General features: G+C 63.6%; 3 protein-coding genes across 3 annotated transcripts; 1 reads left to right on the forward strand and 2 right to left on the reverse strand.

The window, feature by feature from the left end:
* The first annotated feature begins 12,955 nt into the window (after positions 1–12,955).
* Positions 12,956–38,642, forward strand: PLCH2 (phospholipase C eta 2). Its single transcript, XM_033115400.1, is given in 23 exon segments — positions 12,956–13,098; positions 15,141–15,360; positions 15,362–15,384; positions 15,545–15,674; positions 18,942–19,112; positions 21,279–21,372; positions 21,556–21,759; positions 22,013–22,133; positions 23,577–23,748; positions 24,061–24,168; positions 25,636–25,785; positions 29,346–29,432; positions 29,809–29,891; positions 30,324–30,421; positions 30,507–30,689; positions 30,975–31,082; positions 31,752–31,876; positions 31,967–32,051; positions 32,369–32,515; positions 32,915–32,994; positions 35,044–35,341; positions 36,883–37,054; positions 37,169–38,642. Coding segments are annotated over 23 exon segments (4,035 nt in total). The 5' UTR covers positions 12,956–12,958; the 3' UTR covers positions 38,205–38,642.
* Positions 38,643–40,544: 1,902 nt separating this feature from the next.
* PANK4 (pantothenate kinase 4 (inactive)) lies at positions 40,545–56,256 on the reverse strand. The gene is given in 20 exon segments (XM_033115200.1): positions 40,545–41,048; positions 41,681–41,749; positions 41,850–41,950; positions 42,289–42,393; positions 42,763–42,812; positions 42,994–43,049; positions 43,556–43,575; positions 43,577–43,708; positions 44,673–44,760; positions 45,078–45,190; positions 45,827–45,982; positions 48,352–48,452; positions 49,183–49,264; positions 49,781–49,962; positions 50,055–50,208; positions 50,526–50,618; positions 50,950–51,133; positions 51,654–51,868; positions 52,263–52,345; positions 55,944–56,256. Coding segments are annotated over 20 exon segments (2,322 nt in total). The 5' UTR covers positions 56,068–56,256; the 3' UTR covers positions 40,545–40,834.
* A 2,141-nt stretch (positions 56,257–58,397) lies between these two features.
* HES5 (hes family bHLH transcription factor 5) lies at positions 58,398–59,949 on the reverse strand. Its single transcript, XM_033115057.1, has 3 exons — positions 59,690–59,949; positions 59,444–59,609; positions 58,398–59,369 (listed from the first exon to the last, which is right to left on the reverse strand). The coding sequence occupies exons 1-3, from the start codon at positions 59,741–59,743 to the stop codon at positions 59,104–59,106; spliced, it is 486 nt and encodes a 161-aa protein (XP_032970948.1). The 5' UTR covers positions 59,744–59,949; the 3' UTR covers positions 58,398–59,103.
* Between the last annotated feature and the right edge of the window lie 7,893 nt (positions 59,950–67,842).

Consider the following 67,842-nt stretch of genomic DNA (forward strand, 5'->3'; position numbering starts at 1 on the left):
AAGTGCATCTCCACCCACCGCCAGTCCCCCAGGCCAAATGCTTTCAAAGACAGAATTTTGCTTCAACGCCCTGAAAGGAGATTTAGGAGATCAGAATCTTAAGCAAATTAACATGTGCAGCAGGCAGCTTTTAATCACCGCCTCTAATCTCAGGCTGCTGCGTTAGGAAATCATCTCACCGGCAGTGGGCGGGGCTGGCGACACCCATGGATTATTCATCAGACCCTGAACTTGAGTTTCAGGGCTTCTCCTCAGGGGAAAGCTCAGGGCTCTGTCCACTCCAGGAGACTAGGCTGGGCCGGGCCTGAGCCCCCCCCCGACCCTGTGATGCCCGCACCCTCTCCCTCTGGGGTCTGTCTTTGCTTTTGCCTCCCATCTCTTCTCCTTTCCTGTCTCTCCCTGCCTCAGTTTCTCCTCTCCTGACACTTTGGGGCTGCTGGCCTTTTCCCAGACGGGACTGTCCGAGGCGACTAATAGGGCCCATGGTGAGGGTGTGGGACCTTTGCTCCCTCTTGCCTTTGCTCCCCAGCCTCTGGTCACACCTTTGCACTGAATGGAAGACCCCCCGCAGCCTTTCTCTTCAGCTGTAAGACTCCCAGGGCTGCAGCCAGCAGGGAAGTCAGTCAGACTAGGTGCCTGTCCTTTCTGCCACTCTGCCGGCCCGGTGGACATAGGCCTGGGGACCCTGGTTGTGCTGAGCAAATCTGTGACCAGCGTCCACATGAGAATCGTAGTATCAGCTCACAAGGGCCAGTCCCCAGAGCCCAGATGGTGCTCCACGAGAGGCAGCAAAGAGAGGATGGGTGTCCCTTTACGGGAGCTGGGCAGTGGGCCCTGGGGCATTCCCTGGGTGGGATCCAGGCAGAGGTAGAGACAGCTGACATGGCTTCCCTCCCCCTCCACACCTGGGGGCCTCACCTGGCAGGTGGTGTTCACACCTTGGGGTGACAGTCCTGCCTGCCTGCCTGCCTGCTGGTCTCAAACTGGCTCAAACTCAGACTCCCTTGTCCCCACACACCTCCCCAGGCCACCCTCTGGGCTGCAGGGCAGTTTCATCAGATGGGCTGTGAGCAGAAGTGGCAGCTTTCAAAACAGTGCCCGAGGGGGGAGATCTCTTGTCTTGATCTGGGAAATGTTATTTCCCTCAGATGCGGAAGCAGCAGGTCAAACCAGAACATGCTTCCCCAGCCCCAAGAGGCAGGCATGGCCAGGGACAGGATTGATGGGGTATGCTGAGCACATGGTCCCACCCCAACTCTGCTCCCTGCCTGGCCGCTCTTCTGGGGCTCTTCTGCACCCCAACAGCACCCACCCCCTTGGGCCCCAGGGACTTCGGCAGAACTCTCATTAAGGGACACGTGGGGGCAGGGAGGGAGCACAGGGAGCTTGGACCTGAAGGAGCCGGGCTCTTGGATCCTGTTGTGATGCCCTGTGTGCCAACCTCTGACTAGGGCGGCCAGTGGACTGTCACCATAGCCTGGAAGTTCTGGGGCTTCTTGGGAGCCCCTCCTGGGGTGGGGTGGCTTGTCCAGGATCCAGCCCAAGGGGCCTGAGGGGAGACTGTCTGTAATGATGAGAGGCACCCATGGTATAGTGGGGGCTGCCAGATGGGGGATATTCAGCTCGGGGGCTGTACAGCTGGTAGGAGGGCCTGGAGGGCAGGAGGGCAGGGGGCAGGGCTGTCGCTGGAGCCCCAGCGGGAACAGCGAGCAGAGTCCCGCCCCCCCCCTCAGCCTCTGAGCTCCACCCCCTCCCACCTCGCCCAGCCGGCTGGGAAGGGTTAAGGCGGGCGGGGCTCCCGCGGGAGGGGCGGTCCCAGCGGCCTCGCGGGCAGTGCCTTTGATGTTGATCAGGCATGGGCACCGCTCGCTGGGCGCCCTGGCTGGGCTCGGGCACAGGGACGCGTGGGGCCAGCCTGTGGCCCGGGCCCCTCGGACAGCGCCGGTAACGACGGGGGTGGCGCCTGCGGGCCATGGAAGAGGCGGGGGACCCTGGTGGGCTCAGCCAGGACCAAGGTAAGGGGGGCAGGAGGCGCTGGAGAAAGGGGGCTGTGGCCACTCCTAAAGGGAGCCCATGGCAGTGCTGAGCTACCCGTCAGCGACCCACGGACCCCACGCGGGCAGTGCTTGACCCCCACCCCAGGGGTCTCTGGGAGGGCCCCCTCCTCCCGGTCCCGGTCCCCTGCATGGTCCCCCTGTGCTGGCTTCTTCCTGAGAAGGGTGGACACAATCCTGAGGGCGGCAGGAGGAGGTGTCCCTAAGCCTGGCCGACAGCCTCCTGACCCCCAGCCCGCAGATGCCAGCCTCGGTCAGGGGGATTAGGTCTGGGGTGTCCTGGCCTGTGGGACCCTGGGTGGTCTCATGGTCAGACCCAGGGCAAGTGGCGGGGTGCGGCTGTGCCGGTCAGCACCATGGACAGGGCAGCCGTCTTTTCCTGAGGCGTCTGCTCAGCCCTCAAGGCTCTGGCCCAGCTCCCAAGCGGGAGATTTCGTGCTTAGATCTGTCGTGCTCTCCTGACCTGGGGGCCCGGGCACTGCCCTGAACAGACAGCACAGATTGGCAGGGGTGGCAGGAGCTCTCCGAGGCTGCCCAGGGCTGCCTGGCACCAAGGAGCTTGGGCACAAGAAGGGGCCGGGTGTGTGGTGTCAAGGCTGGTCCTGTGGGGGCCAGCAGATGAGAGGGAGCTTCTCCAAGGCAGCGTCTCTGTCTCCCCCAGTGCAGCCCTTGCTCTGGGCCGGGGAGGGGACAGTCAGAGAGGGAAGGGCGCCAGCATCACAGGAGTGATGGCTCAGCCCTCAGAAGAACTTCCTGGTTGAGGGCTGGGGTCCAAGGAGAGGAGGAGTTTGCTTTCTGGCGATTTCTCTGGATCCTAGCTGGGCTGGACCCGGTTCCTTCTGCCCTCGGACTGACGTTGACACAGGGGAGGGGCTGGGAGCCTTGGGGAGCATGTATAGGAGCAGGTGCCTCACTGCTGAGCAGACTGAGGCGGTGTTCCTGGCAGTGCTTGTGATGCACTGTGTGGCCTCAAGCAGGGCACCAACCCTCTCTGAGCCTCTTATGAAAGAGGGACAGTATGGGGCCACCTTCATAGGGTGGCTGTGAGCATTGAAAGTGAGTGCCCCTGGCCATGTGGCTGTCCCCTCCCCTCCTGAGATGCCCTTTATCAATGGAGGACAGTATGGCAGGTGACATGGGCTGGTGGTGCAGACACACGGGCTTGGCTGTGTGCTCTGGCCACCCCTGAGTACACCATCTCCCTGAGCACAGCCACCACCCGTGTTGGGGACTGGTCTCCCGTGCATGTGTGGCCCCTGGGCAGGGCCTGGCCCAGCACCTTCCTGTCTGGTTGGCTTGCAGAGAGCACTGTGGAGTCAACAGCCCCAGGCCGGCCCAGCCTACCTCAGACCTCTGACCTCGCAGGGACTGGCTGCTGCCATGTGGCCCCAGGGGCCCAGGATCCGGGGAGACCTGACACACGCAGGATCTGCAGCCAGTGAGGGAAGAGTCCTGGTTTTGGGAAGGGAGGGAGGTGGCAGCGGCAGGAGCAATTGTGCGCTCAGCTGCGGTCCCTCATGCCCTGAACTGAGGGCACAGTGGGGCGTGGAGGGGGGAGACATGTAGGATGTCCCTTAGCTGGGAGGAGCATGCAGGCGCCCCCCTCCCAGGGAGAGAACAGTCTCAGATGTGCAGCTGAGGACGGAGCAGATGGCTGGAGTTGTGGGTCCGGCCCTCCATCTGCACAGCTAATGAGCTGATGACGAAGGTCTGACTGTTTCTGGCACCTTTCTCCTGAAAAGCTGGCGGACGGGCGCCTGCCCGGAAGTGTCCCTCTCCTGGGACAGGGCTGTGGGTGAGGGGGGACGCACGGGCTGTGCCTGGTACCAGCCGCTCCAGTCACATTCACCAGGGCTGTCGGGGGGTGGGGGGGCTTGGAGGAGGGCTGAGTAATCGGAAGTGCCTGTTTCTTCCTGGGATTTTGTTTCCAGCTCACCCTGCCTGTGGGCTCTCACTGGTTGGGCCAACTTCCTGTGTGGAAATGCCATGGGCGCAGACCTCCCAGTGGGGCAGTGGACACCCCCCAGGACTGGAGGTTTTCTCTGGCCCTGGGGAGCTGGGGGACAGGAAGTCGCGCACCTGTCGCCTGCACAGGGCCTCCACCAACCAGGGGCTTCGTGCCCTGGACGACCCCGGGATGGGGCTTGTGTCATGGACGGGTGGCCGAAGGGAGAAGGAAGCTGCACGGACAGTCCACCTGTCCAACCCAGTGGTGCTCAGGGCCCGAGGACCCCTCAAGCTCTGTGTGCCGAGGGCGGGGCACGGGGGGTGGTGTTTGAGGAAGGCTCCATCAGCAGGCATATGCTTAGGAACCTTGCTGGGGTCCCCGACTCAGAGACAGCGGGCCACACTGTCCTGGGGTTCCCCTCAGGGACCTGCAGACACCTCCAGTGGCCCAGGGTGGTCTCCCTCCACATGGCCTGGCCCCCGTGAGCTGAGCTGCTATTTCTTCTGGAAATCCTCTCTGGCCTTCAGGCCCCTGTGGTGGGGCTGACTGCTGTGTGGGGTGCGGGCCGCTCCTCCTGAGCTCTCTCCCAGTCAGCAGCGGGCGTGTGGGAGAACAGCACAGAGGGGGTCGGTGAGACCCAGGGAGGGCCCACCTTGGGGCAGGAGGCAGGGACAGGCAGCTGGCCCAGCCCCCAGGCAGGGGAGCAAGGGGGGGGGTCCTGCCCTAGGTGCGGGAACTTTAGGAAGTCAGACTTGGAGGCCTGCCTGTTTCCGGAATATCCTCTCCATGCCGAGGTACTGGGCTCTCAGGACCGCTGCCTCCAAAGGGGCTGAGAACAGCCACAGGCTCAGCCTTCTTCTGTTTCCTGTCTCCCGCGTGGCTCTGTGCCCATTCTGCCCGCTCTGCCCGGCGGCCATCCAGCCACCCAGCCCTGCTAGCTGCTGCCCAGCCTCCCCTGCTGGCCAGGGTGGTGTACACTGGGGGCAGGGCCAGCTCCGCCGAAGCCATAAGGAGCCCTCCCTGGGAGCTGCAGCCCCCTTCCCTCACCCTGTGGGAGTTTCCTCTTCTCCCAACAGGCAGGCTGAGCTCCATCTGGTGACTTTTCAGGAAAGTGCCCCCACCCCCAGCCGCTTCTGCCGGCTGCAGCCTCTCTCCCTCTCTAGCCGCTCCCTGGACGCTCCCTGGGGCCTGTCCCCTCACAGGCTGGGCACCTTCTCCAGGGAGCTGTGGCCAAGGTGGGTGCACGTCAGCCCTCCCTCAAGCCTCATCCGGCCTGGCCTGCACCCTGTGAGTGCAGGGAAGTGAGGCCTGGAGCCCTGGCAGGGGCCCCCAGCACGCGGGAGCCTGGGCACCTGTGAGGGCAGGAGGCTGCGGGCGGCTGTTACTAGCATCCTGTCCCGCAGGGCTGTCAAATGTGATTAACGCCACCAGGTAGCTGAGGTGTGGACAACAGGGCAAGGGGGCCTGGGAGAGCTCCCCTGGGAGGAGCTCTCAGGGAGGCCACGTTCAGGAAGGCCCTGGCTCTGCTGCGCAGGCAGAGGAGGCCAGCTGTTGGGACCCCGCTGTGCTGAAGCCCCGTGGCGCTCAGCAGGCTTGGTGACCGCTTGGGAGCCCACTGCATTGGAGGGGGCTTCTCCAGGGGGAGGGCCCTGGGCACTGGATGCCCCCAGTCACAGAGAACGTCCTGTCCACTCATGCCCACTGCTGCAGGGGCTGGGACAGCTGTGCCCAGATGGCTGTGCCCATGACTCCCTGCTGGGTGATGGGACAGAAAGGTCCCTCGGACCCTCCCTTGGGGCTGATCTTGGTAGGAGCTAGTTCCACCAGCTAGTAAGGGGCCAGGCTGCTGCCATCATTGCCCAGAGCACGAGTGCCCAGGGACCTCGGTGGGGAGGTGGAAAGTGCAGGCCCAGGCCTGGGGCTGGTTGGGCGGCGTGAGGGACAGAGCGTGGCTGGCCACCAGCGTCTCTTCCCACCCTTTGACACAAGACGTCCATGGCTCCCTGGGGTCTACTGCAAAGGCCAGGAGCAGCCCACAGGGCAGACAAAGCCTGGCTGCCCGGCCCCGGTCTCCTCTGGTGTCCTGAAGCCCAGCTGGGCCAGGTGGGCCAGGCCCCCTGCCTACAGAACTCGCATCTCTGCTGCGGTAAGCCTGGGCCTCCCGGCCCGTGGAGAGGGCTCTGCGGGAGGAAAAGGCCACATCCTGGCCAGCAGAGCCTGGTGAGGGCATCCCGCTCCCACTCCGGGCCCCCAGCCCTTCCCCAGGCTTGTCTGGGGCCAGCCAAGGCCTTGCCGTCTCTGCCAAGTGACCCCCCAGGCTCCACTGCACTGCTGTGGACCCCGCAGGCCAACCCTGGCTCCTGTGCCCCCAGGTACTGGGCACAGCCACCCTGGGGTCCTGTGGGAGGGGTGTGAGCAGCCGACTCACACTCTCTTATAAAATAAAAATAGTTGGGGAGGAGGCACCCAGACGTTCCGAGCTGCTTCTCAGACGTTTAAATAATCTCGGCCATCTGTGTGTGGGCCTGTCCCTCCCTCCTGCGAGGCTCTGGACACGGACAGGCCGGTCCCTGTGCTGCTGGAGAAGGGCGGCCTCTTCTCCCTCTTCTCCCCCAAGGGGTCTGAGCGCCTACTGTGTGCTGAGCTGGGCCCACAGCCGAGAGCTCAGACTGCTGCCAGGGATCCCAGGGAGCGGGGCCAGGGCTGTGGCAGGGCCACAGGAGCCTCTCGCTCACGTGTCCCACTGTTGCTGAACGTAATAAGCAAAGTGGACACGGGAAGTGCCCGCTTAACGGGTCTTCAGAAAGGCAGAGAAGTTTGGAGGAAGAAGGGGCTGGAGGTGAATGAGCAGGGCCTACTGGTGGGGGGAGGAGCTGAGGGAGGGGAGTGCCCAGGCCCACCCCCCCAGGCATATTTGCTCAACGGAGGGAAGAGTAAATCAGGGCCTGTGCACGTGGCTGCACCCACGGTGGGTGGGGGGCTGCAGCCTCTCGGGTCTGCCTGCGTGAGTGCGTGCTCTGCTTGTGTCGGGAAGCCCGTGGGTGTACTTTGTGGGTTTTGCTGGAAGATTAGATTGATTTTCTAGCCTTCCCGGGGGAGAGGCGGAGATGCTCATGCCGCTGGCCTCTTGTCGCCTGCTGTGTTAGGACAAGATCGATCTCCTCTATAAAAACAAAATTAAACCAGTGCTCCCAGCTCCTGACAGCAAGGGCTCTTCCTCCCAGGAGCAGCTGCCATCCGTGTCCGGAGGCCGCTGCCACCGTCCTCTGCAGGGTTTGGGGAAGAAAGGAGCGAGGAGCTGGGGGCACCTTCCAGCAGATGGGGGCACTGAGGCCGGCAGACAGAGGAGGACGGCCCCAGGGCTCCCCTTCCTTCCTCGTGGCTGCTGAGGCCAGGCTGTCAGGTCAGCAGTTCAGCCACTGTGCAGGGGCCAAGCTGGCTGGGAGGGTCATGGGGCCCCCCCGCTGGGTGTCTGTGTGGGGTCTCTGAGGCCCTCCCTATGCCCTCTCCCCACCTCCCTTGGTGGGTGGCCCCACGTGTCCACTTGTTTGTGATGGGCACATGCGTGTGCCAGGCTCATCCAGGTCTGCAGCTGGAGCTCTTTGTTGGTGCTGCCTGGCAGTGGCCAAGCCCTAGAGAGCTGGACAGCCACGGTAGCTCCAGTGATGGCTGCATCATGCCAGGCTGGCTCCGTGTCACCTCCCAGAGCTGGCTTGGCAGCCTTGGCACTAGGAGTCCAGCCTATGCTCACCTACCCTTTAGTGCTTGCTTTAGGGCTTGTCCCTGCGAATGAAGGAACCGAGCTGGACAGGACTGGAGAGGGTCCCCCCCAGGGATACCTTTCGGGGTCCCACAGTGTGCAGGTAGTGTGTGTGGGGGCCTGTTGGGCAGGCGAGAGGCAGCCCTGGGGAGCCGTGAAGGAATCACTCAGGTCACGGGACGAGGACCAGAAGCAGGGAGTTCGGGGAGGGCTGGCAGCGCTGCTGTGTGTGGGTGAGCGTGGGGAGGAAGGGGCCGGGGCAGCTGGTGGGGCTGGGGCACCCCTCTCCCCCACGGGCCCTCCTGCCCCTTCCTGACCAGGCCTGCTGGTACCACCTGTCCTGCCCTGGGGGTGCGGTGGTCCTGGTGCCAGCTAGCCTCTCATGTAGCCTAGCGTTCAGGTGGGGTCAGGTGAGACAGCCCGGAGGCCAGGTGTGGCTGCTCTACTCCCGTCTGAGCCTGCAGGGCCCCTGTGCTGCAGCTGGCCTGGCAGCCGTGTCAGGTGTCTGGGCTGGAGGCGCCTTACCCAGGGGTGGACCTTGATGGGTCTTGGGGCCTCGTAAGAGCCGAGCAGTGCTGCCTCGTCCACCCCACCCTGGTGCAGGTCGGCTGGTGCAGGCAGGTGAGGGTCGGGGTCGGGGTGGACCCTGGGCAGTGGGGCAAACTGCCAGGTGGGGTGTGGTGAGCCTGGCCCTGGCATGAAAAGTGCCCGAGGGGCCCCTCTGTGACCCCATTTTGGGCGGAGCGGGGTCTGGGCCCTTCTCCTTCCTGGTGTTGGCTGGGGTCTGCTCTCAGGCAGCACGTGGGTGGGGTGGGGGGTTCTTCTCAGGTGCTGGGTCCTGGGCCCTGAGTGTGACTCTGAGAGAGTAGAGGGTGGGGCTGGCTCAGGTGACTGCATGTGGATGTGGGGTCCTGGCTGGCATCGCCTACCTGGGCCAATGGGGAGCTGGTGGAGGCTGGGAGGTGGGGTGCACCCCATCCCTGGCTCTACTAGGCACTCTGCCCTGTCCCCTTGTTGAGACCTAGGGCTGTCAGCAGCTATGCAGAAGTGGGGTGGGAGCTGGAAAGGGTGGGAAGGGAGGGGACCCTTGCCTCCTGGTTGGGGGCCTGAGCCATGTGGGCTTGGGGTTTGGTGCTTGTTGTGGGTTCAAGCCCAGCTTGGCAGTCACCTGGGATGTGGCTTTTGCCCTCACCTAACACTGTGAGGGTGACAGACATAGCACCCCCCAGGGCCAGGCGCCCCCCGTCCCGCCACATCCTATGCCCCTGGGGCACCCCGGCTTTGCACAGCACCTACAATCCTGCGTCCACCTGTTTCAGGGAGCATCAGAGGTGGGGTGGGGGTCACCTGGGTTCTGCTAGCTGGGAGAGCCCTGCGTCAGGCCGGATTAGCTGGACCTTCATCTGCCTGGTCCATGGAGGATTACGGTCTGGGGCAGCCGAGGGGGACTCAGGAAGAGCAGGTCTGTGCCCCTCCCTGAACCCTGTCCAGGCATGGGGGCATCTAGGCTCCCTGCTGACGGCAGGTGACCGTTGATCAGCTAATGGCTGAGAGCCCAAAGAGGGCAGGGAGTGGCCGGCTTAGGAGCTTTGGGGCGGGGGGGGGGGGGGGGGGGGGGGGGGGGGTTGGGAGGTGAGAGCACTCCCAGACTGGGGCCAGGTGCAGGGAAGGAGGGCACAGACCTGGCTTCGAGGAGTCATGGGCTTGTGGGTGGGAGGGAGTGGTCCAGTGTCATGGTGGGACAGCTGCCGGGATGGGTCAATGGCCACAGGAGCCGCAGGAGGGGAGGGCTGGGAGCGTCACCTGGCCCAGGGCGCTAAGAGCATGGGCCATTGGGCCTCCTCTAGGCCGGCCCTCGGACCGTGGGGTTTCTGGTGCGCTTCCCCCAGCTCCCCAGTGCAGGAGGAGACGCTGTCAGGGCATCTGGCAGCCCATCTTCCTGAGGACACCCAGGCCTCACTCCCAGGGGCTAATGGCTCCTAATCCAATCCCAGGATCCTACAAGGAAAGGCCTCCTGCGAGGGACCAGTCACAGCCCCTTTGGCAAAGGCTGTTCACTGGGCTCTGCACTGGCCCTGAGTCGATTACGTCAGGTCCAGCCGGGGGGGGGGTCCGGTTCCATGGTCAGCCCAGCCGTCCATCATTCTCTCCTCAAGCTTCCGCCTCCCGCCCTCCCCTACCTTGAACCCCAGCGGCTGTACCAGGCTGCCCAGCCTTGGGGACCTCTGTGGCCTGGGCCCCAGCTCGTCCCCTCTGTGCCAGGGTGGGAAGGGTACCTGCCTTGTCTGCATGGCCCAGGAGCTCTGGGGTTTATGGCAGGGCGGACGGGGCTCCTGAGGACAGCCCATGAGTGGACTGCCTACCTCCCAGCCCAGCACTGCCACAGGTTTACGGGACACGGGGACCTGTGCTGCCCCTGTGGAATCTGGGCAAGGGGCACGGGCTGGGCTGGGGCTGCGTGGTCCCAGAGGTAGAAGGAGCAGCCAGTCCCCACTGAAGCCGGTTACTGTGTTCTGCCTCTCAGGCCTCAGGCCATCTGTTTGCCCCACTGGCCTGCCCTGGTGGCCTGTGGTACCCAGTTGCCCCTGGACCACGAGAGGCAGGTGTGACCTCCTCTCAGTCTCTCCTGCTTGCCGGCCACCCCTCTGTACTACCCTTGTCTGCACCTTAACTGGTGTGGCCTGTGTCCGGTCAGCCCCTCCCTGGGCCCAGCCCTCGTCCCCAGGCCAGGTCGGTCATGGAGAGGACCGTGGGCTCAGGCCAACCCAGCCGGCTGGGCAGGATCAGTGATGTAGGTGCCCTGGGCAAGGCGCTGCCTCCACCCAGAGAGGTCAAGCTGGGGGACTGGTCCTCGGGGGCTGCGGCTGCACAGCCAGGGGCCTGGAGCTGGGTGAGGGGGGCAGGCATGCTAGACCCAGGATCAGGGGACTTGCACCCTCCAAGCAGTGCTGGGAGACACAAAGGGGCCCAGTGCCCGGGGCATCCCTGGGCCAGACAGGTCTGGGCAGGCAGCCCTGCCTCACTTGGCTCCAGTCTTTAGCCCACGGAGGGCTGAGCACTAGGGGACAAGACCTGGTCCTCTTCCAGCTCTGGGACCCTCGGGTCTCCCTGTGGGTGGAGAGTGGGGGTGAGAGCCCGGGGTTCTCCTGGGACTCAGGCCGGGAGGGAGAGTGGCAGTAGCCTTGGACGTCTGGCATGGGGAGGACAGTGGGGAGACCACTCCCCGTAGGGCATGAGAGTGCACCCCAGAGAGTGGTCCCATGAGGACCACCACCCTAGGCCCTACAGCTGTGCTCTTTAGGTCCCCAGAGGGCCCCTGTCTGTCCTGCCTGTCGTCACTCAGCGAGACCTGGGGGCTCAAGGCCTGGGGTCTCAAATGACATTGCTGCCTGTGGGTCCCCTCCTGGTCCCCAGCTGGGAGTTCCCTTGGCCTAAATCCTCTGACCAGCTGGACTGGAGCCCGGCTTGGATTAGCACAGGGGATTGGGCAAAGGATGAGTGGGGCAGGCAGACACGCTCAGCTCCCCCACCCACAGGCCCTGCCATGCTGCTGCTTTGGGAATCTGTCTGTGGCCCTGGTGGGTGGGTGGGCTGTCCTGGGGGCCCTCTGGGACAGCAGGTGACAGTCAGGCCAATGCCAGAGGGGGCTGGGAGCAGCCCTGTGCGAGGCTCAGCGGGGCTCTGAGGAGGAGGAGGAGAAGAGAGAGAAGGGGGACTCATGTAGCCCCCGTGCTGCCCACCACTGACCTGCCTGACCTGCTGCGGAGGTGGGCTGGGGGCTGCCGGCCCTCTCTGGCCTCCCTGAGCCCACCCTTGGTCATCGTCCGGGGATGTCCGTCCCCTGCCCGTCTCCCTCCAGCCGGGCCAAGTGGGTCGGAGGCAGCGTGGCCATGTCCCCATGGTGGCAGCTTGGCCCACTAGGTAAGGGGCAGCGACTGCCTGTTCCTCCCTGGCCAGAGGCCTCACCCAGCCCAGGGCCACTGGGGCCTGGAGGGCGTGAAAGGCCTGATGGTGCCAGCCCCTCCCCGGCAAACCTGGAACCTCCTGCCCCCTCGGGTCTCTCTCTGGGGCTCGTGCAGCTCCAGCAGCAGGCTGAACCACAGGCGGGCAGCAAGAAGGTGGGGCTGAGGGCATGGCCCTGCTGGATGTGCTGGCTGGGTCCTCAGGCAGCTCTGAAACTTTGTTGCGGGGGGGGGGGTGGGTAGGGGCGGTCCCTGGCACTTTGGGGCAGCGGTCCCTTTAACCCAGAGTGCTGGTGCCCGACGTGATGGCCCTCAGAGTGCCCCCCACTGCCTACAGCCTCCCCAGCCCCAGGGAGCCGCTGTCTTGGCTGGCACCCCCTCCCCTGGGACTTGGGAGGCATGCAAGCTGCAGACAGGAGGTCAAGGGCACAGAGAAGGCGAGGGGGAGGCGCAGGTGGGCCCCCAGGTCGGGGAAGGGTTCGGGATGGAGCTCGGATCCCGTATCACACATTTCCAGATGTGCACCCCTGGGCGGCGCCTTGGCCTCACGGAGCGCCCCCCACCCCCACCCCCCTGGGGCCTCCAGGTGTGCAGCGCCATCCTGTTGCACACGGCAGGAGGCAGCTCTTCTGAAGTGCCAGGCAGGGGGTGTGGGCACTCGGGGGCAGCCTATGACGGGGCCAGCGAGCCAGCCTGGGCTTCACGAGGGGATGGCCGCCCACCCGATGCCCGCCCAGGACCCGCTTTGTTCCTGGCATGTGGGCTCCTGAGAGCGGACTCAGCTACGTGACCCTGTGTCCCCTTGTGTGTGTCATAGCTTTTGTGGCAGGTCGTGGTGGTCGCTGGGTCTGGTCCAGATGGTGGACGGTGGAATGGGCAGGTGGCCAGTCCTGTCAGGGGCCTCACTTGGCCCTCAGGCCCTAAGGCCATCGGGGAGGGTGGCAGAGGGCAGCTGGGCAGAATCTGCTTCTCGTCATGGGCTCTGGCCCTTGAATAGGGTCCCAGATTGGGTGTGTGACTGGGCCAGCCCCTGGGGGTTGCAGGCAGCCCTGGGGGTCTGAGCTCGGCCCCTAGTGGGCAGTTGGCGGGCAACAGGTGGTCTCCACACCCCCCTTGAGCACAAGGGAGTGGGGGTCAGGTGCGGTGAGTGTTGGGGCTGCCGCAGCACTCACCGGCACCCCTCTGTCTGTCCCTGCCGGCCGGCCGTCCATCTGCGCATCCAGTGGAGAGATGCATGAGTGCCATGCAGGCAGGGACGCAGATGGTGAAGCTCCGAGGCGGCTCCAAGGGCCTGATGCGCTTCTACTTCCTGGACGAGCACCGCTCCTGCATCCGCTGGCGGCCCTCACGCAAGAACGAGAAGGCCAAGAGTGAGTGGGGCACCCCGGCGGGGCAGGGACACCTCGAGAGCCGCCCTGGTGTCTCAGGGGCTCCAGGCCTGGTGCACAGGTTCAGCTGGCCTTGGAGTTCCACGGTGACCTCTGGGTGGAGAGGGGTCAAGGTCTCTTGCCCTTTGGGGCCCAGGCCCTGCTGCCCGCCTGGCAGAGCCCCCTGCGCCTCAGAGAGACCGAGCAGCCCCAGCGCCCAGCCACACGCCACGTGCTGGCCTGAGGGGCAGAAGGACCTTCAGTCTAGTTGGGGAAATAAGACCTCCCATAAGCACAGAGAGACCCTGGCTGGGCGCACTGAGGGCAGCACTTGTCCTGGCCCAGGCAGCTTGGGTGAGAAGCTGGCACGGGAGTGTGGAGGCTGCAGGCTGCCGGGAGTGAGGAGTGGTCCTGAGCAGGGAGCTTTGTGCAGAGGGCGGAAGGATAATGTCAATCTCTGAGGGCGCATGGCAGGGGACAGGGCTGGGGGTCCCGGGTCGGAAGGGACACATAAGAGTCCTCATGGGCTGGGAGGCAGGTGTGTACAGCCCTTCTTCTGGCTTTGCCAATGGGAGAGACCCAAGTTGCCAGGGCAGGGCTCAGCCCAGCAGTTGCCAAGGACACTGCTGGCCCTGGCCAGGGGCCCAGGAGGGAGCCATGCTGTGCCCCTCTGGGAGGGCATCCTGGAGGAGGGGCTGGGCTGCCCTCTGGGCCCAGGGAGGTGGGGGCCACGGTGAGCTGCCCAGACAGGAGGAGGCCCTGTGCCCAGTCCAGGGTGCCCACTCGGGCCAGGCACTGTTCCTGGCACTGGGCATCCTGTGAACTTGGCTGAGAAGCTAGCCTTCGAGTGTGGGGTGGGTGCCACCACGTGATGGTAGGACAGCCTCATGGAAACACAAGATGCAGACAGAGGGGCGTGGTGGTGGGGGCTCAGGGAGGCCCCTCTGGGGAAGGGGTGATGGGACAGAGACCTGATGGCTAGAATGGGGGGAGGGGAGACCAAGTTGGTGTTTAGAGCTGACTATGACTTTGGAGGGGATCCCAGGAGAGAGGGACGGGGACAGCTGTTCTCTGACTGTCAGCCCCCCTAGTCTGGACACCCAGAACCACCCTGCGCACACATGGAGAGCTGGGGAAGGCAGGCAGGGCAGGCTCCGTGGGCAGGTGGCCCTGCGTGCCTCAAGGAGCAGAGGGTAGAGGAGTGAGGACGCCCCTCACTACGTGACGGGGAAGCCCCCGTTATTGCCCTGGACACGACAGCACCCAGAGGGCCCACAGTCTGCAAGGGAGCAGGGGAAGATGGGCGCCAGTGGTGAGGCATGGGGGCCCGGCTGTGCAGAGCCCAGGGTGCCTGACTCCCCGAGCGGGTGCTGGCTACCTGTGCCTGTGTGTCTGTGAGGGGGCCCTGCCACGTGCATGGGAATGGACCCTAACCACGCCCTTCTGAGCTGACGTACTCACGGTCATTCAGCTTCTGAACGGTGTCTCCTTGAGGCCCAGGCGCCGTGGCTGGTAATGGAACCTGAGCTGGCGCCTGCCCAGCAGGACCCCCGCAGCACCCCCTGCCCCCCCCCTGGTACAGAGCTTATCACGGAGGTGGCCACAGGATCACAGCCGTGCCTGCCAGCAATTGCCGTCTCAGAAGGGGAGATGACCTGGCCGGAGCATGACGGGGTGGGATTAGCTTGTCTGGGTCGCCTCCCTCTGCAATCTCGGCTAGATGCAGAGGCCAGACACCCAGGTGGCTGAGTGGGGGGAGGCAGCCCTCTTCCCTCTTTGGGGAGGGTGCCTTTTTCACACGCAAAGGTAAGGGGAATGGACATCAGAGTCAGAAGCAGAGTGGCAGCGTGTTCACCAACCCTAGCACGTTTGCATTTTTTCCTTCTGTTACCCTGAGGGTCCCCAACCTCAGATGGCAGGGAATCCGGATGGGCAACAGCCTCGCCCGCTGCTCAGGGGCTTAGCTGTTGCTGTGGGTTCTCTGGGCTGGGGGGGGGCGCCTGGCCTGGGGAGGCTGTGACCGGTGCCGCCCCCCCCCCCCCCCGCAAGTCTCATCGACTCCATCCAGGAGGTGAGTGAGGGCCGGCAGTCCGAGATCTTCCAGCGCTACCCGGACAGCAGCTTCGACCCCAACTGCTGCTTTAGCATCTACCATGGCAGCCAGCGCCAGTCCCTGGACCTGGTCTCGCCCAGTGGAGACGAGGCACGCACCTGGGTCACCGGCCTGCGCTACCTCATGGCTGGCATCAGCGACGAGGACAGCCTGGCCCCGCCGCCAGCGTACCAGGGACCAATATCCTTGGGCACAGGGGTGACCCAGGGCCCCGGGAGGGAGGAGCTCTGTCCCTGACTGGGGCCACGCATTGGGCATGGGGAGAGGGAAGGGGCGCTTGGGCTGGGTGGCGTGGGCTTGCTGGCCTGCTGGACCCGTGGTGGCCCCTAACTCGGCCCAAGTGGCTGAAGCAGACGTTTGATGAGGCTGATAAGAATGGGGATGGCAGCCTGAGTGTCGGTGAGGTCCTGCAGCTGCTGCACAAGCTGAACGTCAACTTGCCCCGGCAGAGGGTGAAGCAGATGTTCAAGGTGAGGCGGGTAGGGTCCTGCGGGGGCTCAGGCCGGAGGACACAGCACCTGAGACAGGGCCTCCGTGGGGCCAAGGGTGTGTCCCAGAGAGGCCAGCCCTGCTGCGCTGCAGGGGGCCTGGGCAATGCCATTTGAGCTGCAGCACGTGGCAGCGGTCGCCGCCTGGCAGCCGCCCTGGCCTGGGAGGGGCGATTGAGTCGGAGGCCGCAGTTGCTGCCTCTTTGCAAGCTGTGCTGGGCACCATGCAGCAGCTTCCTGGGCCCCCCGGCTAGTGGGCTGGGCACTTGGGGTGACGTTGTGTCAGTGAGGAAGACCACCCAAAGGAGGCTGCACCCCTGGTCCCACCCCCCATAACTCCCCTGCCTTAATGGGCACACCAGCCCCGGGGTGGCCCCGGGGGGCCCCCCTGGACCTCTCACAGGCAGCAGCTCTGGCCACCCCGCCCTGCACAGCCTATCGGTCCCCAACCATCCTGGTGGTAGAAGTTATGAAAATACATCCTTCAGCTGAGCGGAGGCTTTATTGTCTGTAATTAGTTTCTCTCTTCCCAGAACCCCTGCTGCGTCAGCAGGTTCTAGTTCAGGCAGGGACAAGAAAGTGGGGACAAACAGGGGGCAGCCCCGGCCCTTACAACTGGAAAGAGGGTTCTAAGAGCCTGAACCGGGTCCTGCGCCTGAAAACGCACATGCACACGCAGGCACACACAGACATACCGTGTCAGCAGGTGCAGCATGCACCCACACATACATAGCCTGACAGTCTGCAAGGCGGGGCCCTTGGTGGTTCTGCCAGGTTCTCACGATAGACAGGTGGTTACGCTTGGCTGGAGTGAGGAGAGCGGACGGGCTCAGAGTGCGTGGATCTCTGTGTGACGAGGAAGGGCTGCTGGTGAGGACTGGGGGTCTCACGGGGCCCCTCCTGAAGGCCCCGGAGGGAACAGGGCCTGCCTGGGCAGTCAGGAGCTGGTGGACGGCTCAAGCCTTCAGCTCAGCCCCCCACCTGTTCCCTGCCTGCCCTGCCTCCAGGGGCAGCTCTGGGCTCAGCAGGCCCTTCCAGAATGGTGCGGCTGTGTCAGGGGCCACGGGCCAGGCTGGCTTACGATGAGGGGTCCAGGTGGGCATCTGGCAGTAGAAGAAGGGCCCCTCGTGGAGTGGGCCCCGAGTGCACACAGGCTCCTGGCCTGATGGCCCAGCACCAAGTCCTGGCTTAAAGATGTCCTATGTCGGGGGCTCTAGGAAGCCCACCCCCGCCTGCCCCTCCTGTAAGGGCGCTGGGCCTCTCAGGCCCCCTTTGGCACATGAGGGGCTCCCCTTGGACTGCCCAGGCCTGGCTGTGCCAGGCTTCCAGCAGACCACCCCAAGGAAGCCCTGAGCAGTGGGGTGGGACTCTGCAACCTGGCCGGGCAGGCAGGGTGGGCTCTGGACTCATTCTGGGGAGAAGTGAGTGGGGGGCTGCTGGCCTGGAGCCATGGAGGTGGCCTGTTTCCTGAGTGCCCGGAACTCCCTGCCCACGGGCATGACTGCAGGCGCTTGGAGCCCAGGGAGGGAGGCTGACCTCGGCCAGGCAGTGGCTGACAGCATCAACCTGGTTGTGCAGAAATGTCAGTATCGTCTCTGCCGCCTGGAATTGCCTGACCAGGGAGGCCTGTGTGGTGGGTTAATGTGGCCTGAACGTAGTGTCATTAGGTCTCAGACGACAGTGGGCGATGGGCGAGGCCCAGTGTGGCCCTCGGGCCTCACTGCCTACTGAGCTCGCTAGGCTGGCTCCCAGCCAGGTGCTGCCAGAGGTGTTCATGGGGCTGGGGGCTCGGCTCCGTCCTTTCAGGTCTCTTCATTTTCAGTCACTGCCGGGGGCAGCTGTTGGGCAGCAGATAGGCAGCCGCCCTGCTGTGCTGCCGGCACAGGCCCCTGGAGCCCAGGTTGCCCTGTGGGCCTGATGAGCAGGCACCTCTGCCCAGCTCCAGCCACGTCCCCTGGGAGGGCTACCTGCCTGGCTCTGTCCCAAAGGGGCCCTTCCACCTGCGCTGTGTCCTCTGGCCTGTCTGTCCTGCCAGCTCTTGGACGCAGGGCTGCCCTCAAACCCAGACACTCCAGGCCTTCGGCTGGCATCGGGTGTGCCCCAGTTCGTGGCTCTGAGCTGAGCTCCTCACCCCAAGCTGGCCCCGTCCCAGCCTTGGCACAGGCCCCCAGCATGGGCACTTGGGTCCTGGATTGAGACGCTGGGGCCCCACCGGGCACCCACCTCAGTGCCAAGCCACAGCACCAGGGGACAGCTGCAGCCAGGAGCACAGCTCCCAGCTTTCCCGGGGCCCTACCCTCACTAGGGACGGGGACATGAGGGTGGCTGTGGCCACGTGGCTCTGTGGTGACACTCCTGGTTCAGAGTGGGTCTCAGGGACCTGGCGTCCACCTCCTGCCGCCCCGACTGTGCCGCCATTTAAGGGGAGACCATCCAAATGGCCTGCAGGGAAGTGAGCGGCGCTGTCCTTGGTGCTGGCCCCTGTCCGTCCCTGCCTGGAGTCGCCCCCAACCAGGTCACACTCGTACCCCTTCACCTGCACCGCGCCAGGACAGCATCCGGCCTTGAGCAGCCCCTTCTAAGGGTGCAGTTCCTGCCCACCCCCAGAACCCCACGCCAAATAGTACGTCCGATTGCTGGTCTGCCCCTGGGCTTGGGTCCCTTGGGGCAGGGCAGTGCCGTGGCGCTTGGCGTCCCCAGGGTGTGACACTTCAGGAGATGCTCCCTGAGCCAGTGGGTTCACAGAGGAGCCCATGGTCTCGTGGGGTCCCCAATGGCTTTGCCTCTGCTTACTCCTGGGCGTGTTGTGGGAGCCCCTCGTCTGCTAAAGGAAGACAGTGGCTGAGAACAGGGTCCTCTCACATCCGCTGTGGAGACTGGACCCTCTTCTAACGATGGGCAGCCATTGTGATGGCCGGCTCACAGCCCAGGGTGGGCATTGACTCCAGGGTGGGCTGTTGGCCCCAGGGCGAGGTGACCGTGCCGGGTTAACCTTGAAAGGCTTGAACTAGGAGAGGGTGGGGTCAGATCTGTGTTAAAGGTTAAAGATCAGTGGTCCTGGTGGGAGAGTCACTGAGGGAACTCAGGAACTCAGGTGCTGCGAGGGGCCCGGGGAGCAATTGTGAGGTCGTGACATGGGCAGTGGATTTGCGGTTCGGGGGTGACTGAGGAGTGGGGGTGTGCCTGGAGGACCCCTCAAGGGTACAGCTCGGGGTGGCACGCAGAGGACTGAGACGCCTGGCATTGTAGGAAGCGGACACAGACGAGCGCCAGGGCACACTGGGCTTTGAGGAGTTCTGCACCTTCTACAAGATGATATCCACCCGCCGGGACCTGTACCTGCTCATGTTGACCTATAGTGACCACAAGGGCCCGCTGGCCGCCGCCGACCTCCAGCGCTTTCTGGAGGTGGAGCAGAAGGTGAGGTGTCCCCTGGGCACGGGGCCTGGCCCATGGGACCTCATCTCAGGCGCCCAGGGCTGTTGAGCCTGTTCACAGTGTGGCTGAGAGCTTGGGAAGGTGGGCACAGCCTGTCACTGGAGGTCCCCACGTCCACCTTGACTTCCTGGACCTGCTTCAGTTCCCATCACAGGTCACGCCAGCATGTTTCAGGGTGCGTCCCATGGGGACCGCCGAGTGGGTGGGAAAGCTGGCGGTTTCTCCTCTGAGAGGCACAACCTTGACCTCAGACACCCCGTTTCCAGAGGGGAGCCACACTTGACCATGGCACCGTGTTCAGCAGGACTAGGGTTCCACCGCTCACCTGTTCCAGCCACGTGGGTCTAGTTGGCTCGCACCCCGGAGCTCCGGGCCCGTGGCCTCCTGCACTCACCCATTTGTCCAGCAGATGCCCAGTGGGGCCTGCCCACCCATTTCCCTCGAACCCAACAGTCCTGTCCATCCTGAGAAGCTGAGTGATCCCTGGGCACTGCCCTGCTGACAGGCAGCCCAGTGTCCCGAGGTCAAGGGTGTGGAGGCCTTGTCTCAGGCCTGGGCAGTGGCCGGGTGCCGCCTGCTCTGGTGGGCACGAGCATGGAAGTCTGTGGTGGGGGAGGGGACGGCCAGCGTCCCCGGAGGAATGAGCACTCCCGTGGGGGGCTCAGGCAGCGGATGGCCCTGTCCTGAGGGCTGGCGGGGGGCAGCTGGTGAGGACTAGTTCCTGAGTCTGTACCTTCTTGGGACCTCACCAACCCATTTCTGGACAGAGAGCCAGTAGGGGCAAACCTTCTGGAACCAAACACCCAGGCCAGGAACTGCTGAGGGCCCTCCATACCCCCCCCCCCGTGTGCCTGCCCTCAGTCTCATGGTGATGGGTCACAGAGCTGCCCCTGGGCAGGACTGAGCCCGGGGGTTGCACAGCAGGAGCAGCTGCTGGATCCCGGCAGGGTGCACGTAGTGTTTGGCCGCCATCTCCCATCACTGCTGTCCCGGCTTGGTGCCCTGCCCTGCGCCACGAGGCTGCCCCAAACCCAGGGTGAGACTTAGGGAGCTGATTCTGGCAGTGCTCGGCCCCCCTTCTCACTGCTGGCACCGCTGGCGGGGGCTCTGTCCCTGTGGCTGCCCGTCTGCCTCCTCTCTCTGCTGCTGGAGGGAGCACTGGGTCTTGCCCAGGCAGGAGAGGCTGGCCCCAGCCTGGCTGGACCCCGCTGCCCTGGGCAACTCGCTCTCAGCCCGGCCACTGTGGGCAGCATTGGAATGAGGCTGTGGGTCCCCTGTCCCAGCTGCCTGTGTGCGTGGGAGCAGCGGGTGGGAATGTGGCCCGGCGGGGGGTGGGCAGAACCGACCTTTTGCTCCCTGACCTTTGCCCCAAGCCTTCCAGAGCTCTTCCGAACTCAGCCTGGGGCCCAAACTGTCCTCCAGGCAGGTGGTTTGAGCCTGGCCCCCTAGACTCTGGGCCTCCCAAGGTCCACAGCTGCTATGTGCTTGGACCCCATTTGTCCCCTTCCCCCTCTACCACCTGTATCCATCCCCCACATTCCCGGGGACTTCCGGGGAACCCCACTGGTGGGCCTGCCACTGAGAACTGGGGGATCCTGGCCTGGGCTGCACCGCGGGGCCCTGGGAGATCACGCAGCCTCCGTCTCAAGGGGCCACCGTGGGCTTGGCTGCAGTGGGCGGCTTTCCTGTGAAGGACTTGGCAGTGGGAGGGGCCAGGTGAAGAGGTGGCTCGCTGTGGCCCCCGCCTCGGGCCCCTCCAGGATGGGCTGTGGGTCCTGGCTGTCCTGCACCTTCTCACACATGGACCTTGTTCTATGCCAGGCCCACAGCTCTCAGGACCCTAACCTGGCAATGGGGGGTGGCCCCACTGATGAGGCCACACCTCCTCCCCTGCTTCAAGTGTCCTTAGAGCCAGCCCTTCCAGAGCCATGTGACCCACCTCTAGTCCACTGGCCACTGAGTCCCAAGTCCTGTGGCACTGGGAGTGGCGGGGGCAGGGGGCACATTGCAGGGCCCAGAGCCTCAGCCCCTCTGTGGTTAGCGTCCCAGGCGGGGCTGGAGGCCCTGGCTGTGGAGGGTGGGGAGCTGCCTGAGGCTGGTCGGGGCTGGTGACAGGCTGGCCTGGGCTCATGCCCCTTATCTGGCTAGATGACGGGTGTGACGCTCGAGAGCTGCCAGGACATCATCGAGCAGTTTGAGCCCTGCCCGGAAAACAGGAGTAAGGGGATGCTGGGCATTGATGGTGAGTGGGCGTCCTCAGAGGCCGGCGGGGTGCTGCCGGGCAGCGCGAGCAGGTCCCTCCGTGTTCTGCGTGGTACAGGGCCGGCTGGTCCTGAGATGGGCCCGGGGGTGGGGCAGGCCGGGCCGCACACGGGGCTGAGCCCTGCCCTTCAACATGCCCCCCGCCCCCCTCCCCCCGGCCCAGGCTTCACTAACTACACGCGGAGCCCCGCTGGCGACATCTTCAACCCGGAGCACCACAGCGTGCGTCAGGACATGACCCAGCCACTGAGCCACTACTTCATCACCTCGTCCCACAACACCTACCTCGCGGGAGACCAGCTCATGTCGCAGTCACGGGTGGACATGTACGCCTGGGTCCTGCAGGCTGGCTGCCGCTGCGTGGAGGGTGAGTGCTGGGGCTCCGGGACCTGGCCACCCCCTCATCCCAGGGCGTCTGGGCTGGCATCTCCTAGGTGGGGGGTGGCCCCAAGGAGCCCCCTGGGCAGCGTCTCTGCCCTGTGCCCAGGCAGCAGCTGGGGAAGGCCTCTCTGAATGTTAGTCACTGAACAGGAGGACCCCGTCCTTTGGGGTCCACGGGCTGTGGTTCTCTGGCGCTGGGGGCCGGCCCTTGGAGCTGACCGAGGTCTGCCTGCCCACAGTGGACTGCTGGGACGGGCCCGACGGGGAGCCCATCGTGCATCACGGCTACACTCTGACCTCCAAGATCCTCTTCAAAGACGTCATCGAAACTATCAACAAATATGCCTTCATCAAGAACGAGTGAGTGGTGGGGCCGGGGGGCAGGCAGGGGAGGGATGCAGGGGGGCGGCTCGAGGGGCCTTTCCCACCCTTCCCCCAGCCCTTTCTGCGGGCAATGGTTGGAGTGGCCGGGGGGCTGGTTTTGGGGTCTCGTGTTGAGGACGGGGGCAAGGCAGGAATGGAGCCCAGCTCCCTGGAGAAGGAGGGCAGTGGGCATCGGAGCCAACAGCGTGACAGGTGGGGCTGTGCAGGGCATTTGTGCAAGCAGCCCTTACCACACACACTTGGTGGCAATCCTGGTGTCAACTGCCCACAGCAGCGGTGGCTCTGGCACTCATTACCCCCAAGAAGCTACTGTGTCCAGACTCAATTTGCTGTCACTCAGTGGTGGATACACTGTTGAACAAAATGCAATTTTGTTTCCAGAAATAGAAGACTGCCTCCCTGAACCATTATGGTTACTGTCAAGTCTTGGCTACAGGAGGCTCGAGGCTCGCAGGCGAGGAGGGAGCTAATTAATGAAGGAGGGGAGGAAAAGCAAGATTGATTTAGGAACTAGATGTAGAGTGGCCCCTCCTGGAAGAGCTGGCTGTCTCAGCTGCAGGGAGGAAGTGAGGGTGAGCAGCCTCTGTAGGCGACCCGGCCCCTGGGGTGGCAGGTGAGGGGCAGGGCTGGGGCCCATGGCCCCAGCTGCCAAGGAGCCAGGTGCCCGCTGGGGTCTGCCAGGGCGCATGCGTCACAGCCGCATAGCCTGAGAAATGGGGCGACGAGTACCTTGGCCCGAGCCCTGCTTGCCCTCTCACCATCCCGGGAGTCGCCCCTCTCGTGTTCTGGTTCATGTCCTCTAGGTCCGAGTGACCCACATTTCCTGAAAGCATCATGTTGCCTTTTGGGAAAATCCAAGTAAAATGTGCATATGGTTAAAAACTATCAAATAACTGAAGAATTCACAGCAAAAGCCCCATGCTGCAGTACGCTGGCAATGCCGACCTTCCTCCGGATGGTGTGTGTTGGCTGTCTCCTCCTTTGTGGGGACCCCAGGGCCACCCACAGGGCAGGGTCTCCAATATCTAGGTCAGTGGGGTTACCTTTCTCACAGTGTTGCCATCGCTCCACGTTGCACCCCAGTTTAGTCCAGATCATTTATGAACCGTGACTGGCTGACTTGTTCGAACATTTCCTTTTGTTTTCCTGGAGTTTCTAATCGTCTTTGTTTTTCTTATTGAGGAAAGAAGTGCATGTCTCTTTTACCCATCCATGAGATCTGCCAGCTCCTGTCCCACCCACTGAATTGCTTTTCAAAGTCATTGATGGGCCTCCTTCCGAGTGGCTGGCAGCCCCATCTATCCTGGGCTCCTGGTGGAGACCCCTTCTCATTCGTGGTGTAGGTGACCTGGGCTCCTCCGTAGGTGGGGCCCAGCCCTCCGCTGGCCTCACCCTGCTCCTGCCACCTTGGGGCCACAGGTACCCGGTGATCCTGTCCATCGAGAACCACTGCAGCATCGTGCAGCAGAAGAAAATGGCCCAGTATTTGACTGACATCCTCGGGGACAAGCTGGACTTGTCATCAGTGAGCAGCGAGGATGCCACCACGCTGCCCTCTCCACAGATGCTCAAGGGCAAGATCCTGGTGAAGGTGAGTCCTGCCTGTCCTCCTGGGCCAGCTGGGCCGCGGCAGGGCCCTGCTCCTCTGCCTGGGGCTCCGTGCCGTTGGTGGCAGATTTGAGGGCCCTGACCTGGCCTCAGTCTCTCTGTGGTGGCCACTCAATTGGGGGACCTCCACACGCACACCCCGGCATTTCCCTCCCATGCTGCTACAGCAAGGAGGTGTGGGGCTGGCCTGAGACATGATGAGCCCGAGAAAGGCCCCTTCCTCTGCCACTGTGCAGCCCATGGGTATGGCCGCCCGCCTTCCCGCAGGGCCCCTCCCAAGGTCTCCCTCCCCCAGGGCAAGAAGCTCCCAGCCAACATCAGTGCAGACGCAGAGGAAGGGGAGGTGTCGGACGAGGACAGCGCGGATGAGATGGATGAGGATTGCAAGCTGCTCAATGGGGATGTGAGTGGGAACTGAGGGAGGGGACCAGGAAGGTGACCCGGCAGTTTGCTGTGCCTCCGGGTGGCTGGGCACACACTCAGCCTGATGCCACTGGGCGCCCCACCCCGCAGCACCCCCACAGGACACGAACCCTGAGTTCCCAGCCAGTGGGCTGACCCTCTGGTGGAACGGGCTGCGCACGGACCGGTGACCTATCTTGGCTTCCACTTCTGAGCCAACTCTTGGGTCGCTGTTTGCTCAGCCTGCCCACTCCTCTGGCTCCCTCAGCAAGAGGGGGCAGCGCTGGGGGAAGGGGCCCTCCCTGGGTCCCACATGTGCGCCTGCCTGGGCTCTGGCCCGGGATACCCCCTTTCCTGGCCTCTCTCCGGCCAGCCCCAGCTCCCCCCTGGGTGGCCAGCGGTCCTGCCTGGCCATCGCGTCAAGCCCACCACCAGCCCCCCTCCAATTGCTGCCAACCCAGAGCCAGCCTTGCCTGCTGGGAGTCCCAGGCCGTCACCTCCCCGGTGCTGTCCTCGCGTCATTGCAGCTTTGTCATTCTGCTCACAGAGTGCTGGGGCTCCGAGGGCTGCGCGGGGCTGAAGGAGCCAGGGAGGGCTTCCGCGGTGGGGCTCGGGCCTCTGTAATTACTGTCTTCTGTCTTCTGGGCCCCCTCGGAACTGTGGATCCTTGGAGGCAGGGAAGTCATCATCTCTCCCCTGGGGCCGTCTGATGGGAAGATAATTGCGCAGCATCTTCCTACCTCGCTGGCTAATTGTTTAGAAAGTCCTGAGACAGCGGAATTCTCCCGCTTTGGGTGTGCCTGTGCTGTGCCCTGGGCCTGGGCCCGAGGTGACGGTAACCGAGGGCAGTGCGCTCAGCCTCGTCACTTCACTGGAGCCCAGGGCACTCAGATGCCCAGTGCCCAGGCCCTGCCCTCGCAGGGTCCAGGTCATTAGGGCCGTCCTGGGGGCTGCCCCAGGCAGGGAGGGCACCTGGAGGCTACGCTGACCAGCCTCTGGCCACGGACAGACAGTCTGTCCTCACCCCCTGCGGGGATCCCCCGACCTGAGCCTCTGAGCGAGTGGCTCTCGGGGGGTAAGGTGGCCGCTGGGTGCACTGGCCTCATCCCTGGGGCCAGGCGGGCAGTTAGCTGGGTCCCCAGGGGCAGCGTCCTGCAGCTGAAGGAGGCAGCATGAAATCAGCATTCGAACCTGGGTGCAGGCCTGCTCACGCTGTCTGTTGGCAGCCCTGGGGCTAACTCATGCTGGCAGTGCACCCCGGGGGTGGATAGGGTGGGTGCAAGGACAAGTGCTGTGATGTGACCTGAGAGTGCAGCCGGCACCGGTGTGAGAGGCTGAGATGGCCGGCTCCATCTGGGGCAGGGCTGGCCCAGCTCCCAGCAGGCCCTGTGGCCCTGCCTGAGACCCTGGGGTTTGTCATTGCTGCTGCTGGCGACTGATGCCAGGCCTGGCTGGCCGGCTGTTGCAGGCCTCCACCAATCGGAAGCACGTGGAAAACATCGCCAAGAGGAAACTGGATTCCCTAATCAAGGAGTCGAAGATTCGAGACTGCGAGGATGGAAACGACTTCACCACGTCCACACTGGGGAGACCTGGGCACAAGGCTGGGGGCAGAACGGTGAGCGCCTGCGGACCATAGGTCAGCCTGCGGCCAGGGGAGGGGCCCGGAGCCTGCGACCTGTGCCCGGTCGCACACATACACCCGCCTGTGCAGATGCCCACACAAACCTGGGCACACCTGCACCTGGGCACACCTGCACCTGTGCACACCTGCATCCAAACCCATGCACACACAAACCTGTGCACACCTGCACACCTGCACGCTCACACACACACACACACTTGCACACCCAGCTGTACATATACCTGCAAACACACAAACTTGTCATACACTCATGCACCTGCACACATACCTGCACGCAGCTGCATGGCACCCACAGCCTTCATTGTATCATGGGTGATGGTGATTTGCCCTCTGTGTGTGTGTGTGTCTGCACTGGTGTGGCTGGCAATCATGGCCTGTCCCCTTGAGGCTTGGGGCCTGCCCCCACCACCAGCTGCAGCTCTCTGTGGAAGGGGATTTGAGCACTGCCTGGGGGCTGGAGGCAGGGCCCCTACTGAGGGGCCTCCTGAGTGACATGGAGGGCACATGGGGTCTCACAGCCAAGCCAATCCTGGGGAGCTGCCCAGAGCCCCCCACAGCCTCGTGAAGAGCTCTGGGAAGTACCCCCGTGGATAGAATGGGGGCATGGGCCGTCAGGGCAGACATGAAGTGTCGGGGGTGCCAGGCTGGGTCAGCAAGGCTGAGCAATTGGGGTCCCTCCCCGAAGGGTCAGCAAACCAGGAAGGACAGGCCTGTCCCCAAGTGGCCCAAGCACTAGTGATGCCTCAGGGGCAGGTGGGGCACCGGTTGGCCCTGCAGACCCTGGTTTGCAGGTGACCAGGGCTCAGGTGGGTGGGATGGACGGCAGCGCCCTAGTTTTGGAGAGTCCTGCCCACCTTGTCAGAGCTCCTCACCATCCGAGCCCTGGGGGAGGTGGGAAGGAAGCTCCTCCCTGGCTGTGGTGAGGGGGCTGGGCCCCCCCACAGGTAATTTAGATGCTGATGTGTGTGCCCCACGCACAGGGTACAAGGTACAGCTGGCACTGTCGTACACTTGAGGAGCACTCCATGCTGGTGGCTCCCGCAGGTGCCTTGCTGACAAGTGGATGTTTATTTTCAGTCTCCAGACGTCTAGGTGGAGAAAACACAGAGCGCCTGAGGCTGCAGTGGGCGGGCGGGCGGTGTGCCCGGCGTGGCGCTCCCAGACAGGCAGAGTCGATGGGAAGTCCCTGCTTTCCCTCAGTCGGGCAACACCTGGGGGCACATAGGAGGGCAGCCTGGCCCTGGGATCTTGTGTCTCAGCAGCTGCCTGCTTGGGGCAGGGGTAGGGGCACGTTGGCACTCAGGGAAGGCTTCTTGGAGGAGGAGGTAGAAGAAGAGCTCAGGCTGAGCTGCTGGGGGAGGGGAGAGGGGTGGCGGAGCACCTAGGCCAGTGGGGTCACGGACTTGTCTCGGATGTGTCTGTCTGTCCCGTCTGCTGGAGGGCCGGAAGCCATGGACACCCCTGGGTCCCAGCGAGTGTCCCTGTGGGAAAGGGCAGGTGCAAGGGTGCACCAGGAGTGGCTCTCTGGAGGGGAAGAAGCGGATGGACAAGGAAGGGGATCCCCTGTGTGCTGGGCACAACTCCCAAGGACAGGCCTGGCTCTCTGCGGGGGCCCCAGTCTCCAGCATGGCTGGCACCGGACCTTCTCGGTCACGAGGGGCCTGCTGGCCCTGGCCCTATAGACTGTGCCTGTGGACGCTCCTGCGTCTGCCATCCAGGCCGCCTGGCCCTGCTGAGCTCTCTGCGAGCACTGGGCTGTGTCCCGGGGTTGGAGGGGCCAGTGTGGGTTCTCCACTGCCCACAGCCCTGCAAGGCCGGTACTGTCCCCTCTGCAAAGTTCAGGGTGTGGGGGTGACAGCAGATTCTGGTGACTTCTCCAGGACACTGGGCTGGCATGCGCCTCTCCTGGGTTGGGCCCAGATTCCTAAGCGCTTGTGTATGGGTTTGGGATGATGTGTAAAGAGCTGCAAATGTGTTGGCTTCACCTGACTCCTAACACCGCAAACAGGGCTCCCAGGCTCTGCCAGCACGGTGGGTCCTCCGTAAACCGGGAGGGAACAGGCTGGTGCTGCCGGGATGGACAGACACATCCCTAAAGGCATTTGGGGCTCAGCCAGGCTGAGTGCCTGTGAGGCACCCCTCCTGACCCTCACGAGGGCAAAGGGCTGCTCCCCAGGGCGGGCGTGGGGGGTGGGGAAGGGAATGGCGGGGGGGGGGGCACAGGAGCCTCCAGACAGTGCCGGGTCCTGTCTCCTGATATGCTCCCTCCCTGAGGTGAGACCCAGTGGGCAGTGTCTAGGCTGATGAGATGGGGAGGGGGCAGGTATCCTGGCCCTGTGGCTGTCAGATGCCCACAGAGGGCTCTTTGGGGCACCTCCAGAGCATGGGGTCCCCTCCCCTCTGCCCACGGGGCAGACGCTGACCATCCTGCCCTCCCCCACCGGGCACAGTGGGCCTCCCATCCCCAGCTTGAGTTCCAGGCCACCTCTGCCAGCAGACTAAGTTCTCGCTTACCTCCTTCCTGCACGAGGGGCCGGTGGGCCAGGCTGGGGCGTGCTTGGGGTCTTGTATGCAGGGACGCCCACAGGGGTGCCTGTGCAGAGAGCACATGGGTGCACTCGGGGCACGTGTGGGCGTAAGCGCAGCACGACAGTCTCTGGCTGAAGCCGCTTTAATGTGGACCCTTGGCCACAAGTGCATGGCTCCTGAGAGCCTGACAGAGCCAGCCCCACCCTGGGTGGGGACAGGTCATGGGGTGGGGGTCTTGCACATCCTGAGCAGAGCTGGGCAGGTTTTGGGGACATCTGTGAAGGTGGCTGGGGCCGGTGGTGGCTGCAGCGGGCTCGGGGACCCTGGCACAGGTTCCTGACAGCTCCAGGCATGTGAATGAGCTTCAAGAGGGTGAGAGGTTTGTGCCTCGGCCCCAGAGGGAAATGGCCTACAGTGCTGCCAGCAGCCGGCCGGGTGGCCCCTCGAGCCCTGGCCGTGCATGTTCTGTACACGTGGAAGGCTCAGTCCTGTGTGGTCGGGAATTCACCGCAGCCCGAGGGTGAACTGGAAACAGCCCACCGCTGTAGGAAGCACAGCCGTGTTATCTGTCTAATTAGGTAATACCTTTGCCGCTGCAAGAAACAGGCCAGCACCTCAGAGCTGCAGGGTTCGCGTAAAAGGGTTACATAAGTGGGCTTGGCTGGGGAATATTCCAGACACACAAGCAGCGGTGACTATGCCGTCGCCATCAGTGGGGAAAAAACCCAGAACTGGGAACCTAACTGAGTTTAAAGCAGCACATGTCAAGTTGCTGACGCAGGCCAGGGCTTTCCACCAGGGCCCTCCCTGTGCTTCTAGGGCCTCTACTGCCCCGTGGGCCCAGGCAGGCTGGGGAACGTGCCTCCCTCCCACGGGGCCTGGGGCAGCCAGCCCACCCGGCCCGCTCTGGCTCCCCTCTTCCAGGAAAGCCACCTGGAGCACCTGCCTTCCCCCCCATGTGACGCTGGGCTCACCCTGTCCCCTCTGTCTGTCCTGCCACTCAGGCTGAGGAGCACGTGGAGCCTGGGGAGGACGCTGGGGCCAGCAGACGGAGCAACAGAGTCCTCGTGGGCAGCTTCTCCAAGCGCAAGGTCCTGCCTGCCCCCACCTGCCCCACTGTCCCTGTGCCAGCCAGAGTGGGGGTTCTCCTCAAGCCCTCAGAACCCCCTTCAAGTTCCTGGCTGCGTCGTCCAGCTGCAGGTGCTGGGGTCTGAGCCCTGGCTGGGGCTGGATGGAACAGGTGCCTCAGTGACCCTCCCTGACCCACACTGGCCAGTGCCTGGAACTCAGGTCACCTGGGGCCTAGCTGAACAGGGCCCTGCAGAGGACAGGGCAGGGCCGGCCGGGCAGTGTGGGTGCCAGGCCCCCAGGACTGCAGGCCCACCTCCTGCACCCTCCCGGCCTCTGCAGGTGGCCTGGCTGCACCTGTGGCTCCACAGGTCCTGACACTGTCCTCCTTCCACACAGAAAAAGAGCAGCAAGCTGAAGAAGGTGGCCAGTGTCGAAGAGGAGGGCGAAGTCCTGGACTCGCAGGGCAGCCAGTGCCGGGGGTCAGTGCCTGCCCCACAGTGGACAGTGGCAGTGGGAAGTGCTGGGGCCATCGTCCTGGCAACAGTGGTTGTCAGATGTGCAGGCCATGTGGTGGCTGGGGCAGGACTGGGGCAGGCGGGGACACCTGGGCAGAGGGCCGCCTGGCCATGGTGGGTCCCTGGGCTTGTTTCTGAAGCATCCGTCATGGTCAGAGAAGGGATCAGTGCCTGCCCCTCCCCCCAGCGTTACCTGTCAGTGTGTCTACTGAGTGTCCACTGCACGTCTCGGCATGTGAAACATAGGGGCCAAGTGGACACTGGGTGGGTGGTCTATGTGAATCAATGAGCCTGGCAGAACGTGGAGCACGCCTCTCGGACCAGGGCACCCAGGCTGGCCTGAGTGGGGACACGCACCGACCCTGGGTCCTGACCCTGCCCCCGCCCTTCCCGCAGGGCCACCCGCCAGAAGAAGACCATGCAGCTGTCACGGGCCCTGTCAGACCTGGTGAAGTACACCAAGTCTGTGGGCTCCCACGACGTGGACACGGAGGGTGAGGGGCGGCTGGGACTCCAGGGGGTTGGGGAGGGCCTGGCTGCGCCAGCAGCACCCCTGACGCCGGCTGCCTGCGACCACAGTGGCGTCCAGCTGGCAGGTGTCCTCCTTCAGCGAGACCAGGGCCCAGCAGATCCTGCAGCAGAAGCCGGTGCAGTACCTGCGCTTCAACCAGCACCAGCTGTCGCGCATCTACCCGTCCTCCTACCGAGTGGACTCCAGCAACTACAACCCGCAGCCCTTCTGGAATGCCGGCTGCCAGCTGGGTGGGTGCGCCAGCATGCCGTAGCAGGATGGCCAGGACTTCACAGCGCCAGGCCGGGTCTCTCCTGCGGTTTTGGGGACCTGCGTGGTGTCCTGCCAACTTCACCAGACTGGCACTGGGGTGGGACCCTCAGTCCCCGGGTTCGGGGGGACTTTCCGCTGGGACGCATGGCCCTGCCTGTGTGCAGCTGTGGGCCCCAGGGCCCCAGCTCGGGCGGCAGCCATGCAGGCTTGCGGGGAGGATGCAGGCCAGGCACTGACCGGGCCACCCGCGTCCTTGTGGGTAGTTGCCCTGAACTATCAGACGGAGGGGCGGATGCTGCAACTGAACCGGGCCAAGTTCAGCGCCAATGGCAACTGCGGCTACGTGCTCAAGCCCCCGTGCATGTGCCACGGTAAGGCCCTGGGGGCCTGGGGGCACGGGTGGGGCTGCACCAGGACCAGGGGCAGCCTCGGCAGGGCCACCGGGCGGATCACACTGGGACGCAGTGAAGGACCCCTTCTCTGCCAGGAATGTTCAGGGGGTGAGTTGGGGGGCCCCACCCACCGCCTGACCTGGTCTGCGGTCTGGGCCCATCCTCCGTAGGGGCCCTTCTCCTCCCCAGACAATTCTGTTTCCTCCCAGGTGTGCTGAAGGACTTGGATTCCTTCCCGCGTGATCCTAACCCTCCTCCCACCCTCTTGTCCACTCACCTCCTCGAGGTGGCACCTGCACAAGCCCGGCTGCCCTGTCACCAGGGAGCCCACCACCTGGCCCCACCCACCGTGCTCCTGGTCCCGGGACCCCCACGCACCGTTCTCCCAGGCACCTGCCCTCCCACCCAGAGGCAGGGTGGCCTTACACACGTGCTAAGCCCCATTGGGTCAGCCATGCAAGGGGACGAGCTGTGTCCTCACCACAGGGTGACACAAAGGCGACCAGCGTGCAGGCCTGGTGTCCCACGCTGAATGCTGCCTCCCCTTCCTCCTCCGGGGCTGGGGCTCCCGTCCAGCAAGTGGAGGTGGGGGCGTGCGGTGCAGGCGGGGGCCTTGCCCTGCCCTGCTCAGCCTCACTCCCCCCCCAGGCCTCTTCAACCCCAACTCCGAAGACCCCCTGCCGGGGCAGCTCAAGAAGCAGCTGGTGCTTCGGGTCATCAGCGGGCAGCAGCTCCCTAAGCCTCGGGACTCGATGCTGGGCGACCGAGGAGAGGTAGGCAGGCCTCCGGGCGAGGGCGAGGGCGTGGGCGCGAAGGAGGCCGTGCGCCCACCGGGCCCTGCTGCCACCCTGCCCTCTGCACAGATCATCGACCCCTTCGTGGAAGTGGAGGTCATCGGGCTCCCCGTGGACTGCCGCAAGGAGCAGACTCGTGTGGTGGACGACAATGGTGAGGGCATGTCCGCGGCTACTCCTGTGCCAGCCTGTGCGCCCCAGGGCTGCTTCACAGCTGCCACGCTGGCAATGCCAGTCTGACCGGGAACCAAAGGGAAGGGGGTCATGGCCACCAGGGTTACCTGGTGACCCAGGTAACCATCCAGGCTGTCCCCTCGGCTGGAAGCCCAGTGGCAGCCACCCAGCCCCCAGGCATTGTTCTCCTCGGCTGGGCAGCCAACCCAGGAGGAGATGCCAGGAGAGGGTATGGGCCCAGGTGGCCTCCAGGCTGGAGCTGGGCAGGAGGTGACACCGCCTCCTGGTGGCCTCCAGGATTCAACCCCATGTGGGAGGAGACGCTGGTGTTCATGGTGCACATGCCTGAGATTGCACTGGTGCGCTTCCTCGTCTGGGACCACGACCCCATCGGGCGAGACTTCATTGGCCAGAGGACACTGGCCTTCAGCAGCATGATGCCAGGTGGGCAGGGTGCCAGCGGAGTGGGGAAAGCAGAGCCCTGGGCCCATGTGCCCCACAGACCAGCATCCCCCGCACAGACCAGTGTCCCCTGCAGGCCAGCTGAGGGATCCAGGGCAGGGGGCGCTCAGCTTCCTCCTGTGCGTTGGCTTCTGCCATGGGTGGGCCTGGGGACACATTGGGAGCCGAGGGGGAGGGCTCAAAATCACAGGCATTTTGTGGACAGGGTGGGGGAAGGGAGCTCAGGCTGTGGAGCCATCCCCCCCCCAGGTCCCCAGGAAGAGGAAGAGGTCCCTGCAGGCCAGAGCTTTCCTGGCAGGCTTCCTGGAGGAGGCAGTGTCCCCAGGACTGGGCCCTGGGACCTTTGGGGGCGGGGGGGAGCCGTGACTCTGGCTATTCCAGGCTATCGGCACGTGTACCTGGAGGGGATGGAAGAGGCCTCCATCTTTGTCCACGTGGCCATCAGTGACATTAGTGGTAAGGTGAGTGCCACCCACAGGGCCACCGGCACCACCCCAGCGGTGACCCCCAGGGCCATGAGGCCTAGTGGTTACCTTACTGGGCCTGTTTCTCCCTCTGTGAAATGAGTGGTAGGGGCACCTGACCTCTGCGTCCCAGGGTGGCTGTGGGCACCAGCAGATGGACATCCTGAGTGCCCCCGGCTGCCCTCCTGTCTCTCTCCTCAGCTTCCCCCCTTCTATTTCTCAGGGTTCCCTGGTTCTCCGTCCCTCCTCCAAAGGCATCTGCCTAGCTTTGCCCACTACCCCCCATGGTGCCCCAGCATGTTTGCCATGGCCCTAAGACCAGTTTGGCTCCATTTTCCCAGCGTGTAGAGCCTAGGGATCCCTGTGCTGTGTCAGGCACACGCGGGTCCCGAGCAGGTCCCAGGACTAACCATCTCTCTCCTGCCACGCTCCACGGGCCGAGCCACCAGCCGGACTCGGGCCCCCAGACCTCCCAGCGCTCCGCCATCTGTCGTCCGTCCGTCTGTCCGTCCATCTGTCGTGTGTCTGCTGGTCTGCACGGGCTCCACGCCCGGCTGTCGGTGCCTCGCGTCTCTCACTCTGTCTCTTTGGTCTTGCAGTGGGCTTTCCTAGTCCCAAGTCCACCCTTAGAAGCACGGCCCTGGTAGGAGCTCACAGGTACCCCGGCGCCGGGCGGCTTTGCCCGCCTGCCCCACCCGCATGCTCGGGCCAGCCCATTAGCACCCATGACTCCTGGTATTAATGGCATTGTGGAGACTGTCAGCTCATGTGACATGGATCGTGACATGGTTCTGGGTCCCTCGGGCCATCCTCAGCCACAGAGCAGCATTTATGAAGCAGGTCCAGGACTTCGGCCGGCGCCGCGCGCCCTCCCGTCCTGCTCCCGTGTCTGGTCTTTAGCTGCAGGCTCTCCCTGCACCCCTTCCCCATGTGCCCCCTGACTCCATCTGTGCCCACAATGCCCAGTGCCGGGGGGCGGAGGAGGGGGGTCCCAGGGACCAGGAGCTCAGAGCTGGAATCCTGGACCTTCTTCTAAATGACTTTCCAGCCAACTTTGACCAATTGCTCTGCATTTGGGATCTTGAATCGGGAAGCTGATTCAAGTGCTGACCACTTCAACGCCTCTGCCCAGAAGTGGCCCCGTGTCATTGGGGATGGTGGCTGTTGTCAGGGTCTCTGCATGTGAGGACCCTTCCGGCCTCTGCACACTGGAGATGCAGCTGGCCTTGACCCAGGCACTTGCCAGCTGGTCCCAGGGACCCCTCAGCTGCCCTCCACAGGCAAGGAGGCTTCCAGGGACCTCCTGGGCCCGGCTGTCCAGGAAGGCCCTGGGCCAGCAGCGATTCAGGGGCACCAATCTGGCTTGGGCCCTGCCCTTGGGGTCTCCTGAACAGAGAACGGGGCGAGGCGGAAAAGACTGCCTGCAGGAGTCCAGAAAGGCCTCCTGGAAGAGGCAGTACCTCCAGGGGAGTGGGCCAGGCAGGGGCATGGCAGAGCAGACCGCTGGCCTGTACCAGGCTGTGCTTGCTTCCTCAGCCTGCAGTGCCGGGGGGCAGGGCGGACGTGAGCTGGGCGGTGCCTGCTTCCATCTGGTTCTCAGTTGTCTTCTCTTTACACCAGTACCGCCCTCTGGCACCACCTGCCAGAGTTGGGGGCGTGGGGCCTGTGATGGGGGCACGGTGTGGTGGCACAGGGTCCAGGTTCCAAGGTCTCTTCTGGGGAGAGCCCTGGGGACTTTGTCAGCCCTGAGACATGAAGACCCTCCAGCACTGCTCACGCCACCCGGTGCAGGCAGGATGCACTCCTGGTCAGTGCTGAGGCCACAGCAGTCACTGTCCCTGGTAGGGTGCCCTGGAGACCCTCCTCCCTACACACAGCCCTGAGTGGCCCAGGCCCAACGTGCCCGCTGGTGCCCTCAACTAGCTGGCCCCTCAGGTTGCAGCAGGCTCAGCGAGGCCACCGCCTGCCATAGTGCAGCTGCACTGGGCACGGCAGTCTCTGGGCGCCGGGCCTGGCTGCCGGCTATGTGGGCTCCTTCTCTTGCAGGTCAAGCAGGCGCTCGGCCTAAAAGGCCTGTTCCTCCGAGGCCCAAAGCCCGGCTCCCTGGACAGTCATGCTGCTGGGCGGCCCCCGCCCCGGCCCTCCGTTAGTCAGCGGCTCCTCAGGCGCACCGCCAGCGCCCCGATCAAGAGCCAGAAACCCGTTCGCAAGGCCCTCCCGGAGCTGGTCCTGGGCACGCAGGACACGGGCTCCGAAGGGGAGGCCCACGACGTGGCCCTCCCCAGCCCCGGCCTCACCCCAGCGGCCCCAGCCTGGGAGGAGCCCGGAGGCCACAGCCCCCGAGGTAAGGTGCCGGCGGACAGGAGCCCTTCGCAGGGGCGGCTCCCGTGTGCCCCCGAGGGCCCCGGGCCTGCCGGCATGGCCGCCGCCTGCATGAAGTGTGTGGTAGGTTCCTGCACCGGCGAGGACACTGAGGGCGTGTGGAGGGGGCGGCCGCCCAGCCCGGGGCTCCTGGGCAGGCGGGCGGCCATCAGACAGCAGCCCCGTGCTCAGATGGACTCGCTGGGGGCCCCCGGGTCTGCCCCGGGAAGAAGCAGAGGGGCCCCCAAGGGCCCCGGGGCCCGGCGGCTGGGTCCGAGCGGCAGTGGCTCCGTGTCTTCGGACTCCAGCAGCCCCGGCAGCCCTGAGGTGGCCCCCAGCTGGCCCGAGGGCACCCGCAGGCAGGCGGGGGCCCTGCAGAGGGACATGAATGCCTTGTTCGTCCAAAAGCTGGAGGAGATTAGGAGTAAATCCCCCATGTTCTCCACCGGTAAGACCAGGCGCTCCCCCATGTCCCCTGTGGCGTCCCCAGCCCTCAGCATGGCCTGGCCAGGCATCCTCGCTGCGCTTCTGCGTCCAGAACGGTCTCCCTGTGTGCTTGTCACCTACACTTTCCTTCGCTCTGCTGGCTTGCCCCTCGGCCCCCAGCTCCTGACTGACCCCCACCCGGGTCAGTCACCCTCGGAGGGGCCAGGGGAGTGAGAGCAGGCCTGACCCTGGAGCGTCCCACCGGGGAGGGGTGTATGGGGGGGACTGAAGCCAGGCCATGTTCCCTGAGGCCTGCAGCCCAGACTGGCCGCCAGAAACCGGCCCCGGTGCCCCTGCTAGACCTACCTCCCCAGCCTGGCCTGGATGCTCCTAACACCCTTCCTAGGACCCAGGGGTGGGGGGACAGCACCCAGCCCCATGCCGGCCTGCTTCCAGGGCTAGGCTACCAGTGTCCCGGCCCCTGGCCCTGCCCTGCAGTTCTCCAGGAAGTCAGCTGCGGCTGGTGGGTCACCGCTGGGCGGCCCCGATGCCCCCAGACTCCTGGACGGTGCTCGGAGCCTTGATGCTGGGGCCTCAGAGTTTGCAAAGTACCCGTCACCCTGGGGACTCATTTATGGCCTGACTTTCGCTGAGCAGCTGTGCTGCAGAAGCCCCAGCCCGGGCTGCTGACAGAGCCCAGACTGGAGGGGAGGGGTGAAGCTGAGCCTTCTTCTTCCTGCTCCGCTCCCTGCACCCCGTCCAGCCTGTTGTCTGTCTGTCCATCTGCCAGCCCCACCCCCATGCTGACCACCTGTTCTTTCTGTCCTCATGCTGCCTCCATAGTTAGGAACTGAGAACAGCCAAGTGCCAGGTAACGGGGCTGGCCCCCTCTGTGCCCTATGCTGCCCCCAACCCCAGGAAGACTCAGGCCTGTCCTGTTGGCCCCCGTGGGCCCCGTCTGTGGGCAGAGCAGCAGTGGAGCCCAAGGGCAGGGCACAGGGCACCTGTGTGCGCATGGAGGCCTGGCCACCGGGGGTCCTGTGGTCACGGGGGGCCACGGGGCACACCCTGACACACTCCACTCCCTCTCCCCCACAGATACCCGCCCCTTCTCCATGCAGAGGTCAGTGTCCTCCCTGTGCAGCCTGGAAACCATTGCTGAGGAGCCAGCTGTGGGCCCCGGGCCCCCACCTCCGCAGGCTGCCCTGCCCAGCCCCTCCCTGGGAGGGCCACAGTGCTCTGGAGGACCCGGCACCAAAGCCCTGAGCCCTCCAGGAGCCGCTCAGGGCACTTCCATGCCCCCCCCCCCCCCCCCCCCCCCCCCCCCCCCCCCCCCCCCCCCCCCCCCCCCCCCCCCCCCCCCTGCATGCAGGACCAGGAGCCACCATGGGGACACTGAACCAGCCCCCAACAGCAGGCAGAGGGCGTGCAATGGAGGGGAGCCCGGTGGGGCGTGCGATGAGGCCCCCAGCACCCAGACGGACAGCAGGGGTCACCCCCGAGCTCTGGGCCATCTGCCCATGGTGAGAAGGTCCAAGAATGAGGGGCAGGTGCCCTCAGAGCCCCTGGGTAGACGACGGTCCCTGGCCGGGCCCTCAGCTGCCATGTACTTGGACGCCACGGGCGGAGACAGACTGTGGCAGCGGCTGGAGCCAGGCAGCCACGGTGACAGTGTGTCCTCATCCTCTAGCCTGTCATCCAGTGACACAGTCATTGACCTCTCGCTGCCGGGCCTGGGCCTGGGGCTGGGTCATGAGAGCCTCTCGGGGACCCCGGCTGGATGCCTGCCCCTGAGGCCCTACTCAGCCTCCGTGACCAAGAGCAAATCTAACCCCAACCTGCAGGCTGCAGGGCAGTTACCTGCAGCCCCTGACGAGCTTCGGCCCCGCCCCCTGGCCCCTAGGCCACCCTGGGGCTTTCTCCCGCTGGCAGGACTCCAGGACTGCCCCATGGCCACCAAGTCCAAGAGCCTGGGGGACCTGACTGCTGAGGACTTCGCCCCCCGAGTTGAGAGCCTGGGCAGACGCCTGGGCCGCAGCCTGGGCACGGCTGGGGAGGGGCCGGTGGGGCAGTGTCCTCGGCGGGACCCCCTGACGGAGCAGCTGCGGTGGCTCACGGGCTTCCAGCAGGCCGGAGACATCATGTCACCCACCAGCCTGGGCCCCGCCGGGGAGTGGGCGGCAGGGGGCACAGGATTTCTGCGGCGTTCCTCCTCCCGCAGCCAGAGCCGTGTGCGTGCCATTGCCAGCCGGGCCCGGCAGGCCCAGCAGCGGCAGCAGCAGCAGCGCCTGCAGGACCCCAGGGGACCCCCCGAAGAGGAGCGGGGCACCCCTGAAGGCGCCTGTTCCCTGGGCCAGGAAGGTTTTGGGGATGCGCCGGCCCCTTCAAAGAGTGCCGCCGGCCTCCTGCTCAGACTCTGACCGAGCCCCCGAGGTGGGCTTTAGCCACGCAGCGGCTGGCGGGGTCCAGTGTTTGCTCAGGACACGGAGCATGCTCGTCCCCAAAGCTGTGGGCCCTGTGGCGTCCCTGCCCCTTCTCCTGGGGAGGAAGGGAGCCCGCCCCCGGGGCTGGGCAGTGTTCACAGTGTTTGAAGATATATACATAGAGATATTTAAATTTTTACAGACAAAGCTTCTACATTTAAATGGTGCCGAGTCCTTTCCCATGTTCCCCTGGTCCTTAGCCAGGTGGGTCTGTGGGCACGTCTGCTGGCCCTGCCACGTGCCCCGAGCCACCCCAGCTGTGTTTGGCTTCCTCTGCTCTGTACGGGACTTTTTAGACTCTGTAATGTCCTGAACATTCCAATAAACACGTTTAGGCTTGCTCCACGTGGGGCTGCCCCCCAGGCTCCCCGCCTGCTCGTCACCTCTGTGGCTTCGTACTATGAGTTTCCAGTCTGTGCGAGGCTCAGAGGAAGTGCCCTGACCTCTGCTCAGGGAGGGCTCCCCAAGTGGGGCCACAAACCCGGCGCATACACCCCTTGCCTGGAATCCCCTCTTGGGGGCAGAACTTGGCCCACTCACTGCCCCACCCCAAAGTCTCAACACAACTCCAGGACTGCTCACTCCTTCCCCAGAGGAACTGCGGTGCTGGCCGGGCCACTAGGGGTCTGAGCCAGGGCCTGTCCTCTGCACGCTCCCTCAGACCTCTGCAGTGGACAGTGTCCTCGGTGCCAGAGGCCATGGGCTCAGAGCAGCTCGGGTGCCATCAGCAGGAGAAGCCCGCCACCTCGGGCAGAGGCCCACACAGGAAGGCGGGGTGCTCTGGGGTGTCCTCCCTCTCGGTGGCCCTCCATAGGCCGCAGGGACCTGCGTCAGAGACCGGCCCAAACTCAGCAAAGGCCTGGGCGAGGGGTGTCCGCTGGCCCCACTCATCTCCCAGGACCCACCAGGCCCCTGGCAAGCCCTCCTCCCTCCTCAGGTCTGGGAGCATCTGTGTCAGGGGAGCCATGGCCCAACTCCATCAGAAGGGACACCAAGGCTGGGCCTTTCCGGGCTCCTAGTCTCAGGTGTGGTGAAGGGGTGGGGGGTGGGGTGCTGACTGCCAGGCAGGGGGCAGGGAGGTACCTCAGCCTGGGGAAGTCTGAGCATCGAGTTGGGTGCCTTATCCTGAGATATGGGGTTCAGCTCTGGAGAAAGCTACACACTGGGCAGGTCTGGCCTGGGACTTCTGGCTGGCTGTGCCCTCTGCTGCCCCCTGGTGGCCACCTGAGGGGGCCAGTCCCTGGATCTGCCGCCAGAGCGGCCGCCTTGGGGTTGCCTTGGGGTCCGGTGGGTGTGGGAGCCGCTTGCAGGCAGGGCTGGGGGTTGATGGAGTGGGGGCATGACACGTGGCCTACCGGGAGAGGGCTGGCTTGCTGCAGGGCCGGTCACAGCCCCACACAAGGGCATGGACGACGGAGGCAGTGACGGACAGGACTGGCTCCAGGGCCATTCCCCGTCGAACTGGTACCATTGCAGGTTCTAGATCGCTGAGCAGACACCTGGAAGGGGGTCCAGGGCACCGGGCTTCCATGGCCCAGCGGGACAGCGACTGTCTGGGGGTCTTAGTGAAAAGCAACAAGCAGGCATAAAGGTAAACATGCTCAGGTCCCTGCAGGCGGCGGCAAGGTGGGCTTCCCTCATGCCCGCCCCAGCCCTTGTGTTTCTGGAGTCTCCAGGGCTGGGGGGCCTGGGGGTGCTGACACAGCTTGGTGGGTTTGGGCCCGCGGCGGCCCTGCTCCCTAAGGCTGTGGTGGCAAGGACCCCAGCCAACCAATCGGCAGAGGTTCCCCACATTCCTCAGAAGCAAACGGCACACTCAGCCCTCTCTGTCCCCCACTGAAAGACAGCCTTGCAGCCACAGTGATATGGCACCCCCAGGGACATGTCAGCAGGGGGCGGAGCCTGGGCACAGTGTGCTCCTGCCACCTGGCAGCACTCCCAGGGCAGGGCCATGGGCAAGGCTGTGGGCACAGGCTCAAGGCCACGGGGACAAAACCCACGTGGTCTGATCAGTGCTGGGTAGGAGTGCACGTGCCATCAACCCAAGAGCCCTCGAGGGCCCCTGAAGCAGCATCCACTTGGCTGGCTCTTCAGTCAGGAGTGCTGCTCGGTCCCGTCCCTCCCGTGTGCAGGGAGGACCAGGGATGCAGGAAGCCACGTGCCGGGGCAGCGGCCACAGCCCATAGGTTCTTGAAGTAACTACAGAGAAAGACCCCTGGGGAGGGAAGGGGGGCAGCTCCCGGGCAACGTAAAGCAAACGCCAAGCCGGCTCTGGTCTCTCTAGGAACTCTATTTGGTGCGGGACTCGAGCCTCTGTGTCCGTCAGATAGAGTATATATTTATATATACATATAAAAGATTATTTAACAGTTAAATATATGCCAACGTGATGTCCCACGGGACAAGCTGTCTCCGCTCCACGAGCCTGATGCCCGAGCCCACACCTGGGCGCACCGGCTCCGAGTCGCACGGTATAAATACGATTCCAACACGTTTCCCTGCTGCAGTCGTGACACATCCCGACGGGTGACGAGTGACAGGCAGAACCATCGGGTGGGCCGGGGGCCTCACTGGGCTGGGACCTCGTACTTGAAGATGACGCTGAAGAGCCGGCCGCCCAGCCGCTCAGCCAGCCAGGAGTTCTTGATGACAGCCAGCTTGAGGCTCTCGCAGTGCAGGGCTGCGTAGTAGTTGGTGTGCACGGCACGGCCCATGCCCTCGATGACAACCAGGTCTGTGCTGCGCTCCCGCACCAGCACGGCCAGCCCCTTGTCCAGGCGGCTTCGGGGAGGAAGGGGACAGTGAGGCCGGCTCGGGCTACAGGGGGGTGGACGCCATGCCCTGCCCCCCACCAAGGGCCCTCGTGAACTACGTGGGCTCCTCGGCAGCTGCCCGTCCAGCCTCGGGGTCCAGCCTCGGGGACCCTCGGGAGCTGTGCCTCCGTCACAAGAAGGCAACCGTTCTGAAAACTGGGCCTTGGTGACGCTGCTCTGTTTTGAACCGTGAAGGACCTGACTCCTTTTCATGGGCTTCCGACACCCTGCCCTGTTGGTTACTAGGGCGCCTGGGAGAGAGGTCAGGCCAACACCACCAGGGTTCAGGGGTCACCACCAGGCGGACCAAAAGGCCGACAGTGCCTCCTCCACACGCTGGTGCCAGGTGGCTGGACTCTATGGTCAGAACCCCCAGGGCACAAAGCACGAAAGTGATGGCCTACGGAGGATTATCGGGGGACAGCCTCCTGCCAGCTACAGGTGGGGGAGCCCTACTTGCCCTCCCACCTCACATGAGCCCAACCCAGCTCTCAGTGCTGTGACAGGGTCCCCAAGGAAAGGGCTGCCCTGACCATGCCAAGGGCCGCAGGGGGCACTGGCCAGGGGCCTGGGACCCGGTGGGTGGGGACGCCGAGGTACCTGAGGTCCAGGCATGGGGAGCTGGAGCCCGTCTGCACCAGCAGCAACCTCTCCTCTCTGAGTGCGGAGCTGCGAGCACAAGGGGTCGGTGCCCGTGAGGTGGCCCCACAAACTCCCTGCGTGCCCCCCTTCTCCGTGCCAGGGACCCCAGTCCTCCCGCCAAGCTTACTGGACAACGGGGTCCATGGCTGCAATGCGCTCGGCCACGATGAGGGACTCACTGTAGGTGACATCATTCAGGGCAGGTCCCGAGTTGCACGCCAGGATGACCTGCAGCAGACACCCAGGCTTTTGAGGGACCTTGGCCACCGCCGGGCACCGAGCCAGACTGTGCTCGCCCGCCCGCCCAGGGCTGTCGCTGAGAAGCAGGCCCCTGGCCACCTCTCATTGCTCGGTGGCCTGTGGGGGGAGTGGCCCTCAGGTCAGGATGAAGACGGCCCAGAACAGTGGGGTGAGGCTGACCCGAGTCCTGTGACACACTGGCCCCGGCCAGCCCCTCCCCACCGAGCCGCCGCCTCACCCGCACCTACCTGCCGCCCCGAGGAGCAGCGCCAACCCCACGACCGTGGAGGGGCCGGGCAAGGGTCCCACGTGGCCCTCACACTCACCTCCGTCCCTCTAGACAGAAGCTCCCTGACAAAGGGGAAGACTCCCAAAATGACGTCTACTCCACTGTTATCTGCGAAAATTAAGGCACATTTGTGAGGGGGCCCCTGCAAGACAAAACCAGGACGTTCAGTTGGGAACAGGTGCATCCAAGCGTTTCAGACCCCTCCATACTCCACTCCCCGCGGCCACGGCCGAGGGCTGCTGGGTCCCACGGGCGCGGGGGCAGGGCCAGCACGTGCTTCTTCAGAACTGCTGCCCAAACGACCTTTGAACTGAGGTCAGCTGACCAATGGTCCCCACAGGAGTCAGGCTTAGAACAGGGAATGTTCAACACAGACTTGCAGCTGGGGCGGGGGTACTCGGGGGCACACAGCCCAAGCCTGGCTGGCGCTCAGGTTCCTGCTCTGCCTCCCCCACCCCGTGACCCCAGCTCACCCCACTGCCCGGGGACACAGATGGGCAGCTGCATGTACCTTCAGCCTCTGAAGCCACTTGTTGTAGCAGTCCACCAGCCAGGGCCGCTCTGGGGACACAGGGGTGCAGTCAGCCACGTCCTGTCGCAGGCAGTCGCCCTCACCCGCCCGCTCAAGTCTCCAGGGAGTCGGTCCCCACCTGCCCCCAGCGCAACGGAACCTGCTGCCCCCTCCCCACCACCTCCCCTGCCTGGGCCGAGTCCCACAGGAGGCCGTGCCGGGCATCCTTACCTTCCAGCTTCCTCTTCGCCTCTTCAAACCCAAACTGGGGGTCAGATTCAAGGACCCTGCATGGCGAAGGAGACGAAGGTCACAAAAACCCCGACCTCAGCCTACAGGGCTCACTGGGGACCCCAAACGCTGTCATCACCATTGCCCAGGCCTGAGCGGTGCTGCCCTTGTGAGTCACCTTTTGTCCTGAATGTTAAGTATCCTTCAACCCCTACTCTGCGCAGTAACCGCGGACTTGGGTTTTTACCACTGAGAACGTCAGCCCTCAAAGCCACCCCCCAGCCCTCCAGGAGCTGCTCTAAGAACTGGCCAAGGGATGGGTCCTGGCGCCTGCCTGGTGTCACAGCCAGCAGAGCCACCGCGTTTGCCTCCGAGGATACCGGGCAGCACCAGGAGCACCGGGACCCCTGGCTCCCCACTGCTGAGGCTGGGGGCTGGGCTGCTCCACATCAGGGGCCCAGACAGCCTGCTGACACCCTGAGCCACATGCAGCCATGAGGACGAGCAGGACCAAGGGCGGGGGGGGCGAGGCCCAGGGCCCGAGGAGACAGTGGACACCTACTCAGAGACGGCTTTCGCCCCCCCAGTCGAAGACGTTGCCCGCCAGCAGTCCTTGGACCAGGGCCAGCTGCCTCTCCTCCCAGTCCAGCGTGTCCAGAGCACAGACCACCTTCTGGAAGCACTTCAGGGCCGCACCGTTTTCCTTCTGCTTCACCTGTGGGGGACATGACACCCATGCTGTGAGTGCCAAAGAGGCCTTGCCTCCCCCACCCTCTGCAGAGCAAAGGTGCCCTGGAGATGCAGCAGTGTCACCGTGAGCCCCCTCTAAGGGGACGTCACCACGAGCTTAAACAAACCAAGATTGGATCAGGTTAAAAATATTGCTCATATTCAAACGGTGCCAGCGAGAGCACGGGGTGGGGGTGCCAACGCCCACATGACTGAAGTGTGCCGAGAAGGACAAGGTTCAGGACTGAGGGCTGGCAGAGAAAGACCAGGAACTCCAGGGGGACCCGCTGCCATGACCGTGAAACCCCCGTCCCCAGACGCTCCTGAGAGGAGGGGAGGTGAGGATCGGAGTGCTGTGCTGGCCCTGGACCCTGCCCACCACTCCCGGGCACCACGCCTCCTGCTCAGGAGGGCCACCTGCCAGGCTCTGGCCGGCCCGTCACTCCCGCGAGGGCAGGACTGACGTCTATGAACAAATGCCAACACTGAGGCTCCTGGCCGAAGCAGGGGGCCAGCAAGAGGGGAGGTGGTGGCCTCTGCGCAGCTGCAGTAGCCCCGAGGCTGGGCTGACAAGAGACATGCCCCCTCAGGAGGCAGGCACCCTCTCGGCCAAACTGGAGACGGTCTGTCCCACATGCTCCATGACCTAGTCCTGTCACCCGGCTCAATCCCCCCCCCTGCCACCTGGCCGCTGATTAGAGCCGCCAGGACACGGCTCTGGGGGTCAGCACGGGCCTCCATTCCACAGCATTTCAGCAGGCACTGCCCACTGGGGACCTCCCAGTGCTGTCAGGAGACGGACCCTGAGCAGGGTGGCTCTAGGACACAGCCTGTCGTCCATGCCAGGGGTTGGGGCTGCTACCTAACTGGCTCACCAGACACGACAGGACGCCTCTGGTTCCCGCCCGTGTCTCCTTGCACGCACCCCCACCCCAGAAGGTGGCACTCACTTTGGAGTAGGGGTCCGGGAAGTTGAACTCGTTCAAGCAGTGCTCCCGTGTGTCCAAAAGGCTGCGCACGGTCAGGGTCCCGTAAGCGCTGGAGACAGAGCCGGGCGGAAGGCTGCTGAGTGGGCCGGCACCCCTGCCCCCGGGGATGTTCTCACAGCACCCAGGCGCCCACAGGAGGAGGACGCACAGCTGCGGAGCTGTGACATGGGGGTTCCGGGCCTCGTTGAGCAGCCCCAGGTGTGTGCTCAAAGAGGGGTGCAGGGGCTTCGTGGGAACTCCAGGAGCGGCCCTTGGGACCCGGGCCCCCAGGAGTGGACGTATGCTCCCCGCGGGGGCCGCCCCCGGACACAGCTCGCCAGCCAGTTACATGCAGTGACTTCCTCCTCAGGGAAGGTGGACACTCACAAGGGCTGCTGCCGCAGAGTCTGCAGCTTGTTCCAGTACTTCTGGCGGAACTTCTGTGCCCTCTCGGCTGCATCCACAGAGCCCGGCTGGCTCGCCACAGCACGTTTCACCACCTGCCGAGGGCAGGGCGCTCAGCGAAGTCCCGGCCCTCCCCACACACACAGGTGGGAGGCTTCGGCAGAAGCTATTGGTGACAGGCTGGTCGCCTGGCAGGTCAGTCTACTGGGGGCCCTCCCCGGGAGGTGGGAACAGGGGTCACCACTACCCCCGTTCAAGGCAAACACCTCTGTCACCCGCTATGTGTCCCCGAGTCCTACTTGCCACCGGCTCCCGCCCTTAGAAGAAACAGGTGGCTGTGGGCCACCCTCAGAGCCTGTGAGGGATCCAGGCTGGGTGGGACCCCTCTCCTAAAAACAGACTCCAGGGGTCTCTCAAGGGGCTTTATGGAGGATCACTTGTCCCCAGGGGGCTCTGGCGGTCTGAGCCAGGACCCAGCTTGGAGTCCAGCTGCAGCCACACCACCCCTCCACAGATCACTCCCTTTCTGAAGAAACGCAGACAGTGCTGAAGTCACTTGGCACATTTGTAAGAAACGTGCCTCACCGAGACTAGGTGCCAACGACCCACTCGGAGCCACGTTTCGCCTGAGAAACAACAGTCATCCCGCTCAGCGTCAAACGCAGATGGAGAACACCCACCCTCCCTCAGCACACCTCACTGCCCGGGACCCTCCACACAACACCCCTCACCCCGTCCAGAGCCTCCTCGAAGCAGCTGAGCCAGTACTTGCGGGCGAGAGCATCGTCTGTGAGGTCGACCGTGTCAGGCACGTAGGAGGACGGGTCCAGAAGGAGGGGCAGGTTGACCAGCGGCCTCTCCAGCCGGTCCATCTCCAGCAGGTCAAACTGGGAGGACGACAAGCAGGTGGACATGTCAGGGGCACTTTCCTCAAAGGCCAAGGCGACCTTCTGTGCTTTAGAACCGGCTTCTCTGTAAGGACGGGGCTCAACCAGAGGCCACTACAGCGGTGAGCAGATGTCCCGCCAGCGTCAGGGCCCCACCCTCGCCCGTCCTCTCTAGCCTGCGGCCCCCTGCCCTGTCCCTCTGTCTGGCCCCGTCCTCTCCTCTGTCCACTGAATCCCATCTGCTCACAACCAAGGTCACTTCACGCCTGGTCCTCGGAGCACCTTGGTCGCCCCCACCGTATACCTTTCACTGTGTTCCTGCCACAGTGTGAGGACTGGTGGCCCTTTTTCTCCACACTCATGACCCCCAACACACCAGCCACTTTTCTGGGCCTCATTTCTCCTGCTTAGGGGTCCCTCCACAAGCACTGTCCTCACTCACTGCCCAGTGGGTCCTTGTCCTGTGGCTCTAGCCCAGTGTCTGTTCCACAGCAAGGCCGCAGTGACCTCGCGGGGGCAGGCAGTACCGGGCCCATACACACTGGCTCCTTTCTCTCCACAGTGCGTCTGCTGACCACACACCCAGGGTCCAAAACTGGCCCCCAGCTACGTTCAGCGAAGGCTGGGCCTCTGTGCCCGACACGCCACCTGTGGCTGCCAGCACCCAGCAAGCCGGGCCCGTGTGTTTTCTGAATGCACGCTCACCTACCCAGCTGTCTGAGTTCTACCCTGTAAAGGGTGGAGATGGGTCAGGCAGCTGCTCTGGGGCGAGAACAAGTGAGTGACACCCGCTCACCCGCAGGACCGCGTCCCTGCCCTATAGGTGACAACCCACACGTCACCACACACTTGGAACTTGACCCTTCTCTGCCAGGAGCGCTTCTGATTGGCAAGCTAGTGGGGATGCAGAAATAGGTGTGCTCTGAGCAGGCACGGCCCGGACAGAACCCATCACACAAGAGACACACTGGGACACACTGGCTTTCTGAGAGCACCCATGGGACTGCAGTGTGGCCAGGAAACACCTGCGATGTTCATGCGCGGATGAAAGAAGGTGGCGGTAGTTACCTCCGTACCCATCTGCCAGTGTCCCCTGCCTCGCCGGTCTCCCAGGGGTCCCCTGCTATCCTGACAAACTGGGGTTCAAAGCCCAGTTTTGCCGCTTCAGCTACGTAAACCCAAAGAAATGACCTGGTCCTCTGGCTCCTCAGCCCAGTGTCCACACAGACCACACAGAGGGCCACGCGGGAACCCAGCACAGCGGGCTCGTTACCAACACCGCCCACTGCCCCACGCGTCCTGTGGGAGAACCGCCTGTGTCACACGTTAGCACCAAGGGAAGGATTTCTTGCCAACGTATCCATTTAATTTCACAATCTGTGCAGCAGGAATCTGTGTCGCCATCCGACGAACCCAATGGGGGCTGAGAAACACTGAGAAACGGGCAGCAGTCACTGCTGACCAGGCCTGGGGCTACGTCCTTGCCGCCCACTGCATGCTGGTGCCCGTCCCTGGGATATGGCGGAGGTGACACACAGCGCAGGCGACACACACACACACACACACACACACACACACACACATGCCTCTCCTGGAAGCCCCAACTCGGTCAGGCACGTTCCTACGAAGCGACACTGACTTATGAGAGAACCCGCGTCTACAACCGTCACAAAAGCAGCAGGCTGGTGGTCCTCAAGCTGGCACGCTGACTGTGCCCAGACCCGTCGCCTGAACTTGCCCAGACTGTTCTCCAACACTGCGTGTCAATTCATCCAGTGACAACTCTTGTCACTGGGTGACAACTGCGCACCAGTTATAAGAGTAACCTGCCATTTGGGGAACGTTGTCAGTAAGCCTGCGACAGCCCACGAAACCATCTCTGCTAGGATGGGGCCATGGTGGCAGCACCCTCTGTGTGCCTGACACCGGTCCCTGCTCCGCAGGCCGGGGGAGCCCCTATCCCGTCACCACGGGCCTCGTCCCACACGGGGAATGCAGGATGGGTCAGACCCTTCCAAGGAGGGCAGCCTCTGTGCACTGGGGACCGCCCTGCAACCATCAGGCAGGTGTGATCTCAGGGAAGGGGCCTGGTGGCTCCTGTGACTCAGATTCTGACCCCGATTCTGCCATGAAGGGTGCCCTCGCCCCGGGGAAAAGCCCGTCCTCCCTGCAAATCCAGGCGCTAGACTGACGGTGTCTAAGACGCCTGGTGAATGTTGGGAAAACACGAGAATGTGAAGTAAGGGAAGAAGGTGGCAAGCCGCAAATGTCTGTCTTCTGCCAAAGTCTGTGGTTAAAGACCACTGTACCAGAAAGTGCCACAGCAAGAGACCCCAGGGGTCAGCACCTCACGCGGGCCCCGTACTCACCGTGCCGCTCCTCGTCCGCTGCGCTGGGCAGACATCAGGTGACGAACTCATCAGGCCAGAGCTGCCTGCATAGTTTTCTCCCCAACTGTACTGGTTCGGGTCTGGAGAGCGAGAAACAGGCATCAACCTGGGGGAGACACAGCAAACCCGGGGACGGCCCAACCACGTCTGGAGAAGGACCAGCTGCCGCAGTGAGCCAGCGAGCCAGGTGTCTTGTGCTGTGTTATTATTTCTTACTGGTGCTGAAACCTCTGAAGTGACCACTTAGACCTTTTAAAGCTTCTTAAGAAATGCTTCTGTCGTTTGTCTCAAATAAGAAAGTGGACTGAAGGACGCAGTGAAGGACACGGCCTGCTCCGGTCGGCACGGGCCCAAGAATCACGCCTGCCATTCCTCCCAGCGTCCTTTAGCAAGGACAGACCAGAAGTGCCTCGGCTGAAGAGACCGAGCGCGGCAGACAGTAAGGAGGTGGGAGCAGGAGGTGAGGTCACACGTCCGGGGCCCCTGCACGGAGCCCCTGTCACTCACAAGGACCCCCTTGGGTTGACTGTCGCATGCAAAGCCGTGCCAGTCGGTTTCCACTGCCCACTGCCCCCTAGGAGAATCACAGCAAAGGGCTGGCCTGGCCCCACCAGGGCCGGGGAGGGGCCCCACAGAGCCCCTGCGTACAAGGGGCACGCTGAGGTGGGCAGGGCTGGGGGCTTACTTCAACGTTACGGACCCACTCCAGGTGCTCCCTGCAGCCTCACTCTTTCCACCTCCCGGGGCCACACGTGCGGCCACACCGCATGATGCAGAGCATAAGCCACGCCCCACGGCCACACTACTCACTGTCTTGCTCAGCTCCCTTCAGAAACGCTCCGATGGCTCCCAGGTAGCCTTCGTGTCTCAAGAACAGTGCCTGGACTTCCCCCTGCGACGGCAAAACCCCAACTGAAGCGGCCCCGCCACACCCACGGCTAAGTCCGCCCAGCTCTGACGCAGCCTAACACAGGCGGCCCCCCACTACGTCCTGGAGGGTTCCTGAGTTGTCCCCAGTGACTGCTCCACCGGCTGCGTTCAAACACAGAATTTAAAAGCCTGTCATCTGGAGAAGACGGAGGGAGAAACCCATCCACAAAATGAACACCCGCTCGTTTCCCCCGTCCGCAGGCCCCCGTGGGCCTGGCCCAGCGCGGACTGCAGCACGGCAGCTGCCTTCAAGCTTGTCTGAAGCTCGCTGACAGTGGGAGCCGGTCCCTAGAACGCTCACCATTGATGACACGCCCAAACTCAGAGGCCGCCAAGGAGCCCCAGCGCAGAACGCCCGGAACCGGCCAGGCAGACGGGAAGGCCGGGCAGTGGAGACACCGAGGGCCCGCGCCGGAGCGCCTGGCGGAGCAAAGCCCAGGGCGGAGGCGGGGGGGGGGGGGGGGGGCGCCCCCGTTACCTTGGAGAAGAAGTTGATGCTATAGGTGATGGTGCGCATGGTGACGGGGTGGCCGCGGATGAAGAAGCCGCCGAAGTACACGCGGTCCAGGTGGTGCAGCCGCGCGTACAGGCAGGCGAGCTGCCCGATGTCATTGCTGATCATGTGCAGCAGGCTCTTGGCCATGTCCTCCTGCGAGAACTCTGCGGGGAGACAGCGGGCACAGCGCTGCCGGCGAGACCGCGCGCGCGCGGGCATCGGCGGGCAAGAGGGACAGCGGGCCACACGAACGTACCTTGGTCGGCGGTGGCCGACTTTCCGAAGCTGCTGGCGATAAGGCTGCCGCTGAGCCCCAGGGTCTGGTGGGCCCCGCCGTAGATGTCTTGCACCAGCATGTCCACGTTGGCGTGCTGGCCCCGGGAGGCCAGGTGCAGCAGCTCATCAAACTTCTGGGGACAGAGCAGCCGGGGGTGGGCGGGGTCCCTGTGGCCCCGGAAACCAAGCCCAAAGGGAAACAAGCTGTGTACGGGACGGGGACACAGGCAGGCCTCCAGGGACCCCCCCCGGTGGGCCACGCTCCGGGGACTGCACACCTGTCCTTCAGGAACCCAGGAAAAAGAGGAGGGACGAGGCCCAGGAAGGAGGCACTTTGATGACAGTCCCCACCATGCACAGCCTCAGATCCCGCAGGCACCAGCCCTTTCCTGAAGGGCCCAGGGGACAACCACACAGAACCGGGGGCGTCCTCCTGCAGCTGCCAGGGTACCTTGGTTTTGGTGAGCAGAGCCCCGAGCCCCCAGAAGGTGCCCCCTCCGATGGAGCTGCCGCCGATCCACTCGAACCTGTCCTCAGTCTCCACCTGGCAGCAGGACGACACGGGGGGCAGGTGCATTAGAAGCAGGCCCCCGGCCACCACCCAGCAGGACCCCGGGATGTGGCGGCCCAGGGCCACCCCCACACATGGGGGATGGTGCTCTGGAAGGCCGCGAGGGGCCGGGCGTGGCGGAAGATGGAGGTGAGGGGCCCCGCCTTCCCACTGGGTTCACTTGGACCCCGAGCGAAGGAACGCTGAGCCGGGCCCGCGGCCCATCTGTCCATGTCCCTGTGCCCAGGCGGCTCCGACATACAGCACGTGCTCAACAAACCAGAGCTGAGTCGTCACTCACTCACGGTTTGAAGCCGAGCCTCACCTTCACAATAGAGACCCCAGAACCGATGTTGACGAGAAGATATGGGAAAATGTTGGGGTGATTTGTCTGAAACCGGAATTCAGGATCAGAGTCTTTCTGATACACAAAGGCCTCTTGCGGGATGTTCTTTAACACGAAGTTGCACCCCTTTATCAAGCAAGTCATCACATCCTCCTTGTCAACTCTGCAAAGGAAGGAGCCCGGCCACTGAGCTGGGGCAACACCAGGGGTGTCTCCTGGGGACACTACTCCCTGCCCAGCCGGTCTCAGCTTCAAATTCTAAGATGCACATGTCTCTCGACAGAGCAGCTCGCAAAGTCCCTTTTGTGCCGACACTGCCTGGAGATGGGCCAGCTCCACCGAGCCAGCAGAGTGCACCTCAAGACCGGCACTGCCACTGCACGAGTGGCACCGCCTGAGCGCCTGTGGAGGCGCTACGGACCTTTGTCCAGTAGGACAGGGACCGTCGCCCTTGGGAGTGGGGTGGGCTCTTCCTCAGGGCCCCATTTCCATCCTGGCACCGTGCGCCTCTCCCCACGCACCCACCCACCGTTCTGGGGTTCGGCCACCTGAATCCTGCGGCAGCCCAGCCTCGAGCCCAGCCCCAGCCTCACCGCAGTTGTAGGGTTAGGGCAGCAGCCTGGCCTATCAGCTGCCCCTACTTCAAGCCCGACCCCGAGAACCCAGGCTGCCGCCCCACTCACTTCAGCTGCAGCTTCTCTTCAATGAGGTCCTTGAACTTGTATGCCCCGCCCCCAGTCGCCTGGATGACCTTTGTCTCGGTGTTGACGAGGTGGTCTTTGATGAAGTCTAGGCAGGCTTCTATGTAGGTGTTCTCGAACTTGACAAAGTGCAGCCGGGCAGTCACCTCCTCCTGGACGGAGATCTCGTAGGGAGACTCGTGGTCCTGCTCCGCGTCCTGGGGGTGGAGATGGGGCTTCTGTGTGCATGCCATGCTGTACAAACCAGGCTGCTAAACACCCACCCAGCAGCGCCAATGACTTCCGTCACCCCCGAAACAGGCAGAACTCTGGCTGCTCATTTGAGGTGGGAGGCAGGGCATGGGGAGGACAGGGTCCCCGCCGGGGAAAGCACGCTTCCAAGAAGTAGACGGAGGTGCTTCTGTCTGGGGCTGCAGGGTGGGGCAGGGGGGCTGCGCTAGGAGGAGGGTAGGGCTTGACACCAGAAGCCAACAGGAAGCTAAGCTGATGTGCGTGAGCCGCAGAGGGACGGCGAGCATGAAAGGAGATGGGTGCCTGGCTCAAGCCCACAGCCGGGTGGCGCCTCTGGTCTGCGCGGTCTACGAGGCTCACCTTGCCCGAGTGGTCGAAGGACCTCACTTTGGCGACTTTGTGCTGAACCGTGGAGTAGTATGCCAGCTTGGTCAGTGACCCACCTGCGGGCGAGACACAACCGGGCAAATTAAGAAGCGGGATGGAGGGACCTGGAAACCAGCCCCACACGCGCTGTCCTCTGCCAGACTTGGGTCCCGTGCGCAAGGCGTCTGGTGCTACTGGGGCTTCAAGATTCCGCAGGCACCAAGCAGAGGCGTGATGAGCTCCCAGACCCAGACACTCTGCGTCCTTTGAGAAAGTCTGTTCCCCCTCAGGCCCACACCACACTGGGCAGGAGACGGTCCATTTCCCTCTGTACCGAGGCCCGGAGGAGAAAGGGAGCTGTCTGTTTCTGGGCGACCTTGGCGCTCCTTAGTAGTTTTGGGAAATTCTGTTTCAAGCTCTGATCTTGAAAATCACCCAAAGAGAAAAGCTGACAAACCAGCTGCTTTCATTAAAAACCACACGCTCGACTGTGTGTGGTTACAAGGGGTGACGGCAGTAAAAAGAGCATTTTTCCAGAGTGGAGAGGCAGCGGGGGTGTCCCCAGGTCTGGAGGGCAGCAGCCCTGCCCTCCACAGGCTCAGGCTGGGAAGCAGCCCGAGGCCCTGAGTGACCAGGGGAGGCCACTGAGTCCTCATCCCCATGGCCAGGCCTCGTTAACGCCCCTGAGGAGGCCTGAGGCCCGTGGGACGGTGCCAGAGACCAGGTGTCAGGAAGCAGGAGAGGCCTGTATTTGCCTGAAAGACATTTCAGGACACGTTGAGAAGGAGCCCCAGAACGGCTGTATTCAGGACGAAGGTCTGTGAGCCCTCTGGTCAGACAGGGGCTGCACGTGAGGCGCCAGGTACCGTCCCGCTGTGACAGCCCATCGCTGTGATAGCCCATGGGTGGCAGACAGCAGAAGCGACCCACTTAGCACCACAAAATGACTTTGAAAAAAACGTTTCTTCCGGGGCCTGGCAGAAGTAGGCGGAAATCCTCAGTATGAGAAGAGGAAGGCTAAAATTGTTTTCCAGCAGTTGTTTTGTGACAAAATACTAAGGGGACACACGAGAAGCACTCAAGTTGGCAAATAGATGTGGAAACACCAAGGTTTGCGAGGGTCACCAGTATCACACTGCCCAGTCCTCTCCGAGCCACAGTCCCCAGTGTGGGTGGGACCTCACCCCTGACAAGGACAGGGACCGGCCGGGGAAGGTGCATTCCTGGCTCCCTGGAGGGCACCGCGCTCTGGTCCAGCCCATGCTCCACCCTGGGCCAACAGCTCTGACTCATAGCAGGGACCTGCCCTGGTCTTTCCTTCAGCACCTGGGCCAAGACCTTCCAGTTCACCCAGACCCAGCACTGCCTTCCCTGCCACCCTCTCTGACCTGTCCTTCCACGATGGGGACCAAGGGGGGCAGGACACCCCAGCGCACGTCACTGCCCTACGGTCCCCACTTCCATCTCACCTGAGGGATCGATTCTCCTGCTGCCTCGCAGACACCTGAAGCCAAGTCAGCTTCAAGTGTGTGTCAACAGGCAAAGTGTCCCTGGTGCTTTCAAAGTGGGGAACCCAACCCGCGGACCTGGGCGCCCCAGCAAGAGGAAAGGGCTGGCCAAGAGCACGGAGCAGCTGGGTTTCCCTGGGTCTTGGAGAGGCTCGGGCAAGGGAGCAGCAAACGGACAAGATTATTTGTGGGCCAAACTGTGCACAAGCACCCGGGCTTTGGGGATTCCTGGGCTGACAACCCTGCCTGAGCCGTGGCCTCCCACCAGCTGCACTAACAAACAAAAGATCTGTCCTTGATAACAATAAACATGGCCTTTGAAGACACAGGACCCAGCCCTGAGGGAAACTTCCGAGAGGAAACAGAGGAAATAAATACATATCCCTTTGCGTGTCCTTCTGCCAAGGAACCCCACCTGGGCTTGGGTCCTGGAGACCGGGCGATCCTTCCTTGGTGGCTACCAGCTGGCCCTGGGGGACCCACTGAACCCTCGAGGTACGCCCTGTGCCAAGTTCATTTTCAGCTGCATTTCCAAAATGTTAAGGCCCCCGTGTTCCATCGGAGCAGTGGCCCCGTGTCGGCCAGCAGAGCAAACCTGAACCTCAGCGCTCACGCCCACTGAGCCGCCGCCACATCCCGGCATGGGCAGGACTCAGAAGACAATGCAATGGGGCCCCCAGACAGGCCTGGCTGTGGACAACCCCCAGGCTGGGCTCCCGTGCCCACGCTCTGCAGCTCACTACCCAGGCAGGCACCAAGTTCCGTCAGGTCCCCTGGGCTGCTTCCAGCTCACTTTCCACTTCCCTGTGCACTGGCCGCCTCACCCTCCCATCCGGTTTCGGCCTCGGGCATCTCACACTTGCCACCAGCCAGTACCCCGAAAGTGCAGCCCCACTCCTTGTAGGCCTCTCCACCCCCCACCAGGGCATCTTGCACCAGTCACCATGCTGGTCCCCCAGCCTCTCGGAAGCCTACCCTGGTTTGCAAGGTGAGAACTCAGGCCGCTGCCTCGTTTCCATTCTCATCACTCTCCACTTCCCTGGAGAACTTCCTCCCCCAAGCCTGTGACTCAACTGACCCCCAGGAATAGGGGAGTGGCAAATGCATTAAATGCAAACGACTCCAAGACTGCCAGGTCGACCCAGGATGTCCCAACTTCTCTCAGAAGGTCCAGTCCAGTCCAGCACATTTACTGAGCAGCAATGAGGGGTCAGGTGTGGTGCAGGTGTTGGGGCCAGAGAACAGACACTGCCCGGCTCATGGGTGCTTAACCGTCCACACTCGGCTGGGGACAGGCACAAGCAAACTCAGGCCACAGCCCAGATCCCGCTGAGGGGAGAAGAGCAAAACCGCTGTGGCCTACTCACTGGGCCTCTGAGTGAAGCTGCCTCCAGGAAGCCCTGTGTCCTGATACCCAGGCAGAGAAGCAGAGTGGCGGAGAGCTGGCTGCTTACCAGCCCGGTCACCCCTCCACCCTTAGTGTCCTCAACTGTGAAAGCATGCTACTGGGAGCATGTGTCAGGCGTCAGGGAGGGAACAGGCTCGAGCACCGGCCTGGTGCAGGGAGCAGGGCAGGGCCCGGTTGGGGTGCGGGGGAGGCGAGTGCGGGCCCTGGGGGCTCCCCTGCAGGCCGCGGGAGACTCGGAGGCTTTTGACCAGAGGTCAGCAGAGGTTCCGAGGTCCCACGTCCAGGTCGTCGAAACTCCCGCCAAACGGCTATCGTCCGAGAGCAGGGCCTGCAGGGTTGGGCTCCGCGCTGGGGCTACCGCCCGTCCACCTCCCGCCCCGGACACCGGACACCCGGCCCCGAAGCTCCAGCCGGCCGGAGCAGCCTCCAACCTCGGCGGCCCGCAAGGCTCCGCCCGACCGCCAACCCTCCCCAAACGGGACTACGAGGCCCGGCAGGCCCCTCTTCGCCCGCGCGGCGCCTGCCGGGAGCTGTAGTCCGGCCGCCGCGTCTAACGTGCGCACTGGCGGCCCGCGGACTACGGGGCCCGTCAGGCCGTGCGCGTCGGCGGCTAGCTGACTACGGGACCCGTCAGGCCGTGCGCGCCGCCGGCCCGCGCCCCGCCCTTCGTCCTTGCCACCACCCCCGGCCCGCCGGCCCCGCCGCCCGCGCCCACGCCCGCTGCGGGCCACCCCTCTCCCCAGGCCCGCCCGCGGCTACCGATGTCTATGGCGAAGCGCTTGGCGTTCTCTAGATTGCGGAAGATCTCGTCGGGCGGCAGCGTGATGCTCTTGTCGAAGCTGTCCCCGCTGCTCCCGCTGCCGCTCGCTCCACACTCCGCCATTTTGAATATGCCCGGCCAGCCTCATCAGCCATGGAGATATATGCGCATATATTTGACTGCTAAACGCCTCTCGCGCATAGATTATGCTAATGAGGCATCCGGGCCGGCTCCGCCCCGCCCCCGTCCGCGGTCTGGGCCGCTGGATGGCTGACTCCGGCTGGCCCGGGCGAGGGTCTGAGAGGCCCAGCCGGATAGGGAGCCCAATACAAAACCTCTGCACTGTTGTCTAAACTGTTGTCGTCTTTGTTCTTCCTCCAAGCTGGCCAGGTGCTGACCTCAAGTTCTCTGAGCGAGTGCAGAGTTGGCACCAGGGGCTTGCAGACCACCAGAGACCTGTCCCTTTCAGTGAGTGCGGCTGTAAGCCTGGCACCTGCACGCGAAGGCACGTGTGTCCCACTGCCTGGTTCTCCAGGGATGCAGGGCTGTTAGTGCCTAAAGTCTCATGTCAAATGGGGGAGTTGGGGACCCTGCCTGCCCTTGAGGTGCCCCCAGCCCAGGGTGGGAGATGCACCTGCAGCTGGGGAAAATGCGGACTTTGATGGCCCAATCTGCAGAGAGTGCAGGGGAGCCTGCCTGGAGGAGGCTGCCTTCTGGCAAGAGGAGGCATCTCGGGAGTTTGCAGGGAGCACGCTGAGAAAACTCCCAAAGCTAGAGCAGGGACACAGGTGGTGGTGGTGGGGATGGGGTTCCAGGGCCAGTCACTGGGAAGCTTTCACTGGCTTGGGGACCCCTAAGGGATGGGTCCCCTTTAGAAATACGGGTGCTTGGGGAAAGAGCCCAGTGTTGGAAGCAGACATAGGGCCCCTCAGGCGTTGGCACCTGTCTCCCAGGTGAACCCGGGCTGATAACTTTGCTTCTCTGGACCTCAGCCACCATCTGAGCATGCCACCAGATGCCTGGCAGGGGGCTGGTGGAGCAGTACAGCCAGAGCTCCAGGGGTGATCGCGACACGGACCAGTGCATCACTGTGTCAGGCGGGGTTTTCAGGGGGGAGGCAGCCTTGTAGGCATCTGCTCTGGGTGGGGCGGCCTGGGGTGGGAGAGCACAGAGGGTCTGCTCCGAAGAGGCCTGTCTTCCTCAAGCAGTGGGACGCCCATGGACCAGCCTGGCCAGCAGGCACACCCCACCCCACAGACTGACGTGACTGCCGCATGTGCAATAAGGGATGTAGAAGGAGGCTCCTGTGCACTGCTCACCACTCTCAGGCTCAGCAGGGACCCCAGAGGCCACTGGCAGGCACTGGGCTGGCCCGGAGGGGGCATCTTTGGACATTCCCTGCAGAGTGGACAGAAAGGGATGAGCAGGAAGGAGGGAAGGCGGCACTGGGCTCCATGTCTCTGAAAACATGTGACTGCCTTCTTGTCCAGCTCCTTCCATGCCCCATGGGTGGATTTTGCTCCTTGGTGAAGCACAGTGCCCCTAGGTTTCTGCAGATAACCAACACCCTGTAACCTACCTAAAAATAGGTGCCCTTTTTGAGGCAAGGGACTGCCCGTGACAGGTTCATGGCCAGGACGGCCTGTTCCAGCCCTGGTGGGTGGTCAGCCAGCAGGGAGGGCAGGGCTGCCACCTGTGGGTTAGCCAAGCAGGTCCCCCCCACCCCCACCCCAGGAACTCATCCAGGGACAGGGGCTGCTAGCCATGCAGGCAGGGTCAGGGTGGGGACAAATACCAGGGGTGCCAAAAACTGTATACATGTTTTAAGAGATGTTAGCTATGCTCAAACAGTAGTTCGCCGTAAACAGAAATGTCTGGACGCTGATGGTAACCACTTTGAGCACCTCTTGTAATTGCAAAAGTCAAACGTGACTTGTATTCATCTTTTGTTATCAGTACATATGGAGTATTACAATTTTAATACAGATTTTTCCTTTCTTAAAATGTGTAAACATTTTTTTTTTGCACCCTTTGTATTTTCCTCTGTGTTTGGCTCAGCTAAACCCCTTTTATTGCAGCAAGAACTCCACTGCAGGCTGTGGCCTTTGGGTCCCTCTCAGCTGGACAGAGCTGGAATGTCCTGTAGCTGTCACTTTGCCTCCACCACACCTGCAGGGAGCTAGTGAGAGGCCTGGGGTGGAAATCCAGGTCTCTAACGTGTCCCCTCTTCCTGCACACAGGGTAATATATGCAGCAAGGCCTTCTCCCCCTCTAGCCTGCCTGTCCCCTGCCTCCCCTTCTCCTCCCGCCTTCCCTCTGCCAGGACCCAGCCCTTCTCCCTGTGTCCAGAGGGACCCACCCATGGTTGCACACCGTGATAGTGCCTGGACCCTGCCCGCCTGGTGGCTGCCAAGAACACACATGAAGCACAAGGGACCAACCGTGCAGGCCGAATACTCAGATTTTATTGGAAGTCTGCAGGGTAGTCCCATGGCTCCCACGTGTCGGAGAGTTCAGATTCTGAGTACAAAGTCAAGCCCACGCACCCACCCACACAGGAATCCTTTAAGGATCACGGTGGAGACCCCCACCCTTCCCACAGCCCACTGTGAGCCCCGACCAGACAACCAAGCCCACGCGACGAGCAGCCTTTTGGCTACGGCTCTGCGCGCTCGCGCGCCCATCCAGGCTGACACTCTCTCCTATGAGGATGCACTTTGAGTTCCGCCTTCACAAAAGGCAAATGTGCCCACGGCAGGCACGCCCGCCTGCCAGGCCCACTGGCCCAGCAGCACGGGCCCTGAAGAAAGTCCTCTACATGCAGGGGCCACGAGCCCCCAGTGCCTACAAATGTCATAGAACCCCTGGCAGCGGGGACTTCCCAGAAGTCACTTGCTGAAATGCAAACACAGAACAACCCCATGGGGTCAGACATTTGGCAGAACGTGGGGCCTGATTGTCCTAAATGACAGGACTCTGCGCGAACACTCTCTAAGAACGACCCTCCTGCTGGCCCGCCAGCCCGGAGAGAGCCTTCGGAGGGAAGGGCCTGTCCATGCCTGGGGTGGGACAGACGTTGGGAAGGAAGGCTCTTCCCTACGCGCCAGAAGAACGACTGGCCCTCTGGTCCTGGGGCGGCAGCTGTCACTTCCGGCGGGGTCACCAGGGCCTCCAGAGGCCGCAGGGGGGCTGGCGCGCGGCGGTGTTGGCCTTGGCGGGGGTGGGCACCGGTGCGGGTGCCTTGGGCTCCTTGGTGGGGGCGCCGGGCGGGGCCGGGGGTCGCTGGAAGTGGTAGAGCAGCTTCATTTGCGTGTCGCTAGCCGCGTGCAGCGTCAGGAACTGCACGGCCTCCTGCAGGCACCACGAGTAGCCTTCGCTGTAGTCCTGGTGCAGGTTCTTGGGGCCCGCGGAGGCGGCGGCGAAGGCTGCGGGCAGACGCGGCGGCGGTGAGCGGGGCGGGGCGGGGCGGGGCGCGGCCGGGGGCGGCGGGCGGGCTCACCTTTGCTGTGCTTCAGGTAGCTGACAGCCATCTCCAGGATGTCGGCCTTCTCCAGCTTGGAGTTGGGCTGGTGCCGCGCGAACTCCTGCTCCAGCAGCAGCTTCAGCTGCTCGATGCTGCTGTTGATGCGGTCGCGGCGCATCTTCTCCACCACCGGCTTCCGCAGCTGCGGGAGGAGGGGGCGTCAGAGGGCGGCGGGATAGAGCGCGGGCGCGGGGGCAGCGCGCAAGCCGGCTGCGCACTTACTCGGTTTTTCTCTTTGGGACTGAGCAGCTCCACGGCCACGGTGCTGGGGGCCATGCCTGCGCGGAGAGGCGATGGGCGAGCAGGGAGCGGGCGGGCAGGCGGGCGGCCAGGCGCGTCCGGGCGGCGCGGACCAGCCCCTATATAGGCGCGGGCGGCGGGCTGGCGCCTGGGGCCCGGGCGCCGCGGCCGTTCCCACACTCAGCGGCCAATGGCGGCGCGGGCCGCACAAAGGCGCCGGCCCATTAGCGCACGGTAAATTGCCTGTGAATTGGCGCGGGCACAATGGGCGCTCCCCGAGGAGCAGGTGGGCCGCGCGGCACAATGTTCGGGCTGTGGGAACGCGCTCGCCCTCATTAGCATCCCGGGGCCTGATGCTGGGAGCCCCGCGCCTCAATATGCTGCCTTTTCCCAGGCCGCGGGGAGGGAACAGGGGGGCAGGAAGGAGCCTCTTTCTCTCCGCTCTCCTCGCCCTCCCTAGTAACTCCCTGCTGCTGGCTGGCCAGGGCCACAAGCGCAGATAAGGGAAAGGCTTTAGAATGAAGAAGTGTAGTGGCTTCCAGGGGAAAGGGCATGCCCCCCCCTTACAAGGACCTGCTGTCCCCCAGCGGAGGAGGACCAGTGGAGCCACACTTCTCACAGGCGCCTCCATCTCTACGTGCACAGGTGGAAGAGGGGCCCACGCTCTTAGGATCAAACCTACTGGCTTGTGTGGCAAGTTCCCAGGATGTCACCTGGGACACGTGACTTATCTGGAGCTAGAAAATGGGCTGCCATGCCTCCCCAGCTGGGCTTTGCATAGCTTCAGGGAGCCAGAGTATGTGCTATGCCCAGCACAGAGGCTGGCACCTAGGCAGTGCCTCCAGCCACTGCACCCCAGGGAGAAACTTAGCTGGAAGTAGCATCCGGGGTGCTCTAACCAGCAGGTGCCCCTGGGGCTCCACCCCACCCATCTGGTGGGGAGTCTGACCCTGGTCATCCCCTGAGCACAGGAGGGCTCAGGCGCGTGGTCACTGCTCACACACGCTGCCCGCTGCACAGCCTGCTGGGCACTTGTAGGGTTTGCTTTCCTTGGGCATTTTGCCAGTGGGGGTGTAGTGCCAGGTGGCAGACATGAGAGTCAGAACAGGGCAGGCTTACCGCCCACACAAATGCTGCACCAGCTCATACGGGCCCCTGGGGACCCCCTGGAAGAACTGATACTCCTCGTACCTGGCCAGCTGAGGGTCAGTGACTGCTTTGAGGCCACCAGCCCCACCCTGGGCCCTAGAAGAGGGCCTGCTGGGAGCCCCCCTCTGCCCACAACAGCCGCCTTCCTTTGATTCTTTGCAGCCAGGAATTCAATGCTCCTGCAGGGTCTCAGGGAGGTGACTACGTCCCTTAGCCCCAGGGATGGGGCTACGTCCAAGGGCAGGGCGGGACCCAGCCAGGTCCAAGGGAAGGCAGGACCTCTGCAGGGGGCACCACGGCTGGTGTCAGGGCACATTAGCCAGAGTTTAAATGCAGGCGCACAGTTCCCTGGATGGCAGCCCGTCCAAGTGTGGCTGGGAACTGCAGGGCCTTTAACAAGGGTCCAATTAGACACCCCCCCCCGCCCGCCCCGGGTCTTGGCAGCGACCACAACTATGAGCAGAAGTCCCCTCACCATACACAAGGAGCCTTTGGTTACCCAGTGATGGGCCCATCCAGGAAGCAGGCAAGATGGTGTCAGGACAGCCAGGGCAGGCTTGGCTTGGAGCCAGCGCAGGATGGCCCCACGGGCCAGCTGGTCACCCACTGGGATGGGTTAGGCTGAGAGGCTTTGGAGGGGGAGGGAAGGCAGCCCCTCTGCACCTCTGGTAACTAACTGATCCTCCCGCACGCCCCTGCCCGACTACACCTTTCTTGACGGGGACACAGGCCCCAGGCAGGCTGTGGGGAGGTGGGTGACACGGAGGGCTGAGGTGGCCTCACCATGAGCTGGAGCTCCTGTCTGAGCAGGCAGGACCCTATCACAGATTGTCTGGCCCGCAGTTGATGCAATAGGGCAGGAGGCACGAGGGCAAGCTGGGGATGGGCAGCCGAGGCCACATACTCACCCCTCTGCTCCACAGCCCTGGGCACCGACAGTGCCTGGCACCGTCAGCCTGGGCTGGCAGGTCCTATGGGCTGTAATGGGGACCCAGTGATGCCCAGAGGAGTCATTTTTGCAGCCAAAGTGGAGCTTGTGTTGGGTGTGTCCCTGACCTGTTTATGGGCTCCCTGTTTATGGGGATCGGCTGGGGGTGGGGAGGGCAGAATGACTTAGTGGCCTGTGTCCCCATGGCCCACACTCTGCCAGCCGGGGGCCTAACATTAAGGAAGTAGTTAGTCAAGGACTGAGGGGGATGCAGGGACTAGGGGCAGCCCCTCACCCACCGTGACCCTGAGCACAGCCTCCACCCACTGGACATGGCCTGAGCCCGTGTGTGCCCTGACCGCCCGGCCACTGGCAGCTGGAGCCCAGGTCTCTGCCCAAAAGTGAGGGCAGCACCCAGGTGCGGCCCTTCCACCCTTCGGAGGGGGCAGTTGGCTGGGCTTGTGTCTTGCCCTGGCCCCCTCCCCTAAGCCAGCTCTCAGCCCAAATGAGACACGTGCCGGGAGACGTGGTCCAGCCCCCACTCCACCCCAACTGCCCACCCACCCGCAGTGGACCGGGGTGGCTGGCCCAAGGTGAGGGTGGCCGGTGGGCCATGGAGGGGACTGCCTCCTCCCTCCCTTCCCCCCCTCCCCCTGGACCAGAGCGGCTTTGATCCAATTTTCAGTTGTGGGAAATATGAAATGAATGGTGTTAAACCCCTGCCTGGCTGATGAAAGGCTCCCTCCCTCCCTGAGTCCGGGCCAGATGGCAGCTCGGGCCTCGGAGGCACACGCCTGGCCTTTGTGGGCCATTTAACACTGTGAAGGGGGCCAACGTGTGGGAAACTCGCTGGGCTCCCGGCTCACACCAGCGAGGTGAGTGGCCACACAGCCAGAGGAGGGGTTGCCGAGGGGGAGGGGAAGGGGAGGCAGGGAGGGCTGACGGCCCCTCCAGGCTGATGGGCTTTGCACAGAAGCTCTGGAATGTGGGGGTTCAGATCCTCTGCCTTGCCCCCCCCTCAGCTGGTGAGGGGTCCTTCCTTCAATTGAGGCTCTGAGATGAGGAGAAGTTTGTCCTGCCTGCCCCAGAGCTCAGTAAGCCTGAGAGGCCGGCTGGTTGGGAGAGTGGGGGGTGTCTGGAGTTGATGGTCCCCTAGAAGTGGCCATTGAGGTGAGGCGCCCTGCTGCGGACATGGGGGCTCCTGGCAAAACCCATGCGGTGGGCATCAGTATGCTAGAATTCAGGAATCCAGGACCATAGTCCATTTCTAAATAACCCACACCCCCAACGCCACCCCTCCCAGGCTGACTGCAAAGCAAAGGTACCATGGGGGAGGGCATTTGCTCCTCGTGCCAAGGGAGCATTTCTTGGTGGGAATACACAGGGACACAGCCTGGAGGTCCCCAAAACTTAAACAGAATGGCCACGGGACCCAGCAACCCCACTCTGTGAGTCCCCAAAGTTGTCAACACAGGGTCTGGAACAGGTCCGTGTACACCCACGTCCTCAGCGGCGTCACTCAGTTGTGAGAGGTGGGCCACCCAGGCGTCCATGGATGGATGGACAGACGGACAGACAGACAAGCAAACCGTGTCCATCCACACAGTGGGAGCGTATTCGGCCATAAGAAGGAAGATTCTGACACAGGCCACAGCGAGGATGGACCCTGAGGACACTGTGCTGAGATAAGTTAGTCACAGAAGGACAAGTACCGCCTGACTCCATTTATACAAGGCGGGGGGTCCCGCCTGGAGGGGTCCAACCCCCAGAGACACAAGGTGGGACGTGGTGCCGGGGCCTAGGGGAGGGCTGGGGAGTGAGTGTCTAATGGGAACAGCGGTTCAGCTTGTGAAGATGGAAAGTTCTGGAGATGGTGGTGGTGACGTCTGCACAACAGCGTGAATGTCCTTAATGCCACTGAATTATGTGCTTAAAAATGGTTAGCATGGCAAATTCTGTCTCATGTTTATTTTACCGCACACACACAAAAGGACGTTTGGAGAAGAGCCACACATTCCATCCTGCTCACCCGCCCCAGGCAACCACATTGGCACTAGGGCTGCCAGCGCCCTGCGGGCAGGGCTGATCTGAAGGGGACGCTGCCATACCTAGCCCACTTTGCCCAGATCCACACTACTGCCCCATGTTCACCCCTGGGCTTGGGACGAGATTCTCTGGACAAAGCTGTGCTGTGCACAGGGTCCCCTGAAACTCTCAGCTGTCCTCCATTGGGTATTCCTGGTCACAAGAGGGTTTCCAGCCTGGGGTGTGGGGAGTAGGAGGGCTGGGGAGGGTCAAGAGCAAGAATGGCCTGGGGAACGGGGGACAGGAATGACCCACCATGGCTCGCCCCATGTGCAGGGCCACCACATGGACCCCAGGCTACACACGGCACGAGGTGGGTGCCCCTGGAGTTATTCTGCGCCAAACACTGTGCTGTGTCCCCTCCCGCCCTCCAGGGGCTCCCGGCGGGGCCACAGGCCACCTCTCCATCGCCAGCCAGTGCCCCTGCTGTGGCCTCTGAGCAAGCACCCAGACTGCAAGGAGGTAAGGTGCCACTCAGTCTCCACCCCCTCCAGCCAGGACCCCTGGGGGCACTGGAAGGGTGGTCTGGCTGCCAGGGGAGCGGGCACCAGTGGCTGCTGACTCTACCTGGGTTAGGAGGGGTTGGCTTTCTCATTGAGGATCTGGGCAGGAGCTGGATGGGAGCAAGACTGCCGTGTGGGAGCACCTGCTCAGCGCCAGGCAGGCAACAAGAAATCTGACTTCTTAGAACAGCCCCGCAAGGGGACTGTCCCTGCCCTCACTTGACGGATGAAGGACCAGAGGGTCACAGGTTAAATGACTTGCCCAGGTCCTGTGTACTGGACAGCTGACACCAGGAGGGAGAGGAGGAGGAGGAGTCAACGTTTTTGAGCGTTTCTTAGGCAAGAGGTCGGGTTCAGTGCTTTGGCACACGTGCCAGTGTGGACTTGAGGGCGAAGCTGTGAAGTGGCAGTGTGTATTGCCCCCCCCTTCCCCGACAGCCCCAGGGCACAGAGAAGAGGCCAAGGGGAGGGTGAGGGACTTGAACTTGCAAAGCCTGCCTTTCTCCTTCCTGAGCAGCCAGAAGGAGGTGGGGTGGTGGGAGGGGAAGAGTTGCCGCTGAGCCGGTGCTGGGGGTCCTGGGTGCTCATGTGAGCAGGGTGCAGGGTGGGGCTGGGTCCCCAGGAGAGCTGGGGGCACCTGAGGAGGGCATGACGTGCCTCTCCCCTGCGGGCGGGGTGCAGGGAGCAGGCACAGCGACTGGGCAGAGCCGCGCTGCAGATGGCGGGTGGCCCAGGACAAGCACAAAGGGGCAGCCACTCCAAAGCGGCCTGAGAGAGCCACGCGCTGCCTTTGTCACTGTGAAGGCTGAGTGCAGTGTGGGAACCGCCAGCTGCACCGCCCCACTCGGGTGGGGGTGCTGGGGTGACCCACCCGGAGGCAGGGAGGAAACTCCGGCCTGCACTTCCCCGCCCCCCTTTAGCCTTAGCTCCCTGTACCCCCCAAGCAGACCTGGGGCTCTTGCTCCTCTCTCCCTCCCCACTGTGTGACCCTGTCTTGGGGCAGCAGACACCTAGACTGAGAGGGGACTGAGGCCTGGCCCCTACCAAGGTGGGGGTGTTGACGGGGGCTAGAGAAGGGGTGATATTAGGGCTGGGGACACCTTTACATGTAGGAGAGAACTTTGAGGTGTAGGTTGGGCCCACCAGGGAATTACGTTGAAGATAGGCCAACATGCTGGCCAGGGTGCCCACCTGACATTGCAGGGCCAGGGTGGGGCAGCTTTGCCTCTGGCACATTCCTCCTCTCTACCCACACCATTAGCTCCTGCCTCAGTTTCCCCTCTGGCACCCTAAGACCCCAGATCCCCTGCCCAGGCCTGCCCCTGGGGGTCACCCTGTTACCTCCTGTTTTGCGACAGCTCCCCAAGCTCTGAGCTCTTCGGGCTGGAACCCTTGAGACCTGCTGAGACCGCCTCCCTGGGGCTGCCTTCTCCCCATCCTATGTGGGGTGATTTCCAGACCTGTTTCTAATTTCCAGGGACACCACTGAGGGTCATGGGAAATGCACACAATGGCGCCTTACTGTGTTGGGCTGGGTGACATGGGGTCAGACTCTGTAGCTGGCTCCCACAGTTCCTTGGGTCTGCCCTGCCCCCACCTGTGTAGACAGACTGTTCTCCCCTCACACTGGGGTCAGGGATGGGGGAATTGGACCCTTGGAGGTTCACCATGGGGAAGCCCAGGGGTCGGCTCTTGGGAGTGTCTGCGGGGGGTTGTTCAGGGCTTTGCCTTTGGCTTTCTACTAAACACATGTTGGTCCTTTCTGTGCCTCAGTTTACCTGTATAAGAGGGGCTTTCTCTGCCATGACCACCTGATGGAGGGACTGGCTCCAGGCTGTGGAGGTAATTGCAGGGGCTGGAACGTTGCTTAGAAGAGAGCAGTGCCCACCGCACCTGACCCGCTTGGACCTGGCCCAGAATGAGCCCCCGTTGCTGGCGCTGACTGCCTGAGGCTGCCTGTGATTCTCATCTGAAATATGGCAGGTGCACTGAGTCAGGACCCCTGAGTCAGGGGACAGGGTCCTCCACACACGTCCTGTCCACACCCTGACCTCTCCTTCTGCAATGGGGAGCTCTGAGCAGAGGAGGTATGCTCAAGAAGGGTTGTGGGTGAGCGGCCACCGGGTGGGGCGAGGTTGGGGCCACAGGTGTCCACTTCCGGGACAACTGCTGGGGTGGTTTGGCAGGGTGGGCTTCAGAAATGGGGGTCAGCTCACAAACCTGCTGACTCAGGGGTCCTGGACCTTCCCCAGAAGCTGCCCTGGGACAGCTGCCCACCTTTCAGTTCCAGCCTGGCCTCTTGCTCACAGGGGCCTGGGGTGCAGGGGTGTGTCCCTGACCCTTCTCTCACCTGACCAAGGTGAGCACCTCCACCCTGGGACTTGACTGTGGGGTGCGGTGGGGGCTCCTGCTCTCCACGGGAGCTTTGAGTTTTGCCGAGCAAACCAGGCCCCACGTTCCCAAGTGTGCTGCGCTCCAGACCTCGGAGCAGTAGGTCTCAGACCCTAGGCTGGAGCAGCCTCAGTGTCCGGGCCTCAGTTTCCCCTGTGGCCAGGGGGACGCACAGAGGTGGGCGGTGGGAAAGCGCGGGGCCCGCGGGTCTCACCCTGATCCCCATCAGGGGATTCAGCCGCCCACGTGGCCGCACCCCCTCCACCCCGACCCGCGCGCGGCCCGGGGCAGGGCCGGGTCGTGGTCCTGAGCTGGTTAAAACCCCCGTGGTGTCAGAGAGCAGCTCGTTCCCAACCCCTGAGGGCAGACAAGCCCTTTATCGCTCTATTATAACGCGGAGCCAGATGGTCTTTTGGGAGCTGCCCCCCCTCGCCCCCCGCGGCCGCCCTCATTCATTGAGAAGCAGACCCCGGCACTAATGCCGCGGGGCCCAGGCACGCTTCCTCCACCGCCGCCCAGCGTGGGAAACGCCGGCCCGCGCGAACCCACAGCCCCCGCCTCTGGGCGAGGTCCGAGGGTTAGAGCCTGGGGGCTGGGGGGGCGGCGGAGCAGGGGGGGCACTCCCAACGGACCCTCCCAGGGAGCTTCCCCACTGGGTGACCTACAGCAAGACACTTAACCTTATCTGTGCCTCAGTTTCCTTGTCTGTTAACCGGGGAGAGGATGGTGCTAGTGCCACCCTCCTCGGTTTGGGGGATCAAAGGCGTTAAGGTAAAGTGCTTAGAACAGGGCTGACCATCAGGTCTGCCTTTGTGCCTTCCCAAGAATGATTTTTACATTTTCAAAGGGTCGAAACAGATATCCAAAGAAGGAAAATATTTCGTGACTGGTACAAATGAGATGAAACTCGAATTTCAGCATCCGTAAATGAAACGTTATAGGCACAGGACTGGCACTTTCCTGCTGCAGGGCGGAGCTGAGCACGCGGAACAGACAGCCTGAGGTCCTAAGATTCACTGTAGGGCCTTTGAGAAAACGTTTGCCCCACCAGCAGCTGGCACTGGCACCCGCGGGGGAAC

Source organism: Rhinolophus ferrumequinum, chromosome 9 (assembly GCF_004115265.2).
Source record: "Rhinolophus ferrumequinum isolate MPI-CBG mRhiFer1 chromosome 9, mRhiFer1_v1.p, whole genome shotgun sequence".
Taxonomy (NCBI): domain Eukaryota; kingdom Metazoa; phylum Chordata; class Mammalia; order Chiroptera; family Rhinolophidae; genus Rhinolophus; species Rhinolophus ferrumequinum.

Excerpts from the sequence above, each read along its gene's own strand:
- HES5 (XM_033115057.1), bottom strand. The coding sequence starts at position 59,743 with ATGGCCCCCAGCACCGTGGCCGTGGAGCTGCTCAGTCCCAAAGAGAAA. Across the intron at positions 59,610-59,689 it reads GTCCCAAAGAGAAAAACCGA|CTGCGGAAGCCGGTGGTGGA; the intron begins GTAAGTGCGCAG and ends CTCCTCCCGCAG. Across the intron at positions 59,370-59,443 it reads CTACCTGAAGCACAGCAAAG|CCTTCGCCGCCGCCTCCGCG; the intron begins GTGAGCCCGCCC and ends GTCTGCCCGCAG.